Here is a 72,089-nt window from a genome sequence, read left to right as displayed (position 1 = left end):
TAAATCAAATATAATGGGAAGTGAATTATCAACAGAGACTTGGAAATACTAAACTTCCGTTTAATAATTAGTGCTGTAATAAGGTTGGTTAAACTAAGGTAAAATCTGGGCAGTGAATATAAATTCCCTAAGTCTTAGAGGAATATGTAATTCAATGCTTAAGTAGGTTGAGAGAAATTTAAGTATAACTTCGATAAAGATAACTTGTTGTCCTACCTACCGTGAGAATCTTGAACCATTAGTAGCATCTGTCAAGTACCAAAAATCCCTAGTGAACATAATTCTGGTTTTTCCATGAACTCTTGATTACAAACTGAAACTAAGGTGACCAAAAATTATTTGCTAATCTCCCCTATTTTATCTTTTCGTGTTAGTTGTTTGAGTTCAACTTGTACCTATAGTTTCAAATTAGTTTAATTGCCACTCACATTCTTCCTTGTGGATTCGACCCCAACTCCAAAAGTTTGGTAAATATGTTGACGATGACCGCCTTGCACTAAATTGACATATAAGTTGAGCGTAATCAATACAGTTAACTCAGAACACTACGGAACTCAGCTAGTCCATCGAATTTAGGACTATCAGATACAGTCACTCATGCTATCAGTTATATTAGTCATCAGAACTCAGTTACTAGTCATGTTAGTTATCAGTATATTTATGTTATCAAGATCTCAGTTATAGTTACTATGTATTCATGCATGCTTTCTCACGTTCATATTAGTTAGTTAGTCAGTATTGTTCATGCATATGAACCCCATGCATTCAACCAACCTCATATGCATACCGGTACATTCAAAGTATAGACACATTTGTGCAATGGTGTCTTAGACCATAGGTTTAGAGACACGAGCCCCAGAGCATCAATAGATTCCAGTCTCAATAGTCAGAGTTAGCAGTGAGTCCTCATCTTTCAAGGACATGATCATTACTTTATTATCTCATTAATTTATTTATTAGTTGGAGTTAATTGGGGACATGTCCCATTAACTTCTTATTCAGACAATTCAGTCATGATTTAGAGGCTTTTCAGACTACAGTATGTTTGGACAGTTTATTTCAGTTGTTTTGGGTATTTCATACCCCATCCAGATGTTATATTTTTACCAGCTATTATATATCAGTGTTGAATCTTATGGCCGTTCAGTTCATGTTTCCGCATTATACAGTATATTAAGTAGTATACATATACAAATATCAGTCATGGGTTAGCTTGTTGTCTTTCGGGGTCATGAGCATCGTGTGGCATTTCGGGAACCGAATATAAGGTGTTACACACACTGGTGCACATAATTGTGAATGCTCCAGGGTCTCTCTTTCTTAATATAGAGATCTAAAAGTAATTGAACTATAGTTTTCCAACCCACCAACATCCTCAAAACTCACAACTTTCTTCTTCATCACTATTTCATTTATAAACTTGGTGTATCCCAGCATCTGCTCAAGAGTCCTATGAAAAGGGATGTCCAAGCTCGACTCATTTAGCATGGAAATGAACTTCTTGATCTTTAATTCTTCCTTCTTATACTTCAACCTTTGAGAAAAAGGTGGAGGAGGTCATGGAATTTGATTCACTATAGGCTTATTGATCTTTCCCTTACATTTGTCCTTCTCAGCATCATTATCAACACCTATAGCCTTTTATAACTCTACTTCAGGTGTCTCATCAACCGCAACACTATTATTTTTTGGCTCATCAACAGTAGGCATTGGGGGATCAACAATTGTCTGATCACTCTAAGTGGTAATGGCTAGACAAGAACTATTATTCTAAGGATTCTGCACTGTGTTGCTTGGAAGGATGTCTGTCTGCCTTTGATTTGAAGTTGCAGACATTTTTCCAAGATGATTCCCTAATTGCTTTATCGTAGCGGCATGAAACTCTACCTTTTGGGTCAACCCTAAGATATCTCCTTAATCTTTTTAAGGAAATGCCTCTATCCTCAACTCAATGAAACATACACACCACCCTTATCCATGTAATCATCCTTGTATCTCCAGTCACCATCCCTCTCTCTACTAGTATCTCTGTATCTATCCCCATAATAGTTTTGACCTTGGTTTCCTTTCCCTTTAGCTCATAAACCCACCAACTCTGGCTCAAAAACCCACCAAATATCTATATAGGTACTTTACCCCTTCTTCTAAATAAGAATCATATGATCTAGAGGCCTTACTCAATGATCCTACTGCATTTATGTTCTTAGAATTAATTTTCATGAACTGCTTTGTCAACATCCCTACCTCTATACTTAGCTGAGCGACTTCTGGTGCCTCTGTGTTATTACCAACTCTGTGCTCACTAGAAGCACTAATAGCATATACAATAGTGCCTCTCTCCACCTCTCGATTATGCCACCTTCAGTTGGTGAGAGAGATTTGATCTAATATATTTGATGCAGTCTCCCAGGGCAGGCACATGAATTATCCACTAGTGATTGTATCTGCTATAGCTCTCGAACTTGTGTTAAGGGATTGATAGAATATCTCAAGCAACCTTTGCCCTGAACTCTTGTGGTTGGGCACCATCATCAACTTTATATTGAATCAGAACCATGCCTCATACATTGAATCAGAGTGTAACTTCCTACAATTATATATCTTGTCCTTCAGTAGAAGCATTCTAGATGTGGATAGAGCCGATCTAAAATATGCCTTCACAACTCATTCCATTTAATGATTGATTCTTAAGGAAGTTCCCCTAACCAAAATGTAGCTTCACTGGCCAAAGAAAATAGGAACCACCTGAGTCTCAGTGCTTTTTAATTTACTGTAGGTATAGTGTATGAAGTGCAAATCCCAAAATAATTTGTAAGTTGCATGTTTGCATCGTTTATTGACAAGCCTACAAACACACTTTTCAAATTCAAAAGATAGATCATGGCACTAGTAATGTCAAACTTCACACCCAATGGAAAAATAGGAGGAATGATAGCTCCTATGTCGATAGACTTAACGTATCCCAAGTCCATCTCTGGATCATCATATGGATGTAAGTACTGATAGGATGGGATCACTTGATCCCGAAACTTTCTATCTCTATCTTGACTTCCATCGAGGTCTGCTCGATGATCAACTCCTAGTTGCTGTCTCTCCAGCTCTGCCTCCTAAACCCTATGAACTTCTGCTTCCTTCCTATGGGTATCAACTACTTCTGCTAATAACTACTCTGTTCTTTAGTCAATAATGTTTTGATTATTTCCGGTAGGAGGGGGAGGCACAACATTTTTGTCATACTCAACCCCTTTAAGCTCACATTCTTGTACATATTTAGTCATCCTACTAGTTGGCTGTAGGATTCTCTCTGTTTTAGGATTAAGTGGTAGTAAGGGATTGCCTCTACTCCTTGTGTTAGGTATACACCGGCATACTCCCAACTAAAAATAGAAAATAAAAGCCCAAAAACCTCAGCAACATCAATCAACAATCACACTGTAATTCTCTGACAATGGTGCTTAAATTTTGTATCGCCCATAGCTACACTTAAATTGAGGTTAAAAGGGGTGATGCAAAATATAGTAACCCAACTCAGGTTAGGTTCGAACTCAAAGGGAATATGTGAACTATCTCTCAAACTTGCTAAAATCACTGGGAAGTACAGAAAAGTAATTGGGGGGGATCTATAATATATGAAAAGTAATAAGATGTGGAATGCTTTGGTTGTAATCAATAGGAAATGAATACTAGGATTGTGTTCCCACTGTCTTCTAACTCTGTAGGTTTATCGTGCTTAATCCAACTACCAAATTGCTATAAATGTAAAATCTAGAAAGTTATGCATCACCAAAAGCCTCTCGATACACCTAAGTGAATTTCAATCATCTTGTCTCGGTCTTAGAGTGTCACATTACTAACCCTTTCCTTGGACCCTAGTTTAAACTATTTCTCCTCAGTCTCAAATTGATTAGATGAAGGTAATTATCTTAAGTAGATAGTGATTATTAACTTATTTTGATAATTAACTTTAAATCACAATTATGATTTTCTTTTCCGAATCTCTACCTCCATCTTAGGCTTGTAGTGAAAACATGTGGGATCCTAACATTTGTAATCATTAAGAAATCAATAAGCACTACGAAAACCACAATACATGCAACAACAATAATCTAGAAGGATTGAACACTTCCTCTACTTCGTTAATCTGCCAGGGCTCCCACAACCTTAGCTAAGGGAATCAACTACTCATCATTGTGAAACAATCAATGTAATTTGTATTTGAAAGCATTAAATCAATCTCACAACAACTAACAAATAAATTTAAAGTCTCGTGTTGAATAATCAACAAAATTTAAGAACAAAACAATCCCAAGATCAAAATTGAATCTCAAAATCAAATATATGTTTGTAAGTAGTAAGAGTGTGTAAACTGAATAAAGACATAAAAAGGGTATTCATAAAATAAAAGGAAAACCTACGAAACCAATCTCAAATAGAAGTGGAAAATTGAAGTCGGTGTCCACTTACGGGACCACCTACGGGGTGTAGGGGGTCCTACCATAGGTGCTAGTGTCCCCAAACCCCTGAGAACTCTCTGAAAATCATGGTTTCTGACCCCTATAGGGTGTAAGTACTATCTATGGCCCGTAGGTAGTCCTCTATAGGTATCAAACAAATATTTTCAATTTCTGAATCTTTGAACTTTAACTTTTTGGGACATATTTTGACACCTACTCCACGTGGGTAGTACCTACGAGGCATAGGTGCCCACTTAGGTGTCCCAAAATGTTCAATTTTCATATTTTTTCTCCTTTTCAGCTCCAAAACCTGGTTTCTTGCAAAGCACAACACTAAACACATCATATCTAACAAAAAACCCTAAGTGAGTAGCATATTTTCATCATTTTAAGCGTCTAAAGTGCTATGAATCCTTATCCCATAATTTAAAAAAATATATAGTCCCAAACATACATATAAAAGTAGGGACAAAAGGGTAAAGTATACCAAAAATCCTCCGAAGACTTGGTACCGTTAGAGCAAGAGCAACTACAAATACAGAGAGTGCATGATAGATATAGTATATATACAAAACTACCTCCAAATATAAAAAATAAGTCTAGCGCAAAGAGTAGAAGGATATGTGTTAACTCTTGTTGCTAAAAACTCACCCTAAGTCACCACGTCCAAAAATCTCTGCATGAGAAAGACGTTGCCAGTGATGACTTGTACTAGGATCTGCATCAGAAAAAAATATGCAGAAGTGTATTATGAGCATGGGAAACACATAGTACTCTGTAGACATCATATGCTGACAGAGCTCAAATAAGATAAAACTACAATAAAAATATGAATATAACTAAGGTAAAGTAAAGAAGGGTAAAAAAGAGAGTAATATGTCAAAGTTGTGCAATAAATAGAGATATAAGTAAATAGTTTGGGAAACATACGGATAACAATCTAAATATAACCTAACTGGACCCTCTTAAGCCTAGAAGGCACAAAGAGCAACCATAAAACCCAGCTGGCCCCAATAAGAACAATGGATACAACCAATAGACAATACCAGTTACAAGCAATGCATAAGTGTTGATAAATATATATGGATGCCAAGAAATATAGTATGAAACATCCAACAATTTCATATGCTCCTTCTTTAGCATTTGTAGGTCACAAAGGCAGAACACATCAAAATAAACTTCCAAAATAAAAATTAGTAATATGAAATGCTCGAAACTAAATTGAAGTTAAAATAAGGGATAATTAATAGTATCAAGTTCCTAAATCAAAACTGGACTAAACCAATATATTTCTCCTCTATAAAACCTCAAATTTAGTAAAATATTTCTCAAACACCATTTTTAAATTAAGAATAATGGTTTTAGTCTAATTTACCATAATGTCATGGATATGAAATCAAATAGCACGTATAAGAAGATGAGCACACCCATCGAACAACCAATAGTTAGTCCATCAATTCACACCCTATGTAAACTACGATAATATAGTTAAAGGCGGGGTGCTAACCTAGGGTAAGCATCTTAAAAAAGTGATATGCTAACAATAAGGCCCCAAGGAACCCTACTTAAGGAAAGCAACTACCCAAGCCTAAAATAAAGCATCCGAGGATAGAACCTAAGGATACCAAGCATGTAACACTAGACCAAGTAAAGAAATGACTACCTAAACAAAGGATTTATAGAATAATCCTACTCTGAAGTCCCCAAGTAAGTTAGTAAAATCATAAACATAAAGCAAAGAGTATCCAAACCACAATGTCCCCCTTCCATAACAATTAGAAAATCATCATACAAATACCTCAAATGAGCTATGTCTAATAGTAGGAAAGTCGTAACCTACCCGGATGATGAAGAAAGTGGTCACAAAATCCTAGACTAGAGCTTTTTCCTTATGAAAAGCCTTTGAATGCTACAACACTAAAAAACTAATTATCTACACATCAATATGAGAAGAATGATATCTATATGATGGATTTACGTTTTAAGTGGAAAATGATGATAGGGCCCGCTTATAGAGTTTAGGAATTGGACCCGCAGTTATCTCCCTTATGAGACAAGGATCTTGTAATGCCCCGAAATCCTATCCCAGAACGTGACACGGTGCTTAAGGCTAAAATTAGCCCCAAGCTAACCCTTTGAGCCTACTACTTAGTATAAAGCTTACTTAAAGATAATGAGAGCAAAATAAGGAATCATCTCATATCACATCTAGCAAAAATCCGAATAAGTACTGTAAAGGTAACAAAATACTACAAATCTAAACATACTGACCATTTAGCCTGACAAAGCCTCTACTACTCAACAAACTAGAGAGCCCTTAGGACCATTCCCTAACTGACTCGAATTGAATTAAAAATAATAGAACTACTAATAATACTGAAGTGTCTGGAGATAGGACCTCAAACTATGAGGACTCACCATAGTAGAGATGTAGATAAAGGTACTCGAGATCACTGACGTTGCTGGGACTGAAAACCTGAACCTACATAATGAGATAATATTACACACAAACTTATATGTAGATCAACACTTGGGAATGTACTGAGTATATGGGGGTGTATGCAGCTAAATATCAATACAATAAATCTTTATAGAAAACATACATGGCATTGTAGATGACTCGCACAAATTGAATAAATCTCTCATAAATCATGATTAATGAAACATGCAGTATAAATTATGTGAGCCATATCACTTTATTCTAAATCTGTATTCTTTCTTTGATCTCAAGCGTGTCAACTAGTTTAACTCTTAAAACAACTTTTAGAATGTATACTTTAGTCTTTTGAAAACAAGGAACTACTTTGAAACTAAAGGACTTAAAACCTTAAGAACTTTAAGACTTGAGACTCTAGGAAACTTAGGAGTTTCTTCTAACCGACATAAACTATGTGAGCTACATGGAGTCCAACGTCTTGCCCGCCTTGGGGGAGAGATGTTTGATCCTTTCTATCAGAGTAAATCCTTTTCTTTTAGTGATCACTAGCTTAACCCACTTGGGTTAAATCAAATCCTAAGGTGGCTCGTAGTTCTGGGGCATGAGACCTCAGAATCAAGCCTAACTTAGTGCTAAGTACTACTACCATACTAGGCTTAGAACTTTTAGGAAAATCCACCTTATACAATTCAACATTATGAAATAGGAGAGAATATGATTACCTTTAACTTAAATCACAAGAGGTGGATTCCTTTCTTGACTTAGGATCAAAATCAACTCATTTCTTTAAACTTTGGTAGACTATCTTTAACAAGCTTTGAAACTTCAATGATATGGAGATATCAATACCATTCTTTAAATACTATAGAATCTATCAAAATTCATTCTTGGACCTTAAAACATGTATACATATTCAAGAAATCTAAATTCAAAATAGAGGTTAAATCATGAATACAACCTTATGAGTATTCCAAACATCAATCATGAAAGGAATATGCAATTCATAACATTAATTCTCAATTCAAATCATAAAATAGGTGTAGTATCATATAATTCAAGACTTGAACAAATTCATAATATCATATACTTGAAATATAGAAATTTAGGCATAATTCATCTTGAAACATTAAAATCTTTTAAGAAAAACCAAACTTTGGGCACAAGAACGGAAGAAGTATTCTTGTTCAAACCCTACATACCTCAGGTCATGAACTTGGGTGGATAAACTTTCTTGAAACTCTTTTTCGTATATTTCGATGAGGGTTATTGAAGCTCTTGACTTAGGAACCTTGAATCTTGACTCAATTTGAATAAACTATGGTGAATTCTTGAGATCCTTGGAAAATGTTTTGGGTACTTAGGGTTTTTGTTTGAGTGAAATCTTATGAAAATCTCATATAATGCTTGGTATGACTTCAAATCTGATGTTTGTACGGTTTAAGAGGCTTGGAAAAAGACCAAAGTGCCCTTTTAAAATCTTGAACGAAGCTGGAAAAAATAAACTGGAAAACCCAATTTTATGGGCCACCACGATGCGTCACTATCGCGGTGGCTCACTGGAAACTAACAAATGGGATTCTTGGGGTCACTGCGACACGAAGCCATCACGTTGTCCCACTGGTTGGGACTTAGAACTTCAGTGTGACGTGATACAATCACGCTAGGCTACTGGAATTTGACAATTGTCTAATAGAACCTCTCCGCAATGCGCCAAGCACTAAAATGACGCTGTTTTACCACTAGGACTTAAATTTGCCATAACTTCTTGCCCGATTTTCTGATTTGGGCGGATCTTATATCATTAGAAAGCTAATTAAATTTCCGACTCAATAAAAAGTCAAAATTAGGGAAATTCTATATGGTTTAAATGTTACACACTTAGGAAGTCATTCCTTAGCCTTCTAGTGATGAAATTTAAATTAAGGAAAAGTTTAGGGGTATTTCAATATCTCCCCCTTAGGAACATTCATCCTCAAATGACTCTCATCAAGCTAAGAGTATGGAGGAAACTAGGTATGCATAGATGAAGCAACTCGTTAAATGGACTCTCTATCATTCTAAACTCTTGAATACTTCGGAGAATGCATGAACTTATATTAAGAATAGCTATATAACTGCAGCTCTTTTTAGAAAGGGGCTGAATTAAGGACGAATGGTACCTTTAGCTTGATCTGAACTTGTGGAGAATAGGTGCGGGTACTTGGATCTCATATCTGACTTGGCTTCCCAAGTAGCGCCCTCAACTGACTGGTTTTGCCATAATACTTTGACCAAGGGAACCTCTTTTTTTTGCAGTCTTTGGATCTAGTGATCTAGAATCTAAACTGGAATTTATTCAAATAAAAGGCTAGTCGGGATATCTGGGCTCTCTGAAGGATCCACAACAACGGAATCACCAATGTGCTTCTTATGCATGGAGATATGAAAGATAGGATACATAGCTGACAACTCTATGGGCAACACATGCTTATAGACTATTCTCCCCATACAAATTAGGATTCTATAGGGGCTAATATACTGGGGACTAAGCTTTCCCTTCTTTCCTAACCTTTTTACCCCTTTAATGGGCGAGATTTTTAGATATACCAAGTCATTTACTTTAAACTCAAGGCCTTTTCTTCTCACATTTGTATATGACTTCTGACAACTTTGGGTTGTCTTTAACCTTTCTCTAGTCAACTTCACCTTCTCCATAGCCTCAAACACTGCATCAAGTCCAATCAAAGCAGCCTCACCCACTTTAAACTAATTTATGGGTGATCTATATCTTCTATCATACAAAGCCTCAAATGGTACCATCTTTATGCTATCATGGTAACTATCATTTTATGCAAACTCAATCAATAGTAAATGCTCATCCTAACTACCTTTGAAGTCAAGGGCACATACTATCAACATATCCTCCAAAGTTTAGATGGTCCTCCCTGCTTGACCATCTGTCTGAGGTTGAAAAGTGAAACTCAAATGAACTTGGGTACCAAGACCCTTCTGGAATTCCCTCCAAAATTAAGAAGTAAACTGAGTACCCCTATCTGAGATGATAGGCAAGAGAACTCCATGCAGCCTGACTAACTCCTGAATATACAGTCTAGCATAATCCTCAGTAGTATAAGATGTATGCACAGGTAAGAAATGCGCTTAGTCAGCCTGTCTACAACAACCCAAATAGAATCATGATGGCATTGGGAGAGAGGTAAAATAGACACAAAATCCATATTTATCTCTTCCCACCTCAAAGTGGGTATACTAAACTCTTGCATCACACCACCAGCTCTCTGGTGCTCTACTTTGACCTGTTGTCAAGTTGCACACTTAGCTACAAACTCAGCTATATTCTTCTTCATATGACTCCACTAATAGATTTCCCGCAAGTTGCGGTACATCTTGGTAGCATCGAGATGAATAGAATACCGCATGCCATGCTTGTCTGCCATGATTCTCTGTCTCAAATTGTCAACACAAGGAACATATAATCTACCTTGCAGTCTCAACACACCATCTCCCCCTTGGGAGAAAACCTCTACCTTTTGGTGTTTGACTGACTTCTTCAGTCTAACCAAACTAGGATCTGAGTCTTGCTTCTCCATTACTTTTGAAATCAAAGAGGATTCGGAACTACTTTGCACCAAAATACTCCCCTAAGTGGAATCAAGCAACCTAATGCCCAATCTAGCCAAACGATGCACATCACGAGCTAACTCTTTCTTACTCTTCTCTACCTGGGCAACACTACCCATAGACAACCTGCTAAGGGTATCTACCACTATATTGGCCTTGCCTGGGTGTTACAACACACTCATATCATAATCATTTAGCAACTCTAACCATCTCCCTTGGAGAAAATTCAAATCCCTCTGAGAAAACACATACTGCAAGATTTTGTGGTCCGTAAACACATCAACATACACACCATACAGATAGTGCCTCTAGATTTTCAAAGCAAAAACCACATCAGCTAATTTGAGATCATGGGTTGGGTAGCTCTTTTTATGTGGAATCAACTATCTAGAGGCATAGGCTATAACCTTACCTCTCTTCATCAACACATAACCTAAACTAACTCTAGAGGCATTACAATATACCACAAAACCATCTATAACATCAGGCAAAGTCAACACAGGGGTTGAGGTAAGTCGAGTCTTCAACTCCTGAAAACTTTTCTCATAGGAATCTGACCAAAGAAACTTAAATTTCTTTTAGGTCAAATGGGTCATGGGGAATGTAATAGAAGAGAACCCATCAACAAAATGGTAGTAGTAGCCAGCTAGACCCAAGAAACTCCTAATATCTGATGGAGAGATAGGTCTAGGTCAATTTCTTATGGCTTCTATCTTTTAGGTATCAACTCTAATGCCTTTGGCCAAAATAATATGACCCAAAAAAGCTACTGACCTTAACTAAAATTCACACTTACTGAATTTAGCGAACAACTGATGATCTCTAAGAGTGTGTAGGATAATTCTAAGATGATCTGCATGGTCATCCTTACTATAGAAATACACAAGAATATAATCTATGAAAACAATGACAAACATATCAAAATACTATTTAAATACTCAATTCATGAGGTCCATAAAGGTTGTTAGAGCATTGGTTAGCCCGAAAGACATGACTAAAAACTCAAAGTGACCATAACGGGTTCGAAAGGCTATCTTTGAGATATCACACTCCCTTACTTTAAGTTGATGATAGCCAGATCTAATGTTTATCTTTGAGAAATAACTCACACCTTGCAACTGATCAAACAGGTCATTAATTCTCGGAAGAGGATACTTATTCTTAACTGTGGCCTTATTAAGTTGATGCTAGTCAATGCACATATACAAAGAACTATCTTTCTTTTTCATGAATAGAATAGGTGAGCCCCAAGGTGACACACTGGACCTTATAAAACCTTTTTCTAAAAGATCTTTGAGTTTCTATTTCAACTTCTTAATCTCTGTAGGTGCCATATGGTAGGGTGGAATAGAAATAGGTTGAGTATTGGGAAGAAGGTGAATCCCAAATTCTATCTCTCTATCAGGAGGTACCCCTGGGATATCTTTTGAAAAAACATTAGGGAACTCATTAGCAATGTTGGTTGACTGAATGGTTGGAGCCTCAGACTTGGTGTCTTTAACTATAACTAGGTGATAGATGCAACCTTTAGATATAAGCTTTCTGGCTTCAAGATAGGAGATGAAATGACTCTTAGGTGATACTGAACTCCCAGACCACTAGAAAATTGGTTCATCAGGAAACTAAAACTTAACTACATGGGTATGACATTCTATAGATGTATAACAAGAGTGAAGATAGTCCATACTCAGAAAAACATTAAAATCCACCATGTCTAACTTTATCAAATCATTAAATATGACTCTATGAAGAATAGTGACAGGATAATTTTTATACACTTGTTTAGCAACAACTGACTCCCCTACTGCAGTAGAAACTAGGAAAGACTCAGGAATCTTTTCAGGACTCATTTCAAAACTCACAGCTACAAGTGGGGTCACATAAGTGAAAATTAACCCGGTTTTCAACTACACATAAACATCAAAGTGAAAGAAGCAGAGCATACCAGTAACAACATCGAGAGAATCCTCCTACTCCTGATGGGATGGTAAGGCATAGAACCTATTCTAGCGCTGATTGCTAGTAGTACTGGAAGAAGTACCTTGAGGAGGAGCTGGATGGGCTAAAAGAGCTGGGGCAGTATTAGCCTGAGTCTAAGGTCGAGCATCTTTTTTTCCTTGCCTGGTATGCAGACACTCTCTAATTTTGTGGCCCAACTTGACACAACCAGAACAACCCCTCTTTTCATCCAAACACTCGCCGGGATGGGTCCTACCACACTTAGCACAGGGAGGATAATTAGGCCTGTTACTTACACTGTACTGGGACTTGGACATAGAAGGTCTGTTCCCTTGCTCGTGCCTATTTCTGGGTATGGGAACACTAGCTGACGAAAGTGCTTGCATAGATGAACGACTCTGAAATTGTGTCACTTCTTTCCATAGGACCTAGCCTGACCATACTTATACTGCTTGGAGCTAGCCCTCTTATTTCCTCTCACTCTATCTCTTTCCCTTATTTGGCCTACCTCTATTTGCTGGGCATGTATCATCAACCTAGCAAGATCCATATCCCTATTGAGCATAGCAGTCCTACACACTTTCAACACCAATCCAGATAATTGAGTCACAAACTTACTCATACTTGCTCAGGTGTCAAAAATAAAATCAGGAACATATTTAGCTAACAGGTTGAACTTAAGGCAATACTAATTAATAGTCATGGAGCCTTGCCATAAGTTCATGAATTCCTCTGTCTTTGATTCCCTCATCTCAAGGGGGAATAACTTGTCCAAGAATGCATCTTGGAACACCTGCCAAGTAGTAGAGGCTGCATCTTCCCCTCTATTCTTGTTCCATGCAACAACCCAGTCATAAGCAATGTCCTTTAACCTTTAAGACGCTAGCTCAATATATTCTTCCTCTAAGACATGCATCACTTTGGTGATTTTTATTACCTCATCGAGATACAACTATGGGTCCTTACCTGCCTTCGACCCATAAAACTTTGGGGGATTCATTCGTATAAAATCATGGATCCTAGCAAAGGATAAATCACCTCCTTGTTAAGGCAGAACTACAGCCTAGTTATTGGCCTGAACATTCATAGTAACTGCTTGGGCTAATGCTTAAAAGGCCACCTAAAACTCAGTGTGAGACATGGTTTCATTCAAGGGATCAACAGGCTGGGGTTGTTCGATATTATTTCTGCGAACATTCACTTTTTTGGGAGGAATTTTTTGAAATAACAGAGCAAGAGTCAATAGCTTAGAGAGACAACTGTAAGCATAATAGATTCTGACAGAAAGAGATGACTTTTTCCTAAAACATCTTCTAACCTCTTGCTCATAGATGTGGCGTGCTACATACCGATAATTAAGACTCTACTTAATGCATCTTGTTTGACTCCCTAGGACTCTTTAAACCTTAGGCTCTGATACCAAGTTTTTAATGCCCTGAAATCCTATCTCGGAGCGTCACACGATGCTTAAATCCTATCTCTAACCCTTTGAGCATGCTACTTAGTATAAAGCTTACTTAAAGATAATGAGAGCAAAATAAGGAATAATGTCATATCACATCTAACGAAAATCCGAATGAGTACGGTAAAGGTAACATAATACTGCAAATCTAAACATACTGACCATCTAGCTTGACAAAACCTCTACTACTCAACAAATTAGAGAGCCATTGGGATAAATCCCGCACTGACTCAAACTGAATTGAAAGCAGTAGAACAACTACTAAAAATACTAAAGGTCCTAGAGATAGGACCTCGAACCATGAGGATTCACCATAGTGGAGATATAAATAAAGGTACTCGAGATTACTGACACCGCTGGGACTGAGCACCCGAATCTGCATTATGAGATAATGTAGTACACAGACGTATATGTGGATCAACACTTGGGAATGTACTGAGTATATGGGGTGGTATGCATCAAAATATCAATACAATAAATCTTTATAGAAAACATACATGGCATTGTAGATGACTCACAGATCTTGAATAAAACTCTCATAAATCATGTTTAATGAAACATGTAGTATAAATCACATGAGCCATAACACTTTATTCTAAATCTATATTCTTTCTTTGATCTCAAGCTTGTAAACTAGTTGAACTCTTAAAACAACAACTTTTAGAACTTACACTTTAGTTTTTTGAAAACAAGGAACTACTTTAAAACTCAAGGAATTTAAACCTTAGAAATTTTAAGACTTTAGACTCTAGGAAACTTGGGAGTTTCCATGTTGGGGAGAGCTATTCTATCTTTGCCATCAGAGTAGAACCTTTTCTTTTAGTGATCACTAGCTTAACACACTTGGGGTTAATCAAATCCTATGGTGGCTCATAGTTCTGGGGCATGAGAACTCAGAATCAAGCCCAACTCAGTGCTAAGTACTACTCCCATACTAAGCTCAGAACTTTTAGGAAAATCCACCTTATACAATTCAACATTATGAAATGGGAGACAATATTCTTCCCTTTAACTTAAATCACAAGATATGGATTCCTTTCTTAACTTTGGATCAAAATCAACTCTTTTTTTAAACTTTGGTAGACTATTTTTAACAAGCTTTGAAACTTCAATGATATGGAGATATCAATACGATTCTTAAAATACTATAGAATATATCAAAATTCATTCTTGGACCTTAAAACATATATACATATTAAATAAATCTCAATTCAAAATAGAGGGCAAATCATGACTTCAACCTTAAGAGTATTCCAAATATCAATCATGGAAGGAATATGCAATTTATAATATTAATTCTCAATTCAAATCACAAAATAGGTGTAGTATAATATAATTAAAGACTTGAACGAATTCATAATCTCATATACTTAAAATATAGCAATTTAGGCATAATTCATCTTGAAAAATTAAAATCTTTTAAGAAAAAACAAACTTTGGGAACAAGAACAGAAGAAGTATTCTTGTTCAAACCCCACATACCTCAGGTTATGAACTTGGGTGGATAAATTTGCTTGAGACTCTTTCTCATACTTTTGGATGAGGGTTCTTGAAGCCCTTGACTTGGGAACCTTGAATCTTTCCTCAATTTGAAAAAACTATGGTGAATTCATGAGATCCTTGGAAAAGGTTTTGGGTACTTAGGGTTATTGTTTGAGAGAAATCTTAAGAAAACCTGATATAATGCTTGAATGACTTCAAATCTGATGTTTGTACGGTTTAAGAGGCTAGGAAAAAGTCCAAAGTGCCCATTTTAACTCCTCAACGAAGATGGAAAAATTAAACTGGAAAACCCGATTTTATGGGCCACCGCAACGCACCACTATTGCGGTGGCTCACTAGAAATTGACAAATGGGATTCTTGGTATCACCGCGATATGGAGCCATCATATTGTCCCACTAGTTGGGACCTGGAACTTCAGCTTGACACGTCACAATTGCGCTAGGCACCTGGAATTTGACAATTGTCAAATAGACCCTCTCCGCGATGCGCCACTAAAATGACGTTATTTTATGATTAGGACTTAAATTTGCCATAACTACTTTCCCGATTATCAGATTTGGGCGAATCTTATATTGTTGGAATGCTAATTAAATTTCCCATAGTAAAAAGTCAAAATTATTGAAATTATATATGTTTTAAATGTTACAATCTTAGGAAGTCATTCCTTAGCCTTCTAGAGATGAAATTAAACTTAAGGAAAAGTTCAGGGATATTAAAGATCTTGTGCTCATAATTTGAGCATGACCATCCCTTATAATCGAGGTCACGTCAGTCACTAAAGAAAAGGAAAAATCAAGAACCAAAATCGATATTTAAGCAAAAATTTACGTGGAAAATTATGAATTAATGGGGGAATATAATGAAGGAACAATAACTCAATGTATCCAAGATTAAATATATGGACCCATAATAGTTTCTAAGGTTGGAGCTTTCAATTATAGGGGAAATTAGAGTTGGAAAAACAATTTAAAATAAAGTAAAGAAGGGAGTATATAATAATATACCACCGCTTAGGTGGTGACATGGCTGTATAATTAGCATTACTTTAGTGATGAAGCCTCTGTATAATCAAAAGGTCATTCTGCATGTCTGCCTCTACTTTAGTGATGGTTTGTTCAATTAAGTGTCATTGTAACAACAAAAGGAGCTCCACGTAAGCTGAAGAAGAAGACATCAGCTATCTCTGCAAAAGCATATTCCAACCTCTTAAGTGGCTGGCACCTAAGCAACCCAAAGGTCGCAAAAGTGACTGCACCAACACAACAATACTAGAAAAATTGATCAGTTAGATTTATCTGAATAGGTCCTTGGGATTTATTCAAAAACCCAAACATGTAAATGAAACATGCCCAATAAAAAATAGAATTTAAGACTTCATAGAATCGACAATATTTCCAATATAGTTCGTGTCATTGAGAAGTTGAACCTATATCCAACCTTCTATTTTAATTAAAAACCATACAATAGCCTAAAATGTGTCCAAAATCCTCGTGACCTAAATCAAAGGTACCCTACCCCAAAATCCATATTTCAAAGATAATAGAACTATTAGAATTCCCATCTGAGGCCATTAACTAGAAGTTTTAACCAAAGTAAAATTTCTCAACTTTAAAAGCTCAAAAAATAGGGAAATTAGCATAGAAAACAAATAATTTGCTCGAGAACTAAACTATTAGTCTCAATAATTGATAAGTGACTTAAGGAGGCTATAGGAAAGATCTAAACACATAAAATTCACAAAAAAGAAAAATAACCTAAAGGGTCATTACAACATTCTCTACTAAAAGGACTTTCGTACTCATAATTCAAGAGTGAAGAAGTAATTGAAGTCTTGAATAGTTGAGGATAATGGGTCTGTATGTCTTGTTCGGTCTCCTAAATAGCCTCTTCAATTGGATAGTGTCTTCACTAAAACTTTACCACTAGAATCTCCTTAGACCAAAATTGTCTAACATCTTTATCTAGAATTAAAATGGCCTCATTCTCAAAAGTTAACCTATAATCCAACTTAATGAAATCCTCCTAGAGTATGTGAGACTCATATAAAATGTATGTGAGACTCATATAAAATGTCACATCAAAGCATTGATACATGGAGAATAGGGTGAATTAAAAAAATACTAGAGGCAAGGTAAACTCATATGTTACATCCCTAGCATTTTATAGAATCTCACATGAACCAATATACCAATGGTTGAGTTTACCCCTTCTTCCAAACCTCATCACACCCTTCATGGGTGATATTTAAAGGAACATATAGTTGTAAACTCCAAACTCTCTAACTTGAAGCCTATAGTCAGCATAAATCTTCTACCGATTTGGAGGTTTCTACAGCTTATCTAAAATAACTCAAACCCTATCCAAAAAGTCATGTAACAAATTGGTGCCTCATGTATAGCCTCAAAGGCATCAAACTACCTGAGTGAAAATCTACATTGTCTTCTGTATAATTCATTGAATAGAGAAATCAAAATACCATAATAGTAGTTATTCTTATAAGAAAACTTTAGTAAGGCTAGAAATAGCCTCTATCCTATGAATCGATAATACATATCCGAAACATGTCCTCCAGATCCTATATAGTCCACTCTAACTGAATATTATTTTAGTGAAGAAATATTTTGCTAAGCGAATTGGGTACCCAACTTCTCCTAAAGAGCTCTCCAAAAGTTAGAGGTGAACTGGGAACCCTTATAAAAAATTATGTATACTGGTACCTAATGAAGATGAACCAACTCTTAAATATTGGTTCGAGCTAATCTTTTGGCATTATAAAAAGACCGAGCAGGTATAAAGTGAGCATACTTGATCAATCGATCAAAAAATAATTCAACTGCTATCCAAATATCGAGAAGTACACAAAAATCAATCTGCAGTCTATAGTAATCTCCAGTTCCACTCTAGAATAGGTGGCCTCCGAAGCAAACCACCAGGTATCAAGTGCTCAAACTTTAGATCTTGATAACACAAAACTGAGATACAAAGTCTACTATATCTTTCTTCATCTCACACCACCAATAATGTTGCCGCAAATCCTAATACATTTTAGCTATGCTAGGATGAATATAATATCTAGAATAAAGACCCTCTCGCATTATCTACTTAATCAAATCATCAAACCTTAAAATGCAAATACAACCCTAAAATATCTAAACACCCTTTAGGTCTAAGGTGGACTTCCTGGCCTCACCCTTTAACACCTGATATTGAATTCTACACAATCGACTATCCTTAAATTGATGCAACAAATATACTCAAACAAAGTAGACTATGCCTCAAAATAGGCAAGAATCCTCCCGAGGTTAGAAATATCAAGTCAGACAGACATATTAACTCAAGGTTGGATGTCTAAGGCCAATTATTACTCTGATGCTGTTGAAAATGCCAAACTCCCCATACTTACCACTTTTCATCTAAAGGCATTCTCTACCACAGTTACCTTGCCTACATGGTATAGAATCAAAATATCATTTTTCTTTAGAAGCTCTACCTACCTGTTGTCTTAAATTAAGATCCTTCTGGCTTAAAATATACTGTAGGCTATGATGATCAATGAATATCTTGTAATGAATACCATAAAGATAATGCTTCTAAATATTGATTGAGAAAGCTACTGTTTCCTACTCTATTTCATTGATAGGGTAGTTTCACTCGTACACCTTGATAACACTCACCTATACCATCTAAAGTGGTTAAGGACAGTCGTTGTCAATATTCCAACTTACTTTTAGGTTGAATCCACAAGGAGTAAAAAATAGAGTTCTAGTCATTTAGGTAATTAAGTCCTACAATGATAATACCCAAAGCATTAGTAAAGTAAATGATACAATTGAAAATTGGGGGGGGGGGGAGGAGGTTTTTGGTTAAGGGAGAATGTATATCACTAGTAACTTGATTTCACAAGCTAAGCAACAAACTTTAATTTAACTTTAATATTTGATGAATTTTGGGATCATGTCTACCTAAGGGAAACATAGGTGTGAGGGTGTGATATTTGATGCATATGCTAGTAAACTTGTAATGTGGTAGGCTAGGTCTAGGGACCTTGAGGCTAATTTCTCAATAAAGTGTGACAATCATATTCACCCACTACCTCAATTTGGACATCCCTATTTCTAGGATGATGCCCAATGTAAAATCAACCACAAAACCACCTTTATGTCTACGATAGTGAAAATGAGTAGATTAAACCCAATAATTATATACTATTGCCATAGTTCCCACATCCCCCTTTCAAGGATGATGAGTGTTTCTATAGTTCACCCAAAACCCCCTTTCAAGGATGGTTTAGGCTTTTAAGAGCATGGAGTTTACAATCACTAACCCATGTGGGTATTTGAGATTTTCACCCACCAATTCCAACCAATTGAATCATACAATAGTATAACCCCTTATTATCTAACTAGCATTTAAACATATACATTACAACTCACAACTAATTTGCACCTTACTTCAACATAATCCCAAGACTAAAAGATTTAGCTACTCATGAAGAAAAGATAGAAACATATACCAAATGGGTACTTCAAGGCATCCATTATTCACAAATACCAAAATCAAAATCTCTAAATCAAATTTACAATTCTTTCCTAATTTAGGGTTTCAATTTCAAATTCAAAGATTGATAGTCTCTAGAATGCCTAATATGGGAAAGGGTTTTTAGCTTTTAAATGATTTTGGGATGGCTGCTGAAAATTATGAAATTGCCCCTGAGATAAATCCCATGTGACCGCGATCACACAAGATTCACCGCGATTGTGGGACCAACGCAATCGTAGTTGCTGACTATTTTAACTGGCCACAATCGTAGCTCTCAAGCCGTGATTGTGGTAATTGAGGCTTGTTTCTACTCCAAGTCATTCAAATGCAATTCTTTCTCTTCCTTTAATCCATTTTAGCTCAAGTCCAAATCTTTCCATCTCATAACCTGTATACTTGCAAAATGTGGATATTAGTACATTTAATCATACATAGGTCTCTTTTATTCATTTTAAACATAGTAATGTTCATAAATGTCGTGAGTAAGTAGGTGGTAAATTCACCACTCATCACACCTTCAACTGTCTAAAAGCATATGCTATTACTCGATCTTACTATGTCAAAACACAACCCAAACCAACACTTGAAGCGTTATAAAGACTAAAAACCTTGACCCTCAAATAAAAGTGTTAGAATTTGAAATGAAATAGGTAGGAAAAATTTTACCTCACACCTGGTAGACCATTAAAATGGGACACCTTTCCTAGTCAATTTAGTCAATGTTACTGCTATGAAAGAAAACCTATCGACAAACCATCTAAAGTAACCTGCCAACCCAATGAAAATATAAACCTTGATATGATAAGTAAGCCTAGACCAATCACAAAATACTTCAATGTTTATTGGATCGACCATAATTATATCCTTGGACACCACATTCTCCAAGAATGTTATATAGTCAATCCAAAACCAACACTTTAAGAACTTGTCAAAAAGCCACCATCTCTCAATATATGGAGCATAATCCTCAAATGTTTCTCATGCTCCTCTCTAGTCCTTGAGTAAATAAGGATGCCGCCAATAAACAAAATCACAAAAAAGTCCAAATAAGGCTTGAACATGCAGTTCATATAGTTAACATTGTTGTGGTATTGAATCGAATAAAAGACATGACTAAGAACTCGTCGTGGTCATAGTGAGTTTCAAAGAGTGTCTTAGGGATGTCCACTACCCTAATTCTTGATTGATGGTATCCAGATATCAAGACAATCTTAAAAAACATGGGATGCATTTTGAAGCTGGTCATATGGATTATCAATATATGGCATCGAGTACTTAGTCTTTGCATTCACCTTGTTCAACTGTTGATAATTGATACATATACACATGGTGACATATTTCTTCTTTATAAATAGGATAGGAGTACCCAATGGAAAAACTCGGTCTAATGAAACCCTTACCTACATGATTTTGAAACTAAATATTAAGCTTTCTCAACTCAGCAAGAGCCATACGATAAGTTAAAATAGAAATAGGACTAGTTCTCAACTCAACATCAATAGGAAAGCAATATTATGCTCAAGTAGGAGGATAATGAAGTTTGTAGTAAAGACATCGACTAACTCATGGACTACCAAAAATATCACCTTTCTACTTTAATATTTGTAGCATGGGCATAACTATCATGACTGTCTTGGCATGACATTCAAGAAACACTTGGTATAGAGATAAGAAACTGATTCCTAATATGATGTCAAAATCCACCATGTATAGAATTACTAAATTATCCCAAGTTTGATATCATATGAAAATTAAAACACAAGCCCAATATACCGGATCAAAGACTACCAAAACTCCAGTGGGTGCAGACGCATACATAGGAGTATCAAGCACTTCACAAACCATATTTAAATCCAAAAACAAATTTATCAGGAACAAATATAAGAACATTGAACCCAAAACCAACAATATCTATGTGGTTACAAATTAAAATAATACATGAAATCACCACGTCTTAAGCTTTGGTCTTGGTCCTGCTGAGAAAGTATAAAATGGGTCTTATCACCTATCTGAGCACCATCTCTATAAGCCTGTGCACTACTTTGATTAGTATGGTCCTACTTCAACTGTCCTGATAACCATCTATCTGCTAGGTCCCCACCATGTCCACCTTGTGGGAAACCCCTGCCATTACCTCTACCTCCTCTACCTATTGGATCAAATCTTAAGAAGTTTATTGGTGACCTGAATAACAAAAAAATTTAAGATTAGGGTTATAATGCACTCATAGCATATACAGTCTAGGGTGGGTCACTATGCTGACGACACTAAAGTAACATAGCAATAAAAATATGAAAAGGTATGGGTAACCCCTGACGGACCCCTGTAGACACAAGCACAATAGGCTAAATAGGTCTATCAAAGTATGTGACATATGTTTTTCAATGTCAAAAGTCCCACAGATCTACACTCAATGAATGCCCTCTACCATACTTTAGCTTTATCCCGTAACTCAAAAGAGACAAACTCCATACCATAACTCTCTATGATTCTAAGCTTATAAAGCTTTGCATGATAGTTGATAATAAACTCATATGTATATTCTACTCAATACCATGAAAAATAGATGGCTTTATCTTATAGAACATACAAATCAAATCATAATCATCTTTGGTCATCCTTTTTCATAACACCTAATGTGGAAAAACCCTAGTCTAACCCCTCATCCATCTTAGGTGCCATGTCAATAACAGGCTTTAACTTCAGCTGATGTACAATTGAAGCTATTAATGTAAAATTTGTACCCACTAAGCCACTCAAAATACCCAAAACCTAGTGAATCAATTTAGAAGACATGAAAAATTGTGTTGTACCCCCATAATCTATCATGGAACCTGCCCGAATTGGTACCTCGCTATCATCTAATACCTTGTCCTTATCATGAACCATATCAAAAACATTATCAGGAAAAAGACTCTTATCTCTGCCTTTTTAGATGTACAGAGGCCTGGGATCCATCCATAGCAGGTCCTTCCCTCTAACCTCTTCCGTTTTCTCTTTCTTATTCTAACTTCACCTTGAGACACATCCCCAACAACTAACTCAGGTGCAACTGTTGTTCTTTTAGTTCGTGTTCACCATCTTTGAGATAAGAGTGAAAAGAGTGAGATACTAATTTAGATCACTAGATATCAATTTGGATCCCTAAATACCAGTTGGAATAAAGTACTAGCATGAAATAAAGAAGAAGAGTGAAATTTCCTAAAGTCCTCTAGCATCTTGAATAAAGGAAAAACTTTTTCTTACAGTTCCACAAGACTCTACTAGACCTATTCTTGTACAATGAGATTGACTAACCTAGGGTTGATACCATCTTTGTCATAACCCAGTTAGTCACAATGACATTCACACTAATCCTCCACTGGGAGAACCATTTAATCCAAACTACGACACAAATACTTAGCCATTTTCAAGATAAGACAATCAATTTATCTCCTCAAAATATAAAGTGTCTCAAAAAAATAAAAAGTAATATTATGTGCAAAAATACTTCAACTACATATTAAAACCCTAAGATCCGAAAGTCATCATGCAAGAACATTCTACTTCAAAAACCAAAATTAAAATAATAACCCAAAAACAATAATAAAAGTGTCATTTTTTAGAGGATTGGGCATAATCATGAAAGGTCGAATGACTGCCCGAAGATAGGTCCTCACCCTTGAATCAAATCTACTGCTCATGAACTAAATTAAGGCCTCATATCATTCGCTGAAACTCTTTCTACACTCAACAAAAAGAAGAGCACACGTAGTACAAGTATAAACACTACATACTAGTAGGTATCACTGATCGACTTAACTTAATACCTACAGATGCACATTATTTTGGATCGGTCAAAATAATTCAAACATAAATTGATGTGACTATCTAATTTTGAAAATTTATTTATAGTTGCTACCTTTGGAAAATTTAGAAAAACCATTTTCATATTATAAAACTATGTTTTTGTCTCTGAAAATATTTGAGATTTTGGATAAGAATTTTAGTTATCAAGGGAAAGGTGTAAAGCACACCTCAAAGCCTATATAAAGATAGTCCTTAAACTTGGTTAACATTTTTTAAAAAGTATTTGTTTATCATTTCTTAATAAAATGACACTAATTGCATAAGAAATGTTCATAAAAGTTGAGAAAAAATCGCACAAGGTATAGAGACATATGCCTACAATATATAAAGATATATGTATCTTCTTTTTGAATTAAAATAATTTTATGTAATGCCTCATTTGATAGTTGCCTGAAGTTATTTATGTCATCCCTTAACTATAACATCTTGAAAGATAGAAAGAACCTTTCAAGGAAAGCTTCATTTAATTGCCTCCAGTTTATTATAGAATCATCTGCCAGTTTAGTTAACCACAAGTCGCCTCCCCAGATAGAGACAATGAAAACAACCTCAACTAAATTATATTTTTACCTACTCTAGGTAATCAAACTTTTTGCATATGTTAATAAAGTTTACCAAGTACATGTTTGGATCATCACTAGGAAACTCACTAAGTAGGCCCTTCAGATTAATTAATGAATCTTTATGTTGGGGATATTAGACTTCATCCCATGAGGTAGTACAATTTCTCTAGTACAACCAACCCTACCTAAATCATCATCATAATTATTGAAGAAAAAGTTCATCAAAGGCTATTGGCACCCTCTACCTTAGGCTCACTTATGTTGATTGACTGGAGAAACATTATCAATATGTGGCCGATTCACAAGATTAAGAAATGCTCATAACCCAAGTCTTTATTGTTATTATTTTGCAACTGACCCGGTGCATCTATATTTTATTGATTCAGCTTAGCTGCAACAAGTACAACTAGTCTTTCCGCTGCTTGATTTGCATTAATATTTCTTCTCAAAGTTCTATTGAGTTCAGGATCATAGGGAAATAAAAATTAACATAAATGATGAGTATTTGGCATGAACAACTAATATCTTCCAATCACAAAATAGCAAATAAAAGTAAAATAGGAAATGAGACTAGAAGTCAAATAAAACATGTTAACTTTATTGACAATTGTATTCCCCAGTAGTGGTACCAAAATTTTATATGCCTAAACTACACCTCCCTTAAGGAAGTGTAAGTGGTTGTTGTCAAATATAGACCCAACAAGGTTAGTGTTGAACCCCATATGAAATAGGGTGTTAACTAAGTTATATGTATTTTAAATAATGATTAGTCAATAATTTCCATGAAATGGGGGGTTTTGTATTATAAACCTATACTAAACATTATACTGGGTATTATAAGCTCCAGTAAAATGGGAATTTAAAATTTAAATCTAAGTTTCCACTTCACCCTTGATGGGTCAGTTGACAGTTTACCAACAAGGTGATGGTCCATCACCTTAAAAATCACTGAACTCTACTTGGGCTCTCATTCTATTTGAGCTTGATAGGTCAGGTGATGGTTCGCCAAGGACTTCACGACCAGTCAGCTGAGCTGTCACCTGACTTCAACTTAAGCTCATTCTTATTAGGCCATAGTGAATAAGGTAACATTTCATCAAGTTGCTTAAGGACCATCATTTATGCCATCACCTAACTCCACATTTACTCTAATTTAGTATTGTCTTAATGGGTGGTATGGCAGCTCTTCGGGACTCTAGCAGTTTGTCTGTAGATCCATTACACCTATTTTTAGCACAATACTTCTTGTTTTCTGTCATTGGATTTATTCCATGAAAATAAATACAAAACACATTATAAATACCAACACTTTCTTGAAAACTTATAATTAGCCTTCATTAAAATCCTAAAATATGTCGCCACTACTCAGCACATCATATACCTATTCTTAAGAGATGTAAACATTGATTTTTATGTTTGATTTATAATTGAGATTCAAGCTTTTTCATCTTATTCTTTATAAGTACATAATTATGCTTTTTTTTCCAGAATTATTGTCGTGTTGTTATGATCATGATTAGCTAAACACCACAACTAGGGTTGTAGAAAGATTAACACATTAACAAATAGGGGTAAATTATGAAGTGATTTTCAAAGGGTTTTTAGGAGTGTAATTTTGTCATATTTGGTTTGATTTCCTTCTAACGGTGTACATCATTAGGACTCACCTTATAATTACTCTCTTTTAAGGAATGGGTAATAACATAATGACCCTTTAGGTTATTTATCATATTTCTGCTTATCTTTGCTGTTAAGGCTTCTCCATAGATGACCTAAGTAATTTATGACTTGGTGTGATTAACAACTCAGTTACCTAGTGGTTTGTTTGGTTTTTATAGCCAATACACTATTTAGAAGTCTTTGTTGTTTTCAAATAGACACCAGGCAAAACCTTTAGTAAAGCTATCTTGGATGTAAATGTCGACTATGCCAGTAGCTTAGGAATATTAATTTTAGGCTTTGTAGACCTTTGATTTGGGTCCCAAAGAACCCGAGATCATTTCAACCGATTGGTCGAAAAGTCAAAAATCAAAAAGTACGGGTGTGGGACCCATATTTGGTCAAAACAACCTTAGATTACAAATATAACTTTGCAAATAAATCTAGAACATCAAATTTAGTGGGTTTAAGTAGTTCATTTACTAAAATTAGATTCATTTGCTAAAATTAGATTTTGAATGGTCCTGAGGCATTGGCTGAAAGTTGGAAAAATTCCATCTTTTAGGTGTCATTTTATATACAAGGGGTAGCGCGATCGATATGTACACCCTGTGGTGATTTCCATTTGTGTGATCATGGACCATTAAGTTTAATCTCTACATCTCCTTCTTGAGGGTCCATAACAGACCCCCACGGTTACTAATTGGGTTATTTTTCCTTTACCCTTAAGAGACAAAACCCCAAATGAGTGTGGTAACTCAAAATTAATCATTGTGGGTGACAAGGGAGCTCTATTAGCATCTTTTATCATTATTATGTTCTTATTTAAGGTAAGAATCCGTTGAATTTATGCTTAGATTTCTTAGTTTATACCTAGAACCCCAAATTCACTAAGGGCATGTTTTTTGCCTAAAATTTTCTTAGTTTACACCCAATTCTTGAGGGTTATGATTCCTTGTTCATGTATGAACATTGGGTTGACCTTGGAAATGTATTTTTCATATATGGGACCCACTTGGGATTTTTGCTGTCATTTTTGGACCCAAAGCACAATAGTGCAATATAGGTATTGTTAGACTCATAATGATGAGTAGATTAAGATTTTGTTAGTATGATATCATTTTAAGGATTACAAACTGAAGACCTTGAATGAATAATGTGAGGATGTGTGGTTCGGTATTGAGGTACGCTTTTGTCTACTCTTCTCCGAAGAGAATGTGTGATTTATATTGTGTGTGAATATGAATGTTAGGTTTAATTATAACTAGAATAACTTAGACTTTATTATTGATGTTTGGGGATTAGAAGAGGGTTTTGGATTTGTAAGGTGGTATATTTATGACCCTTTTAGAATTGTATCTCCTTCTCTCTAGAATTGAGATAAATTGTAGCATGGGCATGATATAATGCTATGTTTGGGATGTGGTTATGTATTGGAATCATAGGTAGTAGGATTAACCTTAGTTGGGATAGTCTAGTGATGTTAGAACCATAATTTGGGTAGAATTGACATAAATGCCTATGTTTCTAGATGAAGTTCCTATCTTAGGAGTGGTAGTGGCTTACTTGACATCTAGAAGTAGAAGTAGATACCTTAGCCTAGATTGAGACATATTTTCCTATACATAGATATCAAGGATTAGAAGTGGGATTGTCTGAGCCACTTAGGCCATAACTTGTGTAAGTGTTGGGGATTTAGTTGCAGATGCTACGCTTAGTTGAGACTATTGAGCCATTAGAATGAGCTTACTTTATGTCTTGATGAATTGTGATAGTATTTTCCTCGGATGGTTAAATAGTTTATGGCCATGATTTCCTTATAGAAATGATATTGGGCCTTTAGAGATGCTTATTCCTCTTAGATATGATATTGGATCATTAGAGATGATATTTTTCTTAGATGTGGTATTGGGCCTTTAGCAATAATATTCCTTATAGTTATGATTTATGGCCAAGTGATATGTTATATCTCCTAGATGTGAGATGCCTTGCTTATGTTTGCCTCTTAGATGTGAGATAGGTACGAATATGCTTTACAACTAATAGATACATTCCTCATAGTTCGGTAATGCCTTATAGATATGATATGGCTTATAAACATGATTATTGATTATGATTATTCCAGACACAATATTTGGCCAAAGGCCATGTTATGATATGAGTTGGATATACGAAAAGTAATTATCATTATAAAGGATACCGTTGTAGCTTATGAATATCTATATATTTATATATGCATCTAATTGGTATGGGATAAAGGAATATATGGTATGATGTTTATGATTTGAATGTTTGAATACCGACAATGACATGTATATTTTCATTGCATTCATGATTGTTGCATCAATGATTAATACGATTCCAATTAGATTATAATCATATTTTTGTTGCCACTAACTAAGGGAGAAATCTCAATTTCCACCTTAAAATGGATTTCTTTATAATATTAACTGCCTAACTTAATGAATAAATTAAATATGTAAAAAAAAGTTAAGAATGATGTTTTTTTTTAAAATATTTGACTGAGATATATTCTGGTCCATGATTTGACACTACTATTTACTCTAGTCGTTAGATATTCTAACTTGTTCTACACTTTCATAGAGATTTAGTCCTGAAGTTCACTCCGAGTACCAAACTTTCAGATTTATACTCTTTTAGCCACATCTTGAGTCTGTGCACATATTATATGTATACTTACTAAGGATGTGATATTGATGATAAACGTTGAATTATGAAAATATACTCTACCTTAATTTCCTTTTCATATCCATTTACATTAGTTCTTGTAGGGCTTTCTATTTACTTTAGCCCTCGTGGGGCTTGCACTTTAGTATAGCCCTTCTGGAGCTTACTTTCTATTAGATGACACAGGTTTTGATATTGTGATAATAATATTGATACTTGAAAAGGAAGGAGGATATTACAATGATGTGATGATACCCGACAAGGATGGAGAATATTGTGATGATGATACTTATACCCAACAAGGCTAAAGGATGTTGTGATGATTATATACCCAACAAAGTCAGAAGTTTATTATAATGATGACAGTTATGATAATGATTATTGTATTATGGATTCTGTTGCATTTATTTTTGCATGTGCATCATCTATCACCAGTATGCAGCTGTGTCTACAAGCCAATATGGAATGATTGCATAGATATGGGTGATGACTATGCCTTGTATTATTGTATGTTGATTGAACCTTCCGAGCCTTGGGTAGTGAGGGTACACATAGGCTCAACTAGGTATTTGGTTGTCTAGAATAGTTGGTTACTCATGCCATTGTTGATATTTTTATTATACTTGTTATAATCATTATTATGGCTAGTTTATGGCAGATTTTTCATTGATTTGATATCAAGTTTTGAGGTATATTTCTAGCCTATTCTACCTTATGATTGCAATATTATGAATGGTTGGCTTATGTTTAGACATATTAATTAGAAACCCTAGGTATGATAGTACTAGATATTAATAGGATTATAATGAAGCCTTAAAAGTTAAGACTTGATGATTTAGGTTATGCTTTGAGATTGATTTCATCTCTATAAGTATATGTATATATATACCTAGATATATGTAGCTAAGAAACTATCATATATCCCTTCCTTCAATTTTCATTATATACTCATTCCTTGGCTTAGTATATTTATATGAATCTTTCTTCCACTTGTACTTTGCATATTTGCCAATGATATACGATATAGAATTGAGATTCATGAATATGACTAGAATAGGATAGTTCATCTTTCTTACATACTTAGTCTAATATGTTAGTCTCTTGGACATGAATTGGGTAGTTTATCATTATTACCTTATTAGATGTCTTATGTGGATATTGGATATTTGAGTGTAGTTTTTATTCTATTTATATGTTGTATATATCTTATTTATCTTTGGAGCTCAGTTGGCAGTTTCCTACTGAGTACCATTTGTTTGGTACTCATACTACTCTTTTACAGCTTGGTGATCATAGTATGGGTTATCACCATTAATGTGTGTCTCATTTAGAGTAGCTATGGTCCAGAGACTTAGAGTAAGCTCCTGACGTTTAGAGTATTACTTATCTATCTCTTATGTATTAGACTAGTCTCTACATTTATTCAGAGATAAGTTGCATCAATGTAATTTCGTTGTTATTTAACTTTTTTGATATTATTATATTAGAGGCTTTGATGCTGATAACACCAGGTTTTGTGGTTTATTTATGTATTGGTTCCTTATTCTCTTTGGTAGTTTGTTACTAGCCTTTCTGGACTATAGGTTTGGCTTGCCTATAGGTGGGTTATAGTATCTGTTATCATGACCTAAGAAATTAGGTCATGACAAATTGGTATCAGAGCCCTAGTTTCACAGTGTATTAGTACAAGATCTAAGTGTTAGTAGAGTACTTCAGATCAGTACAGAAACGTCCGTAACCTATCTTTAAAAGGCAACAGTAATATTCTTAGGAAATTTACTTCTTGACTCCTTATTGTGTTTCTGCATTTCTATGAATCTTCAATACATTCTTTGACTCTATTTTTACCCTGAAGGATGATGTGATATTTTCACCAAATCCAAATGAGACTTTATCATATGTTTCTAAAGTTTTAGGAAAGCATCAGACTATAATGTCAGAGATGGATATCAAAGATCTTCAGCGGTGGAAAAAATCATTTGAGCTAGTTTAGTCTCTAGTTGAGCTTATGCCTACTTCAGCCTTTGAGGTTTGACTTAGGAATTAGAGTGGTGTTGTAGATCCTTCTCAATCATATATCACATTTGAATCATCGAACAGTTCTTAGGAGCCAAGAAAGTTACCTCTCTTATGAAAATACAGAAGAGAATAATGAAGAACTGAAGCAAAAAAAAGGATAAAACTTATTTTTAGCATGTCAGAACAAGTTGGTATCTAAAATAAGTGTAAATTTAGACTTGACACAAGTGTGGGTTTAGTTTATATTTTAAGAAGGAAGTTTGAATTCAAAGAGAATAGTGAGGTTTTAAGGATTAGAATGAGTTAGAATGAGGGTAAGAATGATTTTATATAGGTGGGGGCTATTTTAGGTAATATTTAAAAGAAGGTAGGACCAAAATTTAAATTAGAAGTTGGGCCCACCAAGTGACCTTGTTGTAGCATCAACCTGCACTCTACACTTGCGGCCAGGTAGTAGGTATAGGTACAACTTGTGACCTACAGATGATAGGCTCAAGTGTTAGGCCAAATATTTTGGCTCATTTTTTTGCAACTGAACAGAGCATTTTGATATTTTTCCAGATACTTATGTTCCCCCAACCTAAGTTTTAGGTCCCAAAAAGTAAAATTAAATTCCAGAGTGTGTAACTGGCTATTTTTCATCCTTAAAATATCATATTTTTGACTTATTACTCAACTTACCATGTGGAACTTGTGACAATGATGGGTTGATCACATAGTACCCTTACCTGGAAATTGATGAATGTCGCAATTTTTACCATATTTTGGGTAAGATTCAAAAGTTAAAAAACTTCAAAAAGACAAAAACAATAAAAGTGTGAACACTAAAATAGTGGGTTGCCTTCCACTCAGCGCTTGATTAAACATTGCAGCACAATGTGGCTAAGTTGGTTACTCATACTTTACCAAAAAGCCCATGGGTTGCCTCCCATACAACACTTCATTTAATGTTGCAGCACGGCGTAGGTATGTTAACTACAATGAATTCATTAATATACCCATAGGAGTATCCTCTAGGGTCATCAATATAATCAATTACCAACACTACCCTCATTTCTGTTAAATGCTTCATTGACTTTTGGATGTTGAATGTCGCCTCCACAGCATTGACTCTAAATTTCAGCACACCTTTTTCCATATCAACCATAGCTAATAAATGGTCTTCCTAATATAATGGGCATCTTGGTGCCAACATCATAGTCCAGGATGACAAAGTCAGCCAAAAAGATGAAGTTATCCACTCTTACTATCATATCAAAAGATATTCCCACAGGCTTCTTCACTGTACGGTCTTCCATCAATAGCTGCATCAAAGTTGGTTCTGGAGGATTCAAGCCTAATTTATTGAATATGGCCAGCAGAATCAAATTAATAGTAACCCCTAGATCACACAAGGCTGGGGCAAATTGGGATGACCAAATAGTGCATGGTATAGTGAATGCTCCGGGGTCACCTTTTTTTCGTGCCAAAGAGGAAGTCATGATTGCACTATAGTGGTGCATATCATCAACATCCTTAAATGTTGCTCCTTTCTTCCTTGTGATGAGTTATTTTATGAACCAGGCATAATCGAGCATCTGATCCAATGTCTCTAGGAGAGGTATATTCAAGCTCAATTCTTTCAGCATATTAATGAATTTCTTGAACTTACCTTTCTCTTTCTTTTGCCTCAATCTTTGAGGATAAGGTGGGGTAGTCTTAAAATCTGTCTGATTTTTGGTTTAGTGACCGGACCCTTACTTTTATCTTCAGCAGTGTTATCTCTATGATATGTTACCTTATCAAACTCAACAACAGATATCTCATCATAAACATCTTCTGCAGTTGGTAGGGTAATAGCAAGTACATAACCGCCATTTTTTGGCTTTTGCACTATGTTGCTTTGAAGGGTACCTCACTTCCTCTAGTTTAGAGTGGCTGACATCTGCATAAATTGGTGCTCCATCTCCTTGATAGTAGTGGCGTGTGACTTGATGTTTTGGGTCAATTCTAAAATATCATCCTTAATCTCCTTAATTCTAACCTCCTAATTTTCCTGAACCTTCACTAGCTTAGCCAACATCTCTCATATTCTAGATTTGGCATCGCATCTCCAGGTGGTATGTAACTTTCTCTCTTTTCTCTATAGTTATCCTTCCTCCTCCATTCACTATATCTCTCTTCTACGGTCTTTGTGTCAGTCATAATAGTTTTGACCTTGGTTCCCTTGAACTTTAGCTCAGAAACCCGCCATCTGATGATCCAGATAATTTATTTCCTCTTCTAATTCTTACTTGTATGCTTTAGAAGTTAACCCCTATGCTGCTACTGCATTCACTTTCTCGGAAGTTGCTACTACAAGATACTTTGCTAGTACTCTAAGATCAGTCGTTAGTTATGTAATTTCTTGTGCTATAGTGTAATTAGCTACTTTCTGGTTGCAGGAGCTCCAATAGCATAAGTGTCAGATCCTTTCTCAGCCTCCCGAGTATGCCACCCTTGGTTAGTGAGTGAAATCTGATATAACATCTCTGAAGCTATCAATTAGCGTAGTCTTATAAAAACTCCTCTAGATATGCTGTTTTCCAAGGCTCTAGAGCTTATGGTCAAGGATCTGTAGAATATCTATGATAAGCTCGTCCCTGACAATTGAGGATTTTGCACCATGCTCAGCTACTTCTTAAACTAGGACTAAGCTTTGTACATGGACTCTCACTGTAGTTACCTGAAATTATAGATCTCATCCTTAGGCTGCAATATCCTGTGTTAAATAATTGCATACACAATTTGTTCCAAGTAGTGATAGAGCCTCTTCGTAGTTCCCCTAACCCTAACGATGCTTCTATTGTAAGTGAAAAGGGGAAAAACCTCAGTCTAAGTGCTTCCTAATTAACCTCAGGATTATATATGAACTGCAGATCCCTAGGAAGTTAACAAGGTGCAAATTTTATTAATATGTAGGCAAACCTGCAAACACACCCTTCAAATATGGAAGTTGGATCATTGCACTTATGATGTTATATTTGATGCCTGGGGGTAAAACAATAGGAATACGACTCCAATTTCTGTCGGCTCAACATATCTCAAGTCTTCTTCATGATCATTATATGGTTGCACATACTAATATGCTAGGATTAATTGAACACAGGTACCTCTAGCTCTATTCTGATTCCTCCTGAGTGCTGCTCGACGGTCTGCTTCTTGTTTATTCTCTACAAACTCTACCTCCCTATCTAACTTCTGAGCTTCTTTAGTTTCCCTCCTCTCATTCTATACTTGAGCCAAAAAATAACCTGTTTGTCGATCAACTATATCTTGTATCCTTTGGGAGGAGGGCGAGGTACATCATCATAAACTACTTCAGGAGGTTCATCTCTTTTTTGCTCAGACATCGTACCAAATATTTGTAGGATCATCTCTGGATTCAGATTCACTAGGAGAAAGGGATCGCCTCTACTCCATGTGCAAGGCATACACTGGCATTGATATGACCCGAACCAAGGCCTTGTCGTAATGGGCATCCTAAGTCCAACCAAGATCGAGAACCACCCTGTACCCAACCCAACCTCTAAATACGCATACCCTGAGTTGGATGAATTCTGAACGTATAACAAGATGACATTTATTATAATTCCAGACTTTGGGATAGGTCTGTAACCATGAACAACCAAAAAAGTCCAACCATCCAATACCAAACAACAACCATAAGTAAACTGATAAGCCAAGTTCCTGTCCATAACATAACATAAAATATGGAACAATCATAAATTTAGTAAAATGGTATCAAGACCAATACAAATGCCAATACTAAGGCTGACACCAATACCAACATCGCCCATTCCAATCCATAGTAGTTCCATAAAGCCTCTAACTAAAGGAAAAAATAATATCTAGTTGGGAAATGCCTCCAATCATAGACAAAACCAATATCCATAAAATGACCAAAGTATGTAAGGATATCCATGATATAAAATGGAACCTTCTGGAATGTGGAAGCTCACCACTTCAATCCAATAACTAATCCTAATCCAATCTCTAGGCAGGAGGAATAAAATAGCTCGTCCCTATATCACAGAGGCAAACAGTCGCCTGAAGATATGTTAGCGAGTGAACGCTAGCAAGTACTCAGGATAAGGATAAAATAATTGCCAACCTTTAAAACCAAGGAAACCAATCATATCCATTCACAACCATTTAGATACATATATATGTACATATATAATATATATATATATGTACATATATATATATATATATATTATATATATATATATATAACACCATGCTGGGAAGAGGGAACGACGTTTAGCATGCATTTAAAATCATTAACCTAGGTATGTGTAGCTTACCCATCCTAGAACTACCCACGGGCTATATGGGTCCAGTGTAACCTCCTCAATGGGGCCCCGATACGTGTAGTCGCACGTACCAGAGATACCATAGGACTAGGGGATTCCCAAATACCCTTCGCTGTCCATGATACATATAAAGGGTAGTAACTTAGAGGATTCCCATGTACCCCATATGGTCATCATAACCAAATCCTCATGCTGACAAAGATGAGTTTCCGATGTAATTCCGTTTATCTCACACCTTCACAATTTGCTATCACACCCCGCCATTATTGTCCAATTAAAACAATTACCATATAACCAAGACCACCATTCCATTTGTTATTAAACGAGGCTATAAGTAGTGGTATTATCATATCGACTATAGCTTGAAAGAAATGTCCTTAGCCAACCTTTCAAAGATTAAGGGATTCCATTGTACCCATAGGTTTCATTATCAAGTTGACGTGGTGGAGTCTCGTATAACCCAAAAATGTTAATAATTAGGTTCACTTAGGGTATTCCCTTGTACCCCATAAGAAATGTTTAATTAACCATAACCGTTGCCACCAAGACCTTACCATTTAACCATTCCAAACTATTTTAACTATTTATACCATTTAGGGTTCCATTACAAAGCTATACCATTTAATAGGTCAATTAAAAGTCCAAAAATCTTGTAAAAGAATTCTCATAGGCATTTTATCAAACATATTAGGGGCATACTATTTCCAAAGCCAAAACCAAGTGCTAATTAATTGTTCCCATGCAACCAAATGTCCAATCCACCATTAAAGCATATAAATCCATAATTAAATTATGGGAAAACCATAACCAAGAATTTATAACCAAAATCCCAACCTATATTTGAAAACACAAACCATAAAACAATTATGCCATAAAAATTAATTCATAAAACATGCCTTTAATTGGAACTAACAATGAGGGAGAAGTATATTGCATTTGATTACATAGATGATGGCGAGAAATCACCCGTACAAGCCTTAAATTGATCCTCTAGATAAAACCCTAGCCATCCTTTACCCAAGACCCTTAGAGAGAATTTGAGAGAGTTTCTAAGTGTTTAAGATTTGAATATTAGGGTAAATGATGTCCCAAAGGAGTTATAAGTCGTGGGGCTTTAAGAGGTTAAGTGGGGAAATATCCAGATTACCCCCACATAAACTGTATAAAAATCCTGCAGGAGGGTACAACAATCCTATACCAGCGTACCCCATTATACATATGTTACCCACCTCTTATACCCTGGTCCTCTCCTTGGACCCTAACACTGTCTAACATACAACCATTTAAGCCAAGTCGTATCCAATCATACAACCTATACCCTTGACCCGTACCCGCCACATAATGGAAATCAAATAGGATTTGGATACTATCCACCATACAAGTCAATGGTATGAGTTGTACCCTATCTTATGGCTCATGGTGAGCCACTCATACTCAAATCCAAATTAAGTCACAAAGTTTCATATTAAGTGATGGAAAAACAAACCATACCAACTATCCCACCATATGAATCATACCCACGCAAGTCGTACCAATACCAAAAACCAATCTAACCCACCAACTAACACTGGTTAACTATGACCAAGACCATTCCAACTGTACCCACTCATACAACTAGTACCCCCTAGTTGTATGATGTCTAGAACCCTAAAACTAGGAAATTTTTCTAAGGTTCCAAAACCCAGGGTGTTTCAGTCTCTCCCACTAGGATCATTCTTCCCCGAATGATGGGTTGGGTAAGAACAAAAACAAGTCATTACATTATCAAACATCAATCCATCCTTTAACCAAAGAGAAAAAAAAAAGATATGATCAAGAACACATACCTTCTACATGAATATCAGTAGTAGAAAATAAGTGTGGATACTTGGACTTTATGTCCTCTTCTGCTTCCCAAGTATCCTCTTCCACCTTATGGTTCCCCCATAAAACCTTAACTGAGACCACATCCTTGGTCTGTAACTGACGAACGTGCCAATCCAAGATCTCAACCGAGGTCTCTTCACAAGACAGAGAATCTGAGATACCTAATCATTGCAAAGAAACAACTAAAGAAGGATCACGAATAAATTTTCTCAACATAGAGACATGAAGTACTAAACGAATGGAGCTCAAACTAGAAGGCAACTCTAAATAAGAAACTACATTACCAACCCTTCAAAAAATCAAAATAGAAACAACATACTGGGCACTGAGCTTCCCCTTTTTTTGAACCGCATTACTCCTTTCATGGGAGACCCCTTTAGGAACACCCTATCCCCAACCTCAATCTCTAAGACCATATACCTCATATCTGCATAGGATTTTTGGTGACTTTGGGTGTTCATAAATCTATCCATGATTGCCTTAACCTTCTCCAAATGCTGATAAACCAAATCTAAGACAAATATATCCGCCTCATAAAGCTCAAACCATCCAATAGGATATCTACACCTCCAACTATACAAGCGTCAAAAGAGGCCATTCCATACTAGAATGATAGCTATTGTTATAAGCAAACTCTACCAAAGGTAGATTCTCAACCCTAGTACCACTATAATAAATTACACATGCATGAGCATATATTCCAATGTTTGAATAGTACTTTCTAGTTACCCATCCATCTGTGGGTGAAAAGTAGTACTCAGACTAACCTTAGTACCCAACCCCTTCTGAAATGACTGCCAAAATTAAGATGAAAACTATGTACCACGATTAGAGGTAATTGAAATAGGTACCCCATGTAGCTTCATAATCTCATGAAGATACACTCTCGCATAATCCCTAGCCAAAAAGTTAGTCTTCACTGGCAAAAATTGAGCCGACTTTGTCATCCTATCCACGATGACCAAAATTGAATTAAATTGATTTCGAGAATGAGGAAGACTAGTAACCAAATCTATATTGATCACCTCCTATTTCCATTATGGAAAATGCATTTCCTTATACAACCCACCAGGCCTCATGTGCCTAATATTCAGTTCTTGACACACTGAATGCTTGTCCATAAAATTAGCCACATCCTTATTCATACCATTCCACCAATACATCTCCTTAAGATCATAATATATTTTTGTCAAAATTAGATGAACAACATAGCACAATTCATGCACCTCAGCCAATACCCTTTCTCATAAACCATCAACGTTAGGAACACCTAACCTCCCTTGGTACGGCAAGGTGCCATCACCACTGATCTCAAATACCATTACCTTTTTCCTACCTACATCACCTTTGATTTTTACTTAGATAGAATCTAGCATTTTTCTCTCCTTGATCTTTTTACCAAGAGATGATCAGACCACTTCCTGTATCACCACACTATAATTGTCAGAATCCAAAAGGTGAACTCCAAGATTAGCCAATATCCTTCACCAACTCCTACCTCTCCTTATCGATATAAGCTAAAATCCCCATGGAAAACCTTCTTAGAGAATTATCAATAACATTAGCCTTACCTGGATGATAGTGAAAATTTATGTCATAGTCCTTGAGAAGCTCAAGCCATCTCCTCTACCTAAGATTTAACTCTTTCTATGTAAACACATATTGAAGGTTGTATTGATAAAAATAATGTCCACCTGCACTCTATACAGATAGTGCCACTGAATTTTCAATGCAAACATCATAGCTAACAACTTTAAATAATGAGTATGATAATTTCTCTCATGCATCTTCAACTGCATAGAAGCACAGGCAGTCAGTCACCTTACCATATTGCATCAACATAAAACCAAGTCCCACCTGGGATGCATGAAGTAAACCAAAAACCCCTTATTGCCTTTGGGCAAAGTCAAAACTAGAGCTGAAGTTAGCTTATCCTTAAGCTACTCGAAACTAACTTCACAAGCATCCGACCAAGGGAATTTTACCTTCTTATAAGCCAACTTAGTCAATGGGGTAGCTATCATAGAGAAACTTTCCACAAACCTCCTATAATACCCAGCCAAACCTAGAAAACTCTGAATATTGATGGGATTCATGGGTCTAGGACACCTTATAACCACCACCACCTTTTGTGGATCCACTGTGATCCTCTCACTAGAAATAATATGAGCAGGAAAAGTAACAATATTTAAATAGAATTTATATTTATAGAATTTGGCATACAACTGCTACTCTTTCAAGGTCTATAACACTATATAGAGGTGATTGAAATGATCCACCTCGCTCATAGAATATACTAGGATGTTATGAATAAACAGAATGACAAAAAGATGCAAAAACTGATAGAATACCCTATTCATCAAATCCATGAAGGTCGTTGGGGCATTGATCAAACTAAATAACATCACAAAGAACTCAAAGTTCCCATTGGTCTATCTTAGAAAAAAATTTGGTACCTTGCAACTGATCAAACAAGTTATCTATCCTTGGAAGAGGATACTTGTTCTTAACTGTTATCTTATTCAACTACCGATAGTCAATGCACATCTGAAGGGAACTATCCTTCTTACACACAAATACCATCGGTGCACCCCAAGGGCACACACTTGGATGGATGAAACCCTTATCGAAAATATCCTTAAGTTGCCTCTTGAGTTCCCTCAACTCAGTCGGACGCATTCTATAAGGAATAGATATTCGATGAGTGTCTGGAACCAAATCAATCGCAAACTCAATCCCCCTCTTTGGGGGAACACTAGAAAGATCATCTGAAAAGACCTTAGGAAATTCATACTACCGGAATCGAATGAAAAGAAGGAACTTCTAAGTTGGAATCATCAACCCAGACCAAATAATGGAGACATCAACCCAGACCAAATAATGGAGACACCCTTTAGAAATTAACTTCTGAGCTCTAAGATATGAAATAAAACTTCACTTAGGAGCTAGGGAACCACCCTCCCACTCAATAACTGGTTCACCAAAGAACTTAAAGTCAATCCTATGGTTTCGATAAACTAAGGATGCGTAGCACAAATGTAACCAATCCATCCCAAGAATAACATAAAAATCCATCATATCTAATTTTAAAAAATCCACCAGAGTCTTCTCACTACCAACAGATACCACACACCCCCTATAGACTCTTTTAGCAACCACGCATTCACTAGCCAAGGTAGTAATAGAAAAGGGATTTGAAATAACATCGAGTTGAAAACCAAAATATATAACCATAAATAAGGTTATATAAGAGAGAGTGGACCTTAGATCAAGTAAATAATAAACATCCTAAGAAAAGAGTTATAACATGCCAGTCACGATATCAGGCGATGCCTTAGACTCTTATCGGATAGTAAGTGCATATAAATAATTTAAGACTATGCCAGTACCAGAAGAAAAAATAGATACAAAAGTATCACCCTTTGGTGAAGGAGCAAATAAAGAGAAAAATAAAACCTTATTAACTCTAAAAGAAACCCTATTCATTCCAAAAAAAACTTACTAATCGGACAATTTCTAAGCCTGTGGCCAAGATAAACACACTTGAAGCACCCATCCCTTCCCACTTGTCCCTCTCCTCGTCATAGAAGCCCGATTCAACCAACTATAGAACCTACAAAGAGGATAAGATAAAGTTGACTATGCCCGACTTCCCTGAGATTAGGGACCCTGTGCCCTGAAGGTTTTGCCACCCTGCTGATGTATATGACCCATATACTTTGGGTAAGGAGCACAAACTATGGAGAAGGAACAAGAACTCCCTCTCTTCTTCTTGGCTACTTACCACCTTCCCAACCACTTTGTTGTTAACCACAACCTTGATCAAAGAACCTAAACCTCTTACCCCATCATTCACCTATCTCAACCTGCTTTTTTCCTCCCCTACCTATTTCATATGAATAACTAACCTAGAAATATTTATGTCCTTGATCAGTAAGTTGGTCTTACTTTCAGGGATCAATTCCCGAGATAATCCTGAAGCAAACTTTCTTATCTTATCCCTCATATCAGACACCAATTCTAGAGCATACCTAGATAACTGCTGGAATTTCAAGGCATACTCCTTGACCAAAATTTTTCCTAATTTCAAATTAACAGATTCCTCTACTTTTGCTTCTCTCAACTCCTAAGAAAAGAAGCAGTCCAGAAATACATTAGATAAAGTCTCCTACAAAGATGATTCTTTATCATCACACCTTGCCCTATCTCATTCCTCATACAATTGGTGCGCCATATCTTTGAGTTAATAAGCCATAAACCCTGTCATTTATAATCTTGAAAATCTTTTTCATCTCTAAAGAGTGGTGAATTTACCACTCATTTGCATTCAATATTCATGCACATTACCATGATTTAAATGTATAAATAAGACATGCGTGATTAAATGCACTAATATCAACATTTTACATGCATAAAATTTATGAGATGAAAACATGTGGACTTGAACTAAAAAGGATCAAAAGAGAGAAAATAACTGTAGTTTAAAGACCTAGAGCAGAACAAGCCTCAGTTACCATGATAACGGTATGAGGACCGCGATAATGATCAGTCAAGCCAAGTCAAAGTACCAAAATTGCGGTAATGACAATTGCAGATGAGTTATCGTGATCGTATCTTAGCGATAATACAACCTAGGGAAAGAGATGTAAATGCAAAAAGGTAATTCCCAAATTGTCTTAAGATGCTCAACCCTATATCTTTTTGAAGGGACTTGAATTTTGTGAAATTTTTCCACCATCTAGTTTCCAACTTTTAAAACACAACTATTGTACTAATTATGGGGTGAAGAATACATTAGAGTAGCTTTCAAGTAAAGGATTTGCAATTTCCATTGAGATTTGTTGAATCCTAAAGATTACAATTTGTATTCTCTTTATCTTTCAATAAATAAAATTGATGGAGATTCTTGGGTATATCTTGCTTATTAATATTATGCGTAGCTAGTTCTTCCTCTTGGGATTATGTTAGAATAAGGTGCAATTCTGTGTAGTTCATGATTCATTTGTGTATATGCTAGTTTATTGGTGATGGGTTTTACTATTTCTTCACTAAATTAGTTAGGATTTATGGGTAAAAGACCCAAATACCTAAATAGGTTTATGGGTAAGAATCCCAAGCTCTTCAAAGCTCAATCCATCCTAGAGAGAGGGGTTTAGGTAAACTTTTGGAACCAATATCAACCTTAAAAGAGAGAAGTGGGAACCAAGGTAATAGTAGATAATTTATGGGCATAGTTTGCTAATTTTCATTATTTTAGACATAAGGGTGATTATGAGGTTGGTTATAACTTGGGTATTATCCTAGAAATGGGGATACCCAATTGAGGTGTTGGGTGGCTTCAATTCACACACTTGTTAGGTACTTAAAAGGGTCAACGAGTGACATATTTTAGATTTTATTGACCAACTAGCCTCTAGAACTTTCAACCTAGTATACCACATCATTAATAATTAGAATTTGCACAGAATCATCATGCTCCCATGCATAAATTGCCCCTAGGAAAGCATGATCCTAAGATCCATGTCTAATTGATTATACTCATATTATTTATATCCCTGAGTTAGTCCTTTAGATGTCTAAATATAATCATACCTTTGAAAAATGTTCAAAACCCCCAAATTTTTTTATCGTAGGTTTTAATTTAGCAAAAAACTTTAATTTCATACTTTCTCAATCACTATTCACATTGTCCCTCATGGATTCGAACTGAAACATAGTTGAATAATTATATTTGCAACAATTGCCTTCCACTTAAACTGACGTGTAAGTTGAGCATTATAAAAAATGACAGCATTGCTGGGGAATAATTTGGCGTATTGAGTTAGTTTGGAATTTTAGCTTACTTGCTTTCATCCAAACTTGTAAATATTTGTTTGTGATTTTCTTTTGTTTCTTATGTTAGGTAGATTTTTATTTTTCTTACTTGTCACCATGGCATATAGGGACAAATATGATTTTGGTTGATGGAAATCTTATTTTGATCATCCATGTCCACATTATGATGGATTCCACTCTTTTCAAGAATGTAGATATGCTCTTCAGAGAGATATGGAGGCACTATCTCGACCTTATTGGGAGTATGATTGTTTTTTGTATGGTGGTCAAGATAGAAATTTGAGTGGCTGTCCAAATTCCCCCTTCCTTTGTTATGCTAACCCAAATGCTAGTTCTTTTTATAAGTTCAATGGGTATCATGATGAAATAAAGGAAGAGCAACATCCCTGGTGCAATAGTTTTGAAGCAATGCTTCACACTCTTTTGGAATGGGAAACTATGTTGGAGGAAGACATGCATGACTTGATGTTCAGGAGCTCAACTTTTGATGTTCAGATAGTGGCCTATTCCCACCATTACCTAAGGAGCCAAATTGGAAAATTGATGTAAAATTAAGTAAAAGGTTCAAGTGTTCAAAGTGGTTAGATAGAAGCCGCATCTCCATGTCTTTATTTCTATCACATTTCATCTAGGAAGATTTGAATCTTCTGTCCTTCTGCCGCTTAATGAATTGTGAGTGAAAGTTGAAACAAAGATTCAAATATTCTAAGTAGAAACATAAATGATAGTTAGAGGGGTGTATTTCGACAAAATATGGAAAGCAACCCATCATGCCACAAAAGTGGTCGGTATCCCTTTATTTCTGCATGATAGAGTCGATTTTAATTTTGTCATTGATTAATCTGTGCATTTTATGGCACTTTGGAGTGTATATAATGAAATGAAAAAGGATAATATGGGATATTTGCATGGTGGACTGAACAAGGGAAAATAGAGGTGCAAAAATCCCCTCTATTAATGCGATCACGGGCTATGAGTCATGACCGCAAAACTTTTACCACAATTGCAGTCCGATCAGATTTAATAGATCATCATTCTTCCATCTCACACATTTCCCCTCCAACCTTTCTCTTAGATAGCACCCATTTGTGGTAATATTTTTAGCATTTCAAAATCATCTTCGCAACTACTCTGCATCACTCATCCAGTTTCCTTCATAAAGAACTATGACCAAATTTATTTCATGACTCCTGAATGCCACAACCAATACTATGATGAGTTTCTAAGGTCTAAGCTGCTACTGAAAAGAGGTATATGCTTTGAATGAGTGTCAAAAAAGTTTGTGGCATTTCATGCTAGACTCATGGCCACCAGATATAGTTGTTTTTCCCAGATACAGGTCAAACAAGTAGTGGGTGCGAGAGTTCTATGCTAATCTTAGCATAGTATGTTTTTCAACCCAAGCTATTAGGATTCGAGGGGTGAATGAATTTTTGAGCAGAGAAGATCAATGATTTATATGGGATCTTGAATGTAGACATGGTTACTTTTGAGGAAAAAGGGTGTGAGTCAGGTAGATGGATGACAGAGAAGCTATGCTAGGAAAAGGAGGTTTCTTAGGCAGCAACAAAAAGAGGCATCTTAATGAATGACTTCATAGCTAAGGCCTGAATATGGCTGAACATTATTTGCATCCAGATTTCTCCATGTACACACATTACTACAATTACAGATATACGTTCCTGCATAGTTACTTACATACTGGACAACATTCCCCTGCATATTGGTCGCCTGATGATATCTGATATGAAGTTATACAAGAACTATGGTGGTATGCATATCTTATTTCCTTCTCTTATTACTGAGCTATGCAATAGAGTAGGGGTGGTGGAATACCCAGATGACATATAGGTGCACCTTGGAACCCCAATTTACCCACTAAAGATTCAGGGTAAGGATGCACCTAACAAGAGCAAAATAAGAGAGATCGACTTGGGAAAGTCGAAAGTTGAGGGGTAAAAGTCGTGTAGACCATCCACTATTGGGCCCTAAAAATATATTGGTATGGATATTAGAGTCATCAAGGAGCTGGTATCAGGATTTCCTCAGGAGCTAGGAGATCCCTCCACTAGGCGTCACTCTTATATGTCTCGCTCGAATTATGAGAAGCATTAGGAGGAGAAGCAGATGTAGGGAGAAAATATTGCTACGCTTTAGAGGGCATATTCATCACTGGCAAAGTCTCACATGGATCTATGGGATTCCCATGAGATGATAAAGAAGAGAGATAAGTTCTTCAGCAAGATATGGAAGGGGGTTAAGGGCCAGTGAAAGGTCATGAAACCCTATGATAGACTACCTTATCCTAGAGTAGAGAGTGATGATGAGGCCTCTACTGAATGGTAAGGTTCTGATGCTTATGGTGATGGTGCAGAGTCAGTAGGAGAGAGTAGCTCTTGATGCAGATTCAGGGAGTACCCTTTTCTCTTTATTTATTATTCATATAGTAAGGACTTTGCTATCTTTTTAGTTAGGGGTGACAATCCTCAATTTTTATATCATTTAGATGTTTTATGGATGTTTTGATAACACTGTGTATTATTTTTGTTTTTGTTTTTGGGTTGCATTATTTGGGCACTCTGATGGTGCCCACATTTCATGGATTAGTTATTTGTTTTGTTTTTAGATTCTCTCTTTTATTTTATCTTTATTTTAGTGGTGATGATATGGGATGAGCTTTTCCCAATTATACATTGAGTGACGAAATTCTTATGGAAAAAGCATCATGATCGGGTTTTGATCCATAGATGCAGGGAAAGTTTGAGTACTCGTGGCATCAAGGTTATAAATTCAAGGGAAATCTACGTACCTATGGTATTATAGAATTGATATTGCACTTACACCTATGTCAAAGTCTGAGTAGCCATATGGTTTGCCCGTAGAAAGCTAAAATGTTAGACGAAGGGTTGGGTTGATGCCATATTTAGTAAATTGTACGTGGTGCAAATAAAAATCAACCCCCCACGGTCCAAAATTTTTTGAAAATCAAGGGTATGGATGTGATCAACCTTGTAACAATTCTTTTTTTTCTTTTTGTGACTCCAAAAATTTTGGCCTGTGAAAATTGGTACATACTCCATTTTTGTCTCTTGTGGGAGGGGCAATTGAGCCTTTTTGGAAAATTTGCATGCCATGTGTGGTGAGATCATTTGTCCAAATATCATGTTTACTTATACCATATAGAACTTTCCTCACTAGTCTCTCAAGGATAATTTTGATTATATATTGTTGGTGAGATGATCCTAGGCCATCTTTGTGAACTTGAAGTCCACTTTAGCCTAAAAATCCTACCCTTGCATAGATTTTATCCCTAGTCACCCACTTGAGACTTATGACCTTTCTTTGGCATACATATTGCAAGCCGTAAGCCTTTTAAGTTTTTTCCCCCTTTTGAACCCTACCCTTCTTGAACTTAAAATTACAACTAGAGGGTAAAAGCCTAAGTTGGGGATGGTGAAAATTGAAAGATCTAAATTTGGGCCATGAGATTGTAAATTATTGCCTAATAGAAAAAATTTGAGAATAAATGAATAGGAAAAAAAGGAACCCAAGAAAAGAAAGAAAATCATGAAATGTAAATGGTAAAGAGGTGAAAAGAAAATGCTTTCAAAAATATGAGTGAATCAAGGTAGTAAAAGTAGGCATATGTGTAAAGAGTGAAAACAAGAGAAGTGTCCCGTGGTCAAAATATTGATGAAAAAGGTGTAATATACATGTTCATGGAGGGTATAGACACTTTGTTCCGAAATGATACCCTACCCTACTCTGTACCTACATTATAAGCTCAAAATACCCTTTGAGATCTCCAACAAAGTATATTCACTATAGTGGCAATTGAAAATAGGGGCAAGCCTATGGCCTGATACTTCTTAGCATCGAGGGCTCTTGAAAGAAAGAGAGAGAGTGTTTTTCACTTAATTCCTTGTTGCATATTTGATAACTTTGTGTGTGGAATTTTCCTTCCTGTGAGGAGGAATGTAACCAAGTTAAGGTAGGTGATTTTGTCATCTCTCAGAAAAATAAGGAAAAAAGGAGTATGTTGTTATTGAGGTCAGAGTCGAGTCACTTCTAGAGTATTAGTGATTGTTGTGTGGTTTCTTTTTGAAGTCTTTTGCACCTTTGAGCATTGTATTTCATTTTGAGAGAAGCGGTAAGAATTACTTTGCCCATGTTTGAAGAGCTACTTGTGGTAGTGACTACACTTGAAATCATTGGGATCATTGGGTCATATAGTTATGCATAAATGTACATTGTATCATGGTAAGAGGTAGTATTGCTTGAGGACAAGCAAAGCTTTAAGTTGGGGTTTTTGATGAGTGGTGAATTTACCACTCATTTACACTCAACATTTTGTGCACATTACATAATTTAAATGCATAAATGAGACATATGTGTGATTAAATGCACCAAATCTATATTTTGCAGGCATACAAGTTATGAGATAGAAAGATGTGGACTTGAACTTAAAAGGATCAAAAGAGACAAAATAAGTGCAGTTGGAAGACCTGGAGCAGAACGAGCCTCAGTTACTACGATTGTGGTATGAGGACCATGATCGCGGTCAGTCAAGCCAAGTCAAAGTACCGCTTTCACAACATTCTGACCGTGGTAGCAGTAGCCACGATTGCAGATAATTTACTATAATCGCAGCTTAGCGGGAATACAGGCCAGGAGCAGAGATGTAAATGCACACAGCTGATTCCTAAATTCCCTTAAAAACTCAACCCTATCTCTTTGTGAAGGGATCCAACTTTTGTGGAATTTTTCCACCATTTAGTTTCCAACTTTGAAAAGACAATTATTGTACTAATTATTTGGTAAAGAATACATTAGAGTAGCTTTCAATTGAAAGATTGGAAATTTCCATTGAAGATTTGTTGAATCCTAAAGCATGTAATTTCCATTTTATTTATCTTTCAATAAATCAAATTGATGGAGATTTTTGGGTATATCTGCATATTAATCTTATGCGTAACTAGTGTTTCCTCTTGGGATTATGTTAGAATAGAGTGCAATTGCATGTAGGTCGTGATTCATTTGTGTGTATGCTAGTTTGTTAGTGATGAGTTCTATTATTTCTTGATTAAATTTGTTGGGATTTGTGGGTGAAAATTCCAAGATCTTGAAAGCTCAATCCATCCTTAAGAGAGGGGTTTGGGTGAACTTTTGGAACCCATATCATCCTTGAAAGAGGGATGTAGGAAGCAAGGCAATAGTAGACAATTTATGGTCATAGTTTGCTCCTTTTCTCTATTTTAGACATAACGATGATTATGAGGTTGACTATACCTTGGGTATCATCCTAAAAATAGGGATACGAAATTGAGGTGTTGGGTGGCTTGAATTGACACACTCGTTAGGTACTTGAAAGGGTCAAAGAGTGACATCTTTTAGATTTTGTTGATAAACTAGTCTCGAGGACTTTCAACTTAGCCTACCACATAATTAACGATTAGAATTTTTATCAAATCGTCATGCTCCCATGGATAAATTTCCCTAAAAATGCATAATCCTAAGATCTATGTCTAATTGATTATATTATAAATATTCATAGCCCAGAGTTAGTCCTTCAAAAGTCTAAAAATAATCATACCTTTCAAAAATGTTGAAACCCCTAAATCTTTGTATCCTATGTTTAAATTTAGCAAGCAATTTTCATTTTGGACCAACTCGATCGCTATTTACATTGTTCCTCGTTGATTCAATCCCAAATCATAGTTAGGTAATTATATTGACAATGACCTTCTTGCGCATAAATTGGCCTGTAAGTACAGTGTTATCAATCTCATCCATAAAACCCTTGAGGATTCTCCTCCAACTTAATACCTGTAAAGTTTGGAGGAATCATCTTCATAAACTAGCCAACCCTTGTGGCCTCAGAAGATGCAATACCAGATACACTACGATCAGCCTAAGAAGATACTAACAAAGAAATCATATAAATTAACTGACAAAACATAGCATACGGCACATTAGCTTGAGGATCCTAAGTAGGACTAGAAGGAACAGATGAAAGTCCATAAATATCAGGGACCGGACCCCTAGATCGAGTATGGATCCCCTGAATTAATCTTTTCCCATCAACATCGTCCCAAGTTGGGACAGAAGAGTTTCAATGAACTTCAAATCATTGAGGCATGATCTAAAAAGTGATCAAATGGAATTTGAGAATATTCCTACGCTCAAACCCCAAGCTTGAAAATAGAACACAAAGAAGAGAAACATTTCATAAATGTCTTGTAGCCTCTCCCTTATTAGTGTGGCACACTACACACCCTTAAAAGTGAATCTACTAGACACGGCTTTGTGGACTCCCAATTATCCATTAACCTACAAGCTCTGATACCAACTTAAAATGACCCAACTAGGGCCGTATCATAATAGGCATCCCAAGTCCAACCAGGACCGGGGACAACCTTTGTTACCTAACCCAAACTCCAAATAAGCATACCCCGAGTCAGATGAATTCCAAATATATAACAAGATAATATTTATTACAATTCTAGACTCGAGGATAGATCTATAACTGTGACCAACCCAAACAAGTCCAACTATCTAATAGAACCAAAAACCATAACCAAACCAATATAATAACCAAGTTCCTATCCATAACATAACATAAAAGGACGGAACAATAATAAATCTAGTCAAACGGTATTAGCCCCAATACTAATGCAAATACTAAGGCTGACACTAATACTGACACTGCCCATTTCAACCCATAGTAGTTCCAAGAAGCCTCTAATAAAAGGAAAAACAATATCTTGTTAGGACTTGCCCTAAATATAGCAAAAAACAATATCCACAAAATGAACAAAGTATGTAAGGACATATATGATATGAAATAGAGCCTTTCAAAATATGAAAGCTCATCACTTCAATCTAATAGCTGATCTTAAATCTGATCTCTGTGCAAGAGGAGCAGAATGGACAATCCCTACATCGCGTGGGGATATAACCTCCTGAAAATGAGTAAGTGAGTGAATGATAGAAAGTACTTAGATAAGGATAAAATAATGACACATTCAAAACCAAGTAAACTAACCATATGAATTCACAACCATTCATATATAAATATATATATATATATATATATATATATATATATATATATATAACCATGCTAGAAAGAGGGAACTGGGTTTAGCATGTATTTAAAACTATTAACCTGGGTATGTGTAGCTTAACCATTCTAAAACTACCCACGAGCTATATGGGTCTAGTGTAACCCTCCGAATGGGCCCCAATGCATGTAGCAGCATGAATCAGAGATACCATAGGAGTAGAGGATTCATAAGTACCCTTCGTTATCCATGATACATATATGTGATTGTCACTTAGGGGATTCTTATGTACCCAATATGGTCATTATGAACAAATATTGTTGCTGGCAAAAATGAGTTTCCAGTGTCTGTCTGTTGGACTCACACCTTCATGGTTAGCTATCACACCCCACCATTATTGCCCAATTAAAACCATTACATCATAACAAAGACTAGCATTCCATTTGTTATTAACCAAGGCTATAAGTAGTAGTGTTTTGATACCGACTATAACTTTAAAGCAATGTCCTTAGTCAATCTTCTAAAGATTAAGGGATTCCCATGTACCCGTTGGTTTCATTATCAAGTTAACTTGGGGGAGTCTCGTGTACCCCACAAGTGTTTTATCACTACGTTCACATGGGGGATTCCCTTGTACCCCAAAAGAAATGTTTAATTAACCATAACCATTACAACCAAGACCTTACTATTTAACCATTCCAAACCATTTAAACCATTTAGGGATCCATTACCAATCTATACCATGCAATAGTTCCATCATAAGTCCAACAATGTAGTAAAAGCATTATCATAGGCATTTTTCAAACATATTGGGGGCATAGTGTTTCTAATGCCAAAACTAAGTGCTAAATAATCGTTCCCATGCAACCAAATGTCCAAACAACCATTAAAGCATGTAAATCCATAATTAAAACATAGGAAAACTGTAACTAAGCATTATAACTAGAACCCCCAAGATATATTTGAAAACCCATACCATACAATAATTATGCAATGAATACAAATCATAAAACATGTCTTTAGTTGGAACTAAAATTGATGGAGAATTATCTTGCCTAAGATTATGAAGATGATAGAGAGAAATCACCCGTACAAGCCCCAAATTTATCCTCTAGATGAAACCCTAGCCTCCCTTTACCCAAGATCCTTAGAGAGAATTTTAGAGAGTTTCTAAGTGTTTAAGATTAGAATATTAGGGTAAATAATTTCCAAAAAGAGTTATAAGTTATAGCGACTTAAGAGGATAAGTTGGGAAATGTCTAGATTACCCCCACTTAAACTGTATAAAAATCCTGTAGGGGGGTACGACCACCCCATACCAGTCGTACCCCACCATACAAATGGTACCCACCATTTGTACCCTAGGCCTCCCCTTGGACCCCAATAGTTTCAATATTCGACCATCCAAGCCAAGTAACATTCAATCATAAGACCTTTACCCTTAACTTGTACCACCATAAAATAAAAACCAGAGAGGATGTAGACACTGTCCACTATATGAGTTAATGTTATGATTCATACCCTATCTTACAACTCATCGTAATCCACTCATACTCAGATCCAAGTTAAGTCACCAAGTTTCAGATTAAGTGATGAAAAAACCAAACCATACGAACTGTCACCCACCATACGATGCATACCTATCTAAGTTGTATCCATACCAAAAACCAATCAAACCCACTGACCAACATTGGTTAGCATATGACCAACACCATTCCAACCGTACCCCATCATATGACTAAGGGTCCCTAGTTATATGATGTCGAGAAACTAAAAATCCAGGAAATTTTGTTCAAGGTTCCAAAACTTAGGGTGTTTCAGATGTATGTCCAACTAAGAACAAGATCAAAAACAAAATCCCTAATACTGCAACAACTTTAAATTACAAATAACACTGTGTTCCCTGGAAACAATGCTAATTTCCTTATGAAGTCTAAGAAATACATCCTTTTAGATTATTAAATGGTTGCTTCCAAGGTATAGTAAATCAACTAATATTGGGTTCGAATCCTAAGGGAACACTTGGCTTTGTAGATTTCAACAGTTGTTGTCAATGGACAAAATACGAAAAGTAAATGGGGGAGTTTGTTTATAGTAATTGAGAGCAAAGAACTATATTAAATTGGTTGTAATAAGTACAGGATAACACTTGGATTACATTCCCCCAGCTTCTCAACTCCCTAGGCTTATCATGTATGCTTGAACCAACCAAATAACTTACAAGCAGAATCGATAAGTTATGTACCTTCTATAGTCTTTGGATAAGTAGAAGGATTTTACCCTTTACCTTTTTAAGTCTTAGGGTGTTGCACTACTAACCCTTATATTGATCCCAGTTAACTATTACCTTTTGAGTCTCTAGTTATTAGATAAAACCTAACCATCTTACTAAGATATAACCTAGAAGCGAGAATAAAAACTTAATCTCCAAATTACTATTGTCTTTATCTTTTCCTAGTCACTACCCTTCTTTTGGAGTAAGTATAAATATCTAGGTGGGATCCTAATATGTGCACCATTAATAAATATGCTATAATGAAGATAACTTAATTCACGCCATGAATATTAGTTCAGATCAACAATCCTACTTTCTCTACATCGTCAATCTGTCAGGGTTTGCACAACCCTAGCTATGGATTATAGCTACTCATAGTTGTCACAAAACTAACCAAAATCATAACTAAAATCATATCTAAAATCACAATAATAAGAAGTATAAAAATCCACAATTGTAACTAAATTAATGAACCAAAATTAATATAAAAAAATCCTAAGATCAAAGACAGATCTTGGAATAAAAATATGTTTTTTAGTATCAAAAGTGTGTAAATCTGACTAAAAATTACATAAAGGTATTTATAGTACAAGAGAAAACCCTAAAAACAAAGTTAGAATGAAATAGGAGAAAATTGATTTGATGGCTAGCTGCTCTCTATACCTGCAATTTAGCACAGGGCGTAGCTGTGGTCCTGACCTAAGGCACAAGAGAAGACTACTGGTATAATTCTTGTATCTTGACCCTCGGGATTTCAACCTCTAGTACCTGCTCTGTCCACCTGTAGTCTGTAAGTCCTACATGTGATCCATAGGTTGCCTTTCTAGAGTTAGAATTAGATTTACCTATAAATTATTAAATTAATTATGCGAAGGCCATTTAAAAATAGAGAAGCTTTTAGAAAAATTAAAGAATCTTTAATTAGTAATTATTCAGAATATATAAGTCTAAATAAAACAAAAGAAAATCCACAAAAATTAGCCTACTTAATTACATTAATATCTAGTATTGAATCAAAATTAATAACACATTTAAAATCCAGAAGAATGAAACACATACCACCTAATTATGATAAAATTAGATTTAGATATCCACCAAGATATTATAAATATAATTTAAAATGAATAAGGTACAACAATACAAAGAATTAAAACAAATTATCTCTAAAAAACGTAAAGAATTAAAAATAAGAATAAAAAGACTACATTATAATATATTTGCCGGAGTTAGTAAAAATTCAATAGATACACAAAAAGATGAAATATCAAAATTGGAATCACAAATAGATAGTTTAGAATATGTATATCAACATGACCTATTCACAATAAAATGAATAAAGAAGAATTTATAATAGATGAAAAATATATGAAAACTACGAAGGATCAAAAATAAAAATAGTATTTTCTAATCTAGGACGAAGATATAAGAAAATAGGCGAACATTTATATCTAATGTTAGAAAAAGAAGAATTAAAATTAGAAGATAAATTGACAGCAATGGTAAGAATAGAAAAAGAAAATGAAGAGATAGATAGGAAAAAAGAAATAGAAAAAATAAATCAATAAACTACGGAAGAAATACGAAAAATAGAAGAAACCAAAAATAGTAGAATTGCTGAATTAGAAAAAGAACTACAAATATTAAAAGAGTTGTATGAACAAAGACAAAAAGAAAAAGAAGAAAAAGATAGAGAACAAAAATTACTAAACGAGATAAATCAATTTAAGGAAAAATTAGAGATAAAAAACGAAGAATTAGAAATAAATAATATAGATATTGAAGAGACAGATAATTATGATTCCGAAGATAGTGAAACATATACAGAAATATTAACAAATACAAAAAATCTAGAAATCAATGAAAAACAAAAAGAAATTAATGAGGAAAACTTAGAAAATACCCACACAGAAATAAATACTCTTGATAAAAAAGAAAATGAAAATATAATACCTAAAACAACAGAAATAAGAAAACCTATATATTATAAGAATAAGTTTAAAAAATATAATGAATATGACAAATGGATACCAAAACAAATAGTGAATAAAAATTATAACTTTTTAGATCTAGACTGTGTAATAGATACAGAAAAAATAATACAATTATGGATAGGATATATGACAAAACAATTATTAGATAATAATATAAATATAACAGATGCACCTGAATATATAGAAAAAACCTTAATAGGATCAGTAAAACTATGGTTTGCAAATTTAACTGAAAATAGCAAAAAAGTATTAAGAACTAATAAACCTATAGAAGGAACATCATCGACAACAACTAAACTAACACCTATAGAATTATTAAAAAAAATATGAAACAGCTATAAAAGATGAATTTGGTAGTACGACAACAATCGAAGAAGAACAAAATGAAGAAAAAGATACAAATAGGAATTTAATGTTAAAACTAACAATATGTAATATGTGTTATATAGATGAATATACTTGTGCATTTAAAGAATACTATTACCAAGGAGCATATAGTATAGAAGAAAGTAAAGAAATAAGAAAATTATATTTTAATAAATTACCCGAGCCATTTAGTTCGAAAATAATAAAAAGTTGGGAAGAAGCAAAAATAGTAGATACGTTAGGAGCAAGAATAAAATATTTACAACAATGGTATAGAAACTTATGTGAAAAATATAGAGAAGAATTAAAAATGGAAAAAACATTAATAAGAAATTTAGCATGTTGCAAAAATAAAATAGCACCCCAATTTGGATGCGAAGAAAGATATTATAAGAAAAGAAAAAGACATAAGAAATATAAGAAATATAAAAAATCAAAATATAAATATAAGAAACCAAGAAAAAGATATTATGTAAAAAATTATAAACATAAAAGACCATATAGAAAGAAGAAATCTATAAAAGAATGTACTTGTTATAATTGTGGAAAGTTAGGACATTTAGCTAGAGATTGTAAATTACCTAAAAATCCAAAAAATAAACAAATATCAGAAATAAGAATAGATAATACCGAATATATGCAGATAGATTATATAGATTATGAATTAGAAAGTGAAGATAGTATATATGAAATTTCAGAAAATGAAACAGATAATGAAATAGATAGCGAAATAGATGAATCAAATGACTGAAGAAGATATAAAAATAATAACAAAGGAAGAATATTTAAATGATGAAGGAACGGAACAAAAAATAATATTTGATAGTAACATATTTGATGAAATAAAAGGAAAAGAATTAGATTTAAGTGTAGAGAAAATATTTAAAATACCAACAATAAAAAATATTTTTACTAGGAAAAAAGATGAATATTATGTAGTATGCCAAAAAGAACATGTAATAGACTACAGATATGCAAAAGGAAAAGCTAGTATACCACTAGTAACAAAAAGAATAATTAATAAAGAAATAAATGATATAAAAAGTAAAGGAGATCCAATAAAATATGTACACCTTGGAGGTACAGAGATATTAATAAAAGCATATTTTAGAGAAGGAATAGATACACCAATAGAATTATACTTAGCAGATGATAGAATTATAAAACCTATAGAAAAAAGCATAATAACTGCCGTAAAAGGAAATCTAATATATCAAAAATTTAAATTTATAATAAGTGCAAATTATTCAGTAGCAGTAACAGATAGAAATATAGATAAATCATTAGTATTATATTGGAAAATATCAGGAATAGAATTAATTAACCCCAGGAAGTAAAATATTTACAGCAAGATGCAAAAATCTATATGTATTAACAACAAAACATAAAATAACAGGAAAAAATAAGATTAACAAAACACAAATAGAAAGCCCATTCGAACAAATTGTAAAAACAATAGATTATAATGATTATACCTATAGAGACATAGATACAGAAGAAAATTTAGAAATAGTAAATGATAGAATAAGTACAACAAAAAGAATAGCTAATGAAAAACCAGAATCATCAAGCTCATAAAAAAGAACAAGTTATGAAACAAATTCAATAAGTAATTTAAACCAATATTACATAATAGGAAAAATAAATGAATTAGAATATCTAATACTTTTAAATACAGGACAAGAAGAAAATTATATAGCAAAATATCTAGTAAAAAATGAAGAAATAAAAACCGACAATGATATATGCCCAGATCTACCAAGAAGTTTAATAAATAATAAAAATATAGCAGAAAAAGAGATAATAATAGGAGTTAGAAAAATAAAAATAAAATTCGAAGTAAAGGAAGAAATGCAAAAAGCAGATATAATATTAGGAATAAAATGGTTAGAACAAGTAAAACCATATAATATAGAACATACACAATTAATCTTAACATATAACAGAGAAAAGTTATTCTTAAAAAGAGCCTTAACTTAAAATGAAGATATATGTATTAATGAAGATAGTAGTAGAAGGATATTACAGTAGATATTATACGCCTATGATAGATACAGGAGCAGAAGCTAATTTATGTAGATATAATTGCTTACCAGAAAGCAAATGGGATAAATTAAAAACACCAATAATAGTTAAAGGATTTAATAATGAAGGAAGCTTAATTACTTATAAAGCTAGGACTGTAAAAATACAAGTATGGGATAAGATATTAACAATAGAAGAAATTTATAATTATGAATTAACATCAAAAGATATACTTTTAGGAATGCCATTCTTAGATAAATTATACCCACATATAATAACCAAAACAGACTGGTGGTTTACAACACTATGTAAACAAAAAGTAAGAGCAAAAAGAGTTAATAATAAAATAAGAAAGAAAACTGATTGGATAAAAGGAAGTGAAAAAATTACACAAAAGTTAGAAAATATAAAAAATACTGAAGATACAGTAGAACTAGTAGTATTTTCGATAAATAAAACAGAAATAACTATATTTTCAATAAATAAAATAGAAATAATTCAGAAAAAATTAGAACAATTATATAGTGAAGATCCATTAAAAGGATGGGAAAAACATAAAACTACTATAAAAATAGTAGATAAAAATAGCATAATAACACAAAAACCATTAACATATAATTTTGACGATTTAAAAGAATTTAAAATGCACATAGATGAATTATTAGAAAAACAATATATACAAAAAAGTAATAGTAAACATAATAGTCCAGCATTTATAGTAAATAAATATAGTGAACAAAAAAGAGGAAAAAGTAGGATGGTCATTGACTATAGAAATTTTAATGCAAAAACTATAACATATAATTATCCAATACCAAATAAGATATTAAAAATAAGACAAATCTAAGGATATAATTATTTTAGCAAATTTGACTGTAAATCAGGATTTTACCACCTAAAGCTAGTAGAAGAATCTAAAGAATTAACCGCATTTACGGTACCACAAGGATTTTATGAATGGAACGTGTTACCATTTGGATATAAAAATGCACCAGGTAGATATCAACATTTTATGGATAATTATTTTAAACAATTATCTAATTGTATAGTGTACATAGATGATATATTATTATATACAAAAACCAAAGAAGAACATTCAAAATTATTAGAACAGTTTACAAATATAATAGAAAAATCGGGAATAAGTCTAAGCAAAAAGAAAGCTGAAATTATGAAAAACCCGATAGAATTTTTAGGAATACAAATAGATAAAAGTGGAGTAAAAATGCAACAACATATAGTACAAAAAATAATAAATTCAAAAGAAGAATTAGATACAAAAAAGAAATTACAATCATTTTTAGGACTAGTAAACCAAGTAAGAGAATATATTCCAAAATTAGCAGAAACTTTCAAACCACTATAGAAAAAATTAAAAAAGGATATAGAATATAACTATGATGAAAAAGATAAAAAACAAGTTCAAAAATTAAAATTACTTTGTAAAGAATTACCAAAATTACAATTTCCAGATGAAAATAAAAAATTTATATATATAGTAGAAGCAGATGCTAGTGAATACAGTTACGGAGGAGTACTTAAATACCGATATGAAGCAGAAAAAATAGAACACCATTGTAGATACTACTCAGGTACGTTCAACGAGACAGAAATAAAATGGGAAATAAATAGGAAAGAATTATATTCATTATATAACTGTTTATTAGCATTTGAACCATATATTGTATATAACAAATTTATTGTACGAACAGATAATACACAAGTACGCTGGTGGTTAACAAAGAAAATACAAAATTCAGTTACAACAAAAGAGATTCGGAGACTAGTTTTAAATATATTAAATTTCACATTTACAATTGAAGTGATCAGTACTAACAAAAATATTATTGCAGATTACATATCAAGACAAAGCTACACAGACTGAAATAGTAGAGGAAGATACTCTAGAAAAAATACTTAACACCCTAACTACGCTTTCAATGAAAGTGGACAGTATGGGTAATAAGATAGAAAAGCTAAAGACTAATGAAGATAAACTGAAGTCTATAGCTACAAATCAGCTAACTCAGCAGTGTGCAGAGCTATGTCGATTGGAAGACATTAAAAATCCAGAGCTAGAAGGAGACGTTGGGATACTCCATAAAACCCATAACATTTATCAATCTACTTCTGCAGGTACAAGCAAAGGAGTTAATAGACCAAGATACCAGAATATAAATATGAACAAAATATTTGAAAAACCATTTACACCAAAAACACCAAAAGACCATTTATTCATACCCCCACAAGTTAACACATACCGAGATAGCCTAAACCAAGACAAAAAAGTATACAACTACACCGCCCAGAAATACATAGAAAATATATACAGAGTACAAACCTTTCTAAACCATAACACAGAGCTACAGACATCAAAGAACCAAACACCAATTATATAACCCAAAAATTACAAGGATATAATAAACTAATCGCACTACCCAAAACTAACCCAAGCCTAGTTAAAACCTGCTTTGACTATGGACTACTAAATACCATATATACCCAAGACGGAGAAGAGCTAATAGCTATGGAAGAATTATACAAGATATTCACCACCTACAAAAGAATAACAAAAGGAAATTTATTTTATATAAAGTATTATACTCCACCAGCAGAGATATTATATGATGAAATAAAACCAGTTATACAAGTTGTAAAGATAGGACTAACAAGACATATGATTATACCAGAAGATATTACGCAACAACCAGAGATACCCAGAATTGAGATACCAGATTTTTATAAACGACTTATTGGACTAGCTACGATCATTCAAGAATTAGCAAATAATTATACTAACGGAAACCCAATATGGAGCTACTATTTAAGAGATCATCAAATGATTTACTCAAATTCAAAAGAGCTATGACAAGCAGATATGGAAGACTTAAGACAATGGATAATGACGCTACTCAACCCAGAAAAACAATCTACCGCAAGAGCAATAAAAAAAGGATTTATTTCAGACAGACTACTAACAAGATACTGTAAAATAATTGGACATAAATATTCAGACCACCAATGTTCGAGGTGCAATGGAGAAGATAATATTATTCCAGAGGTACATCTAGAATAAAAATCAAGAATACAAAATGCCAGCTGGAAAGATAAGATAAAGAGCAATAATGGAGCAGATACGACAACGGAAGATATTTGGACTTATTGTACAAATTTTTCTTACGATAACATTACAATAATGTAAAGCATTTATTACTTTTCTTACATTTATGACTTTTCTTAACTTTTAGAGTAGGATAGGCCATAGGCCCCTATTGTTGACTTTTTTTTCTTTATTTTTAACATGTGTAAAGTTAGTTTGTAAATTTTCGTTCTATAAATGAAGAAGGCAGAAGGCATTGCAAAGGCAAGCCTTCATGCGTTGAAGCAACTTTTCTCTCCACTTCCACAACAAATACTTTACTCAGTTAATTAGATAAACATATTTCAATGGAAAAAGCTATGGAGCAACAAACTTCAGAAATATCAAAGCTACCCGAACAGGTATATTTATTTATGATTATGAATAGCTAAATTCATAATTCCCAACAATCATGATATGATAAAATAAATTCATATTAGTTACTTTATAGTAGAATTATTCGAAGAATAATATGTTAAGAAGTTTATTAACAAAGCGGAAACGGAGAAAAATCCCTAAGGACTATGCCATCCTAAAGGTGAAACCAATGAGGCAAGAAGCCGTGGCGGGGAGTAACCAGAGTAGAGGCGCTGTTTAAGGGAAAAAGTATCCGAATTACCATGTTAATAGTGACGGAAGAACATATTATTTAAGAATAATCTAGTATATAGTAAGCTAAGATGACCATATTTTGTTATGTACATGGTTGAAGGGAATATTTTGAAAAAAACAATTTTATGAAAATGAATGATAATTTATCTGATGTGATGGTAGATAAATTCAAAATACTTATTTTGTATGCACTTAGAGATATAAAAGTAGCAGATATAAGAAAAATCATATTAGAAAAAGCTTTTGGTAAATACTACATGACTAGAGTAAATTATATACCATATCTACCTAACTACTCTTACAAATACTTACGATGATAAGTTACATAAAATTTTTAGAAAAAGATATAAGAAACATACAGTTACTAGAAAAACAGATAAAAATAAATATAGGCAAATACATGAAAAATAAAGATATAAAATACATAGGATTTCTTAATAAAAATATGCAAAAACTATTAAGGCTAAAACAAACAACTACAAAATATTATAATAACACCAATTTTAAAAGATAGATCATTTAGATTATCTTAAAGTTTTAATCTTATATATACTTAAAAACATAGAAATTATAGATATTAAGAAAATAATATTAGAAAAAGTAATAGACTACGAAATTGAAACTACAAATTGTCTAGAACAGTTATACGAAGAAATTTACCCAGAAGGATATTACTCAGATTAAAAAATGTTAGAATACATTAGAAAAACTAGAGAAAATCAAGAAAATCTAAATAATGAAATTAATTATAGAAACCGAATTAGAAAAATAATGGAAAACCTAAAAGAAAAATTAGTATGGATAGAAAAAACCTTAGAAAATTTAGATAAAAGTACATGTGATAGTTTATATAATTTAAAAAACTCACTACGAGAAGAACAACACAAGATAATAAATAACATTGAAAATCTAGAATTAGATATACATTAAAGTACAGATAGGATAAATTATTATACAGAAATTTGTAACTCTGCAATTACTACAGGATAAAATAATTAATGAATATATCTTACGAAAAAAGTAAATTATTAAAAGATATTGAAACAAAATTTAAAAAGTATCCACGCACTAATAAAATTAGATTCACTAGAAACCTACTAAATCTATTATACCTATTAAATCCGCGCACCCAACCTACTAAATCTATTATACCTATTAAATCCGCGCACCCCCCTACAAATGGTATTCATGAACTTAGCATACAAAACATGATTTTTTGCAAAACACACCCTAAATAGATTATATCTAGCAAAATAACTTCAGAAACTTACATATTTAACTTATTTTAAGCATCGAAAGTGCTATAATTCTACAGTACATCAGCCACTTAGGCCAAGACTTGTGTTAGTCTTGGGGATTTAGTTTCATATGCTAGGCTTAGTTGAGACTATTGAGCCTTTAAAATGAGCTTACTTTGTGGCTTGGTAAATTATAATTGTATTTTCCTCGGATAATGTTTAAATGGTTTATGGCCATGATTTCCTTATAGAAATAGTATTGCGCATTTAGAGATGCTTATTCCTCTTAGATGCGATATTGGGCCATTATAGATGCTATTTTCTCTTAGATATGATATTGGGCCTTTAGTGATGATAATTCTCACAGTTATTATTTATGGCCTAGTAATATGTTATATCTTATTGATATGAGATGCCTTACTTATGTTATGCCTCCTAGATGTGAGACAATTACAAATATGCTTTACGGCTTATAAATTCATTATGCCTTATAGTTAGGCTATGCCTTATAACTATGAGATGGCTTATAAACATAATTATTGATTATGATTTTTTTAGAAACAATATTGGGCCAAAGGTCATGTTATAATATGAGATGGATATCCGAGAAACAATTGCCCTTGTAAAGGATACAGTTGTAGCTTATGATTATTTATATGTTTATATATATATCTCTTCGGTATACAATGAAGAAAGATATTGTATGATGTTTATGATTCCAATGTTTGAATAGTGGGTGATGACATGCATTGATTTGGTACATTCATGATTGTTGTATCAATGATTGATTCGATTCTAATTAGATTATAATCTTATTCTTTTTTCTACTAACTAATGGCTAACACACATTTTCCACCTTAAAATGGATTTCTTCATAATAATAACTACCTAACATAATTAATAAGTTTTAAATATGTAAAAAGGTTAAGAATGATATTTTTTTAGAGATTTTACCAAGATATAATTTGGCCTATGATCTAACACTACTATTTACTTTAGTCATGAGATATTCTAACACATTCTACACTTTCATAGAGATTAAGTCCCAAAGTTCACTCTGAGCAACAAGCTTACAAATTTACCCTACTTTAGCCATGAATTGAGTCTGTGTACCTATTATATATATACTTAAGATGTGATATTGATGATGAATGATGAATTATGGAAATATACTCTACCTTAATTTTTTTTCATATCCATTTACTTTAGCCCTTATGGGGCTTGTCATTTACTTTAGCCCTCATGGGGCTTGCAATTTACTTTAGCCCTTATGGGGCATACTTTCTATTATGTGACACTATTGGATATTATGATAAAGATGTTGATACCTGTCAAGGAAGATGGATATAATGATGATGTGAGGATACCCGACAAAGCGGGAGGATATTGTGATAATGATACTGTTACGACAAAGTTTGAAGATATTGTGATGATTATATGACTGACAAGGCTGGAGGTCTATTATGATGATGACAGTTATGATGATGATGATTATGGTATTATTGATTTTGTGCACTCTCACATGTGCATCACCTATCACTAGTATGAACCTATGTCTACCAGCTGGTATGATCTGGTTTCATTGATATAAGTGATGACAAGACCTTATGCTATTGAATGTTTATTTAACCTTTCGATCCTGGGCAGTGGGGGTGCGTATAGGCTTAACTAGGCATTTGATTATCCAAAATAGCCAATTACTCATGCTATTTTTGATATTGTTATTACCCTTATTATGATCATTATAATGGCTAGTTTATGACATATTGGTTATTGATTCAGTATTGAGATTTATGGTATGTTTTTGGCCTCTTCTATCTTACTATCATAATATTATGCATGTTTGGCTCATGTATATATATATGAATTATAAACCCTGGGTATGATTGTTCTGGATAATAATAAAATTATAATGAGGACTTAAAAGTAAAGACTTGATGATTTAGGTGATGCTTTGATATTGACTTTATCTTTATATGTGTTTCTATATATATACCTAGTTATATATAGTTGAGGAACTATCTTATATCCCTTCCTTCAATTGTTCATATTGTATACTTTATTCCTTGGCCTTTAATATTTAAATAAATGTTCTTTCCACTTGCACTTTGCTTCTTGTCCAATGATATAGAGTGAAATCTTATTATATTAGAGGCTCTTATACTGATACCACCAGGTTTTGGGGTTTATTTATGTATTGAACTTTGTTAAGTCATTCTAAACACTTTCCTTATTCTCTTTAGTAGTCCATTACTAGATGTTTTAGACTACGAGTTTGGGTTGCCTACATGTGGGTCATAGTAGGTGCCATCATTACCTAAGTAATTGGGTAATGACCAATTAGTATCACAACCTTGGTTTCACTGATGTATTAGTACAAAAGCTATATGTTAGTAGAGTCCTGCGGATCAGTGTGGAGATTTTTATAATCTATCTTCAAAAGGCTATAGCGTCAATTTTAGGTAATTTACTTTTTGACCCTTTATTGTGTGTTTGCATTATTATGAATCTCAAATGCATTCTTTGACTCTATTTTATCCCCAAAGTATGATGCTACATTGTCAAAAAATATGGATGAGGCTTCAACATGCATTTTTAAAGTTTTAGCACAACATTAGACTAGAGAGTCAGAGATGGATATCGAAGATCTTTAGTGAAAACCAATAATGATTTATTCTAGTTTAGAATTTAGTTAAGTTTGCGACTACTTTATCCTTTGAGGTTAAGAACTGGGGATTTGAGTCATGTTGTAGATCTCTCTCAACTATGGATGAAATTTGAATCATCGGACGATTCTTAGACCAAAGATGGGTTTATTGGTGTTCATATGGGTTGACTAGTTTTATGTACGAGATTAGATATTGCAAGTAGGCTAGACTTATTTCTATGCTATATCCTTTGAGCAATGAATTAATGTGTTAGAGGGTTAGTGTTGCCTTTCTTCTTGGAGTCAAAGCATATCATAGAATCAATACCATCAGGATAGTGCTATTGGTATTTTACCCTAAAGTAAGGATCCTTCTGGTAAAGTTTAGCTTCACTTGTAGTGTATCATCTTTATACGACTGGCAGTTTAGGATATGACTGGTTCTCAGATCAGCCATGACGACCTTAGTGGGCAGAGTCCTTGTCGAACTTGTGGATCTTTTGGTGTGATTCTTCAGGCCATGATGACCATTTTGGTTTATGTGGGGCAGTATCTTGAAGTATTCCAAGCTCTTGTTTTTATTTGGTCATAATGGGACACCAATGTAGAGTGTGCCTAACATATAAGATAGCTGATCAGGCAGAATTGACATGTATTCCTTACCAGCCTAGAGTTCTTGAGACAAGTTATGATTGTTGAAATGATGACCATTGTAGTAGATATTGATCTTAGTGTCAAATGGCTAGCTGTTTGGGGTTATTTGTGTTTCCCTTTAGGATTAGAGCTTCAGGAGTTTTTGCTTCTATAGAGAAATAGACTGCTTTCCTAGAGAGTGTCCCCGTCTAAGAATTCATAGTCATTCATCTCATTCAGATCAACCTTGTGATTTATGGCATATTTAATTATAGATAGTACGCTTGGCACCTCGATTGATAGTTTAATTGATCGATCTAAGTTGGACCCATTTAAATTTATCTTCCCTATGCATATTAGGCATGGGATTGTGGATTTCATCGTAACAAGTGTACTTTTATTTCTGGCATTATCTTTTATTATGTGTATTAGAGTTTTCATGCCTATTGATGATTATATGCCTTGATGAGTTAATATTTGTTATTATGTGTCTTATTATTAAATTCATGATTATGTTACTACACTGTAGTTTATTTTTTTTTTAGCAGTACATATAGCAGACCTGTGCTGATATTTCTCATTATAGATGTAGCTTTTGGGTTCGAGTCCTATTTATCTTGGCATATTGACCTTATTTTATCCCTTGAGTGGTACATGATACTGATATTTATTTTGGAACTACCTATTCATTATGTTGATATTGATATTGTTGTTGGTATTGTTGTCGTTGTTTGAGGTTATTGATATTGTTGATATTAATACTTGATGTAATTTATCCTCGCTTGGTAGCTATATTGACAGGTTTTATCTAGTTTGAATTACATTCCTATGATTTTATTTTGTGGTTGAGTAGATATAGCCCGATTGATGATTTCTTTCTCATAGCAAGATGAGGTCGATTGATTCGCTCTTGGTTAGCTATTTTAGATTAATTTGAGAATGAATTGTGGTATTGAAGTTAATTTGACCTTCCATTGTTTTGTATGACCCTAGAGTTGTTAATTTAGTTATATGGCCTGTTATTGAGTTTGGGATTCTTAGACTTGCCTTCTGGGTTGCATAGGCCTTCATTGTGGCTATACTTTTCTATATAGCCCATTTATGAGCTTGACTAGTTTTGGGTTTGTTCTTAATTGTGGCTATTTCTTTGCCTAATAGTTGTTTTTATATTGAGATTGAGATGTCATAGATTCATCTCATAGATTTTTTGGGTTGTCCCTATGTGATAGTTTGCCCCTTTTATCTGGATGGATATTGGATACTCCTTTCTTTATGAGATATGGTTTTCTCCTAATTAGATTGAGAAAGAGGTAGGTAACCTTTCCTGCGATCGCTTTTTGAGTTTCCAAATTAGAAGTTCTTTATCTTGAGAAATTTTTTTTCTGACAGTGGACTTGACTTTGACCTTGGTTTCGAGATTGGTAGTTTCTTCTTCGATGATGTTATTCTTAGGTGGATTCAGGAAATCTCCATTTCAACACTTGTTTGGCCTAATGAGGCTTGGTAGAGCATATCTCCTTGATGATATATTCATATGGCAATTCTTTATCAGGACGGAGTATTACATTGATTAGTTCCTGGCTTAGGTTGCGTTTCTTAGAGTTTCTAGAGATTTCCCTTGACTAGTGGGTTGGATTTGTTTCTACAATAGATACGACTTGTGGGTATGAGTCGTATAATTAGATATGAGTTGTATGGTTTGGGATTTTCCTCCAATTAATTAGAGACTTAGTAACTTATGTTGGATCTGAGTATGAGTGGATCACTGTGAGCCATAAGATAGGTTATGAGTCATACAACTAACTCGTAAGGGAGACATTGATCAAACCTTCTTTGATTCTATTCTACCAGGGATATGATTTAGAGGGACTAATTATATGGTTGAATACGACTTGTGTTGGGTTAGTCGTATGGTAGACCATGTTAGTTCGAAGTGGAAGGCCTAGGGTACGAGTGGTGGGTATCACTCATATTAGAGGGTACGACTGGTATGGGAGACTCATACCATCTGACGGGACTTTTAACAAGTTTGAGTTAGGGGTAATTTTGACATTTTGCCACTTAACTTCTTAAGGACCCATGAATTAATCACTATTGTGACATCATTTACTCTATTATTCTAATCTTAAGAACTTAGAAACTCTCTCTAATTCTCTCTAAGTCTCTTAGGTAAAGAAAGGCTAGGGATTCATCTAGAGGAGCAATTTGGGGTTTTTTTGGGTGATTTCTCTCCATCATCTTCATAATCGAAGGCATGTACTCCTCTCTCATTATTTGTTCCAACAAAAGGCATGATTTATACAACGTTTTCATGGCATGATTATTGTATGGTTTTAAGGTTTTCAAATATATGTTGGGGTTTTGGAAATAAATGCTTGATTATAGTTTTCCCATATTTTAATTATGTTTTTACATACTTTAATGGTGGTTGGGAATATTTGTTGCATGGGAATGGTTAATTGGTAATTGGAAATATTAAGCCCCTAACATGTTTGATAAAATGCCTATGATAATGCGTATACTTATTCTTGGACTTTTGATGGAACTATTGTATGGTATGGTTTGGTAATGGAACACTAGATTTTTTAAATGGTTTGGAATGGTTAGATGGTAAGCTTTGATGGTCATGGTTATGGTTAATTAAACCTACTTGTGGGGTACAAGGGAATCCCCCAAGTAAACATGTTAACAAATAACTTTTGGAGTACATGGGATTCCCCTAAGCAAAGTTAATAGTGGAACACTTGTGGGGTATACGGGATTCCCCCAAGTTAACTCGATAATATAATCTATGGGTACATGGGAATCCCTTTACATAAAAAAAATGGTTGGCTAAGGATATTTCTTGCAAGCTTTGGTTGGGATGACAATACCACTACATATAACCTTGGGTAATAATAATTGAATAATAGTTTAGTTGGATGGTAATGGTTTTAATTGGTAAGTAATAGAGGGGTATGATAAATAACCGTAAAGGTATGAGTCCAACTGATAGACACTGGAAACCCATGTTTTCCAACATGAGGTTTGGTCACACTGACCATATATGATACTATGATGTACATGGGAATCCTATAAGTACATTGTGCATATGTATCATGGAGAGCGAAGGGTACTCGGGAATCCCCTATTCTTATGGTATCTCTGAGTCATGCGGTTACATGTATCGGGGCCCGTTCAGAGGGTTACAATGGACCAAATATAGCACATGGGTAGTTTTAGAAAGGTTAAGCTACACATTCCTAGGTTAATGGTTTTAAAGGTATGCTAAAACCGGTCCCCATTTCTGGCATGGTTATTTATATATATATGTATGGTTCATATGTATATGGTGGGTTTACTTGGTTTTACTAGATGGCATTATTTTATCCTTGTCCTGAGTTCATGCTAGCTTTCACTCGCTAACCTTTCTTCGGGCGACTGTATCCCCATGTAATGCAGGAACCAGCCGTTCTACTCCTCCTTTCTAGTGATCGAATTTGAGATTAACTATTGGATTGAAGTGGTGATCTTTCATATTTCGAAAGTCTCCATTTTATATCATTGATGTATTTACTTGATTTATTTTATGGATATTGTTTTGGATATGGTTAGGGGCATATCCCAATCAGAAATTGTTTTTATTTTGGTTAATGGCTTGTGTGACTACTATGGGTTGGATTGAGTGGGATCGGTATTTCTATCAGCCTTAGTATTGGGCCTGATACCATTGAACTAGATTTATGATTATTCTATCCTCGTGTATTATGTTATGGGAAAGAACTTGGTTATTGTTTTGGTCTTTAGCTTATGGTTTTTGTTTAATAATTTTGTTATTGGTTGGGTTTCGAAATGTTGGACTCGTTTGGGTTGGTCACAGTCATAGGCCTATCCTAGATTCTGGGTTTGTGCAACTTTGCTATCTTGTTATATGTTCAAAATTTATCTGACTCAGGGTTTATGCATGGTTGGTCGGGCTAGGTATCGGGGGTGGTCTCCAGTCCTAGTTGGACTTGGGATACCTATTACGACAAGGCCCCGAATTGAGTTGTGTCAAGTTGGTATCAGTGCTCTAGGTTCATCATCAATTGGTAGTCCATAAGTCGTGGATAGTATAGTCTCTTTTTAGGGTATGTAGCGTGCCACACTCATAAGGGGGAGGCTACAAGGCATTTAGGATTGTTTCACTTTCTTAGTATTATATTTTCAAGATTAGAGTCTAAGTCCTTGGATCTTCTCTAATCTTAATTTGTTTGCTTTTCAGATCATGCCTCGACGATTTGAGATGCAAGGCAATTTTTTGTCCCAACTGGGGACAAAGTTGAAGGGACTCGTACTACTCAGGGGATCTATACTCGGTGTAGGTGTCCCATCCCTGATATTTCTTGAGTTTCAGCAGTTGCTACTAGTCCTTCTCAGGATATTGTGATGAATGCAAAATTTTGTCAATTGATTTATATTATTGCTTTGTTGGTTGCTGCTTAGGCTGAGCGGGGTGCATCTGGTGTTTTATCTACTAAGGCCACAAAAGTTAACTAGTTTATGAAGACAAATCCTCCAACTTTTATAGGGGTAAAGGTGGTGGAGGATCCTTAGGGTGTCTTGGATGAGATAGATTAAATCTTCTGGGTAATGCAGGCCATGAATGTGGAGGGTGTGAATTTTTCTACTTACCATCTTAAGGATATAGTGTACCAATGGTTCGAGGAGTGGGATAGGGTGAGATGTGAGGTTGAGGAGTCGACCTTGTTGGAGAATTTCTCCAATGCTTTTATAGATAGTTTTCTTCAGGAGTTGGGGAAGCAAAGGTGGAGGAATTTGTCAATCTGAGATAATGAAAGACGTTTGTCAAGAAATATGCCTTGAAGTTTCATTAGCTATAAGGTATTCTCTGAAATTGGTGCCGACATGAGGGCAAGGATGAGAAAGTTCACTTTTGGATTGTCTTGGGATTTGATCCTTGAAAGCAAGACTATATTACTGATCAAGGATATGGATATCTCTAGGTTAGTAGTTAATATATAACAGGTGGAGGAGGAAAAGAGGAAATAGGCCGAGTTTGGGGAAAGACAGGGTAAAAAGTTCAGGTTTTCTGAAGAAGGTGGTGGGAAATAGAAAGGTGGTCGGGATGGCAGTAAGTGGCTAAAAAGAAGTGAGAGAGTTTTGGTTCCTTCTCTGCAGCTAGTGCTCCTTACTCGAAATAGTTAGGTGATAGGCGTCAGTAGGGTGGCAATAATTTCCGGGCACAGGGCGCCCAATATAAGGCAACTGGGGCTCAGTCGGCCTCATCGTGCCCTCTTTGTCGGTTCTATGGTAGGTTGCACAGTTGTTTTATTAATGATGAGAGGGAAAGGTGTTTTAAATGTGGTCATCCAAACCATATGCTCAGAAATTGTTCGGTTGGTAAGGGTTCTCTAGGATCAAGAAAGGCTCCGGCTGCTTCATCTTCTGATCCTGCATCAAAGGGTGCTACTTCCTAATCTATTTTTTCTTCTAGTACCGGTGCAAGTATAAATAAGTTATATGCTCTTACTACTTGACTAGAATCTGATGCATCGCCTGATGTCGTTACACGTATGTTATAATTTTTTTCTCGTGACGTGTATTATTTTCTTAATTCGAGGTCCACTCTGTCTTATGTGACCTTATTTGTGGCTGTGTATTTTGGTTTTGATCCTGAAGTTATTTCGGATCCCTTTTCTATTTCTACCACAGTTGGTGACTCTATGATTGCTAAAATGGTCTATAGGGGGTGTGGTATATGTGGTAGTAAGGGTTTCATCCGTCCTAGTATGTCCCCTTGGGGTGCACCAGTATTATTTGTGCGAAAGAAGGATGGTTCCTTTCGGAATTGCATTGACTATCAGTAATTGAATAAGGTAATGATAAAGAACAAGTGTCCTCTTCCAATGATAGACACTACTAGAAATTCGATATTTTCCAACAACACATGTAGTTAGAATGTAGTCAGAAAATAAGGCATTTCCAACAATATTCCGACTTTTTAAAGTTAGTCAAAAAAATATTTCCGACTACTGCTGTAGGAACTTTTCGACCAATGCAGTAGGAAAATTAAATTAAGAATGATTCGGCTAATATTCTGACTAGTGTAGTCAACAGTTTTATAAAATAATTAAAAATAATTACTTAATAATTATAATTTTTCCGACTAATGTAGTCGGAATATTTATTAATAATTATTTAATAAATAAAATAGTCCCAACTACTTTGGTCGGAAGCTTAATAAATAATTATTTAATATATATGTTATTTTCAACCACTTTTATCAGAAGATTGATAAAAAATTATTTACTAAATAAAAAATTTCCAACTACTTTTGTCGGCAGTTTTATATATATTTATTTAATATATATTATTTTTGACTACTTTTGTCGGAAGTTTAATAAATAATTATTTAATATACAAATTATTTCCGACAATTGTAGTCGGAAGTTTAATAAGTAATTATTTAATATACACATTATTTCTGACTACTGTAGTCGGAAATATGATAAAAAATTATTTAATAAAAAATTTATTCTCAATCATTGTAGTCAAAATATCCTCTCATGTTCAACTAGAATTTAAAAATTACAAATAAAACTGAAACTTAAAAATTCAACCACTTTGAAACATCCAAAACAAATAGTGAATCAAATAGTTTAAACATTTCAAGACTAGCCTAAACATCACAATCTAAAACATACACCAATTTTAATAGTTTAAGTCAACCACTACAATCTAATCATCTGATTCGCTATCTTCCCCATCCTCAAATATGTACGGAATATGCTTCTTGACTAATGCCTCAAACTTGGAAAATTGGCATCACTAACTGCACAGTGTTGTGTCAACTCTTTAATTTTTTTCTCATCGCTTCTATTTCTTCTGGATTTTGTGAAATAAAAGTGAAGTTGGGCAACATTTGGGAAGAACTACTCAAGGATTAGTTAACTCCAATCTCATAGGTTTTACCCATCTTTGGACCACCTACCACAGTTATCCATATTCTAGTTATATCGGCAGGCGATGGTTGGACCATGCTACCATCCTCTGAAGCAGGTTGGGTTTCACGCCAATCTTCAATGCTTTTTTGAAATCCTTCTTGAAAGAAAAATAATTTTCATTATGTAAACAAGTTAAGTTGAATAATAAGAAAATAATATATAATCTTTATTATCTAACATATGCATTCTTAGTATGCGGTTCGACCCAAGCTTCTCTTATACTGTCAGTTTTTTTCTTCCTATGTCTCTCTTCGAAGGCCTTAGGAAGAGGTACATCTCCTCCCCCATTAAAGAATTTCTGCAAAAATTTTACCCATATACAGG

The sequence above is a fragment of the Capsicum annuum genome, chromosome 5 (genome assembly GCF_002878395.1).
Source record: "Capsicum annuum cultivar UCD-10X-F1 chromosome 5, UCD10Xv1.1, whole genome shotgun sequence".
NCBI classification, from domain to species: Eukaryota; Viridiplantae; Streptophyta; class Magnoliopsida; order Solanales; family Solanaceae; genus Capsicum; species Capsicum annuum.
This window is presented reverse-complemented; position numbering follows the sequence as displayed.